Below are 70,564 nucleotides of genomic sequence, written 5' to 3' on the forward strand. Positions count from 1 at the left end.
CCGCTCACAAGCTTGACACGAGCCACCCACAAGAACTCCGGGCGGTCTTCGTGCCTCCAATCACCACCGAACCGTCTAGGTGATGGCGATCACCAAGAGTAACAAGCAAAGAACTCTCACTTGACCCAAACAAGGCTCTAGAGAGTGGTGGATGCACACTTGACTCTTGGAACTTACTAGAGAAGGATTCTCTCAAGAAATCACTCAAAACTCAATCCTCTCTAGGCTCTTGCTGTTCTCTTGCTCCACAACAAGTTTCTCAGATGTTCAAATGGGCAAGAGACCTCTCATGGACGAGGTGGAGGAGTATAAATACTACCCACGAAGTCCAAAGGTCAGCCAACCGTTTTCCACTGAAAACGGGGTCACCGGACGCTCTTTATGTTGCACCGGACGCTCTGCACGGAGCGTCCGGTGCCCCATAACGGCTAACTGTACCTGCGTCTGACAGGTCACCGGACGCTAACTCCCAGCGTCCGGTGGCACCGTCCGGTGCTCCAGGGAGTTTTACATGCTCCCTGCGCATGGGACCGGACGCTACCCGGTGCGTCCGGTGCTAGCGTCCGGTGCTCGGGGCAGGTTTACAACCTCCCTGGGTATGGGACCGGACGCTGCCCGGTGAGTCCGGTGCCAGCGTCCGGTGCCTAACCCTAAGCACCGCGAACTCCCAACGGCTAGGGACCTCACCGGACGCACTCACAGAGCGTCCGGTGCAGCGTCCGGTGCCCCCTTGGGCACCCTAACTTCGTCGAAACGCGATCTCTCCAAAACAAAGTTGGTTCCTCTCGATCTAAGGACTATCTCTGAGCTGCCTAGTGCTAGGTTTACCAAGTGTGCACCACACCTAAACCTAAAGCCTTGCCTAAGTCAAGCTACTAGATCAAAGCCCCTCTTAATAGTACGGTCAAAGGAAAACAAAGTCCTAAACTACTCTAAGTGCCCTTCTTCACCATATGGCACTTAGACCTAGTCTAGTCTTGACGATGTCCATCCATCCTTTCAAAACTGAAACGATTTCCACTATTAAGTAGGCATGTACGTCCCTGTCCATCGAATACCTATTACCATGACCTTATCTATGACTTTGCCTCTGCAAAACACACGTTAGTTATAGTAATCAACATTGTCATTAATCACCGAAATCACTAGGGGCCTAGATGCTCTTTCAGATAGGATAATTTAGAAACAGTATATGATTTCTTATGTAAAATTCTCTTCTACTCCCTACGTAGTCATTACATAGAATGTATTGTACTTTGATACAAATGTTAGAAATCATAATGCACTCTTTTTTAGACAGTGGGAGTATATTTTAGAAGTGAGTTATTTGAACTATTGGAGATAGTCTTATTTATTATTGTCAGTACTTTTTGATGAGTTGAAAAAACTTCATGATTTTAAAAGAAATTCTTGGAAACTCTTGGAGATGCTCTAATATTAAAGAGATAATTCCATCACTTCTAGAAACTCACCTTGGAGTATGAGCTGATCCTTCACATGTTAATAAACTTAATCCAAATCCAATTTTTGACAACCCTATTTTGACTTACCCCTATGTATTCCATATGTGACACCAACTCATGATCTATGCTTATATAAATTAGAACAACTCATATCTAGTACCGTATGAAATACGATTTTAAGATATACCAAGTTTTGTTTCAATGCACAGATATGTTTGCTAGTAAGAATAAACTACTAAACTTGGGGCAAGGACAACATTATATATAGAGCATGTTTGGTTCATATAAATGACTGCAGTTACATGCTTCTTTGTCCTTTACCCCCAAAATAAGCTCTCATCTTGCATTTTTGAGTAGTTAATTAATTTAAATTTAACTAAGATTTATAGGAAATAGTATCGATATTTATATCTCTAGATAAGTTTACTATAAAAAAATAATTAATGTAATTAATCTATTGATGCTTATTAATCATAAATATTAATATTGTTTTAGATGTTTGATCACACTTGAGTAGAATTGACTTCTTGGAATATGAGATATGTGCTTCATTTGAGACTGAGCAAGTATAACCTTAATACATACACGGGATGTTTTGATGTCCAAAACTATGGCATGTAAATTTGTTGTTGAAGCTGCAGAGATGCACGATATATCAAGGATCGGACTAGAGATCGATAGTGCTCTGTTGACGTAGCACGGTATTACAAAAGCATTCGTGACCTACTCGCTGATCAGTTTAGATAATAACATTCGAAATGTCCCGTGCTCATGTAATATGTAGCACATGAGATTGCGAAGGTGGGTGTGAGTTAGGACCCGAGTCAATCGATTGTATGGTTGGACCCCCTCTTGGAGTTTGTAAATTCTCTAGTTGCTCGCAATTTGGTTAAGTATCTGGTTTTAATTCTAGGGGCATAAGTGCCTGCCAAGTTCAAAAATACATATGGTATCGATGAGAAACAACGATTTTCCAAGTAGGGAGCTTGGCTGGCCAAGATTGTAGGCAAAACATACCAGTAGTTGCTCGCTCCTTGGCATTAACCATTTCCATCACTTGTCGTGTGCCATGCTGGTCCTCTACACGCCACTCTCCACGCTTGTGCATTATATTAGAGTCCACTGGTATCTCACGTTCTTCTCTTTGATCGTTAAAAGGTCCTAAATGGCTGCAAGGATTAATAGTCTATAACATTTTTCTACAAATTTACTAGAGCAAATAATTAGTAACCTAAATGGCGAAATACAATTTTACTTTGACTCTACAAGGATTGCAAGCCAGATAAACCATAATTCTAGTTTTTTATAATCTCTAGGCACAACAACAAAGCTAAGTTGCTAACTTACTCTAGTTGAGCTAACTAACAAGCTAGGCGACTAATTAAGCAACTAACTAGCTACTTCTACACAAGCTACAAGAAGTATGAATCAATGTAATACAAGAGAGAGATAGGGTGATTATACCGTCCAAGGCAATCAATCAATCAATATGAATACTAAAAGAACATCGGGAGATATCCAACGAGATAAGGGACACATGATATTTTTTCCAAGGTTCATGTGCATACGGATACGCTAGCCCTTGTTGCGTTGACCATACATTTAATGGTTTGGCGGCTAATAGTTATTTCACAAACCTAGCTCAACACTTGGGTGCTGCAAGAACCTACCCACAAGCGAGGGTACCTCAATGACACGAGCAATTTACTAGAGTACCTTTTGGCTCTTCGCTGAGAGAAGGTCAAGAACCCACAAAAATCACTGAGAGGTGACCACAATTAATCACCAACTCGTGTCAATACTCCTCTACTGCTCCAAACCATCTAGATAACGACAACCACCAAGAGTAACAAGAAAACTACAGCCACAATGATCCTTAGGTGTCACTAGATGCAATCACTCAAGCAAATACACTATATTCATACACCAACCTTTTGCAATGCAAGTTCAAGAATATGACAATGCAACAAGAGTAATAATCACAAACTCTCACTTGACCTAACCAAGCCTAATGAAACTAGTGGATACACTTGCTACTCTTCAAGCACAAATGGAGTCCTTAGTCTTGTAATTAACAAAACTCAATCACTCCACTAAGCTCGAACTCCCCTTTACTCACTAATGAGTGTAACCAACTGTTCAAAGTGGCAAGAGAGTCTCCATAGATGAGATGGAGGGGTACAGATTACCTCTCATAGAAGCAACTATATGTTATTGCTCAACTGCACAAAAAATGACATCACCGAAACATCCGGTGACTCTTTGAATAGAGCACTAGACTAATCTAGTGCTTATCCAACTAGTTGTTACTATGTACGAAGACTCTCTGAAGCACATAGTCCGGTGCTAATCCTTGGCCATAGAACCTCTCTGCATACTTTTTGGACAACACCAGATGATGCGGTGCCTAAGCACTGAATCAATATGGTGGCTATAGAACCTTCTACATAGTAAACCCTAGCAGGGCTGCTGCTAGCGCTAGTGTGTTGACTAGCACCAGACTAATGTGACGATGATTGCGCCTCTCTGGTCAACTAACCCTAGTTGTCTATACCGCATAATCCGGTGTCTCCCTGGGCATAGAACCAGACTAATCGAGTGGTATGGAGACATGTCTATCACTTCAAATTCAAACACTTGTGTGAATGACAACACTTCCACTTGATTCTTAGGCTTATATATAGCCACCTAGAGCTAAGTTTCATAAGTGTGAACCACACTAAGTCACTAACTCACTAGACTCACCTAAGTCAAGCTACTTGTTCATATCCGATCAAAGGAAAAAAATGAAGCCCTAAACTACTTTAAGTCTCCTAACTCCACATGACACTTAGATCTAATCTGTTCATAATCTATCCTTTAAAAAATAAAACAAATTTTAGCAATGGGAAATGAAACCATTGATTGCCTACTCATCAATTATTATTATGACCGTCTTAGGATATTCCCAATGCAAAAAACTTGTACCAAGAAACTATCATTCTCCGTATAAGATTTTCAATAGCATATGACATAAATAATGATAGAAACCATGTTTGCTCTCCCAATTGGCTACAAGTAATTTATTATCCATTAATAGTCATGAAGACCCAATTTCTTAGGTAGACGTGATTTGTTCGATTTTTCTCTCTTCCCATTAAATCACTTATCACATCAGCAAATTAGCTACATGGTAGTGCAACTAATATTATTTATAGAAACTATAATTTTTGCATTGTGAGTGCCGTTAGGGCTTCCCAACACTATGCTTTTCTTGGTAACCCCAAGTGCTATATAGGATCTAGATAAAAAACTAGGTGCTTTAAACTTGTAATAGTGGCTTGCAAAAGCTATATATATGCTTAGGGAAAGAGAAAGTGGTATATGCTAAAATTGAAGAGGGAGAGGAAATAAAGATGGGACATGATGAAAGAAAAAAAGTCTTTTTAGACCAATCTCAATGGGAGTTTCATGGCCTATTTTCTAACACATTTATATTTTTTGAAACAGTGTAGAAGAGTTTTGTGGAGATAAAACTCTCTCTACTCCCATAAAACTCTTATCATCTCTCTTCACTAATACAATGCCACATCAGTATATTTAATATATACGAAACTCTAATAAAATTTTATTGAGACCGGCCTTAGTAAACCACAAGTAGTGATAGTTTGCATTCCACGATTAACGATAGTTTGTATTGTATAAATAGTAGTCTCAATATTTTCTAATTTATATAGATAATTTTATTTGGACTAAAATTACTTGAGTCAAGTGTTAGCCTCTATCGACTACAGCAACGGTTGGCACGGTAATCCTACCGTCATTTTTTTAGGCTATCTCCAACAGGAGAGCCATTTGGAAACTTGGTCTCCAACACAATATCTATAGCCTCCAACAGAGGACCCATACAGAAGACCTACTTTGGGTATTAGAAGAGGCATAACCTAAATTTGGGTATCCTCTCTCCTCGAGACCCATCTGCAGAGAGTGTTGTCTTTTAGATTTTGTCGTTGGAGAAGACTAAAATAGGTATGTAACCTTTCCATCGCGCCGTGCCCCTCCCCATCGCACCAGCTACCTCCCTGCGGCTGCTTTGCATCGCCTCGCCTCGCCTCGCTGGCCGTTAGGGCAAGGCGGCAGGGCCGCGGGCGGTGAGGCGGGGCGGGGGCCTACGGTGGGGGCGGCGAGCGGCAGGCGGCAGGCGGCGAGGCCGCCCTAGTAAAGGATGATATACACGGCGATCGACACGTTCTACCTGACGGACGAGCAGCTGCGCGACTCGCCGTCGCGGAAGGATGGGATCGACGAGGCCACCGAGACCGCGCTCCGCGTCTACGGCTGCGACCTCATCCAGGAGAGCGGCATCCTCCTCAAGCTGTATCCTTTCTCCTGCTCCTATGTCCAAATCCTGTCGTTAAGCCATTTATAGGGGCTTCTCAAGGTTCCTAGGGTTTCGTTAATTAGCTTACGTTTGACGACTTATTATCAATTGAGTTCTCTCCAGTGTGATTTCTAGGTTACTTGCTTTCTTTCAGTAGTAGTTCCATTGATTAAGCTTGGGATTAGGGTGTTTTGTTCAGTAGGTGTGGGTTGCTTTTATGGATCAACGAGGTATTTCCATTTAGAATTCTCTGGCTAACCTACTGTAGCAGATAAGTAATAGTAGATTTCTTTCTAATTAAGGAATATAGTTGGTGGCAAGTGGTAACTTGTGACAGGATGAATTTTGGCTGCCTCTGGATTTCTTTCTCCAGAGGTTGTTTTAGTTGTAGAATTAGCTTCTTCTGAAGTCACTATAATGTTATATACCAACTCTGCAATGTGCACTTTTTGTTGGGTAGAATGATAGAGAGATGGACCACTATCGATTATGTACATCTATTAGGTTATGGTTTGTCTGTTGTTTCATGATTTCCTTGTCAATTAAAAGTACTTGCAGGATATAAGGATACTTTTAGTGAATATAATAGTGTGTATGTGTTACTACTCTACTACTCTTCCTTGTCATTATTATACTATCTTAGCTTCATCCTGTTTGATAACAGTAAAAATATAAAAAGAAAAGGATGATCGAAGAATATAGAGATTTGATGTCATCTTCTATTTGATTTAGAACTACAGAAAGCAACATAGGTGAACCTCTGTTATAAATGATATGCTGAAGCAAACTCTGTTAGCATTATGGACAAGTTGAGATTATCACAACGATCAATTCTTCATGATATTCAATGTTCCAGTGGTATTGATAATTATTTTACTAACAAATAGAGAATTCTTGTTAGGAAATTGCAACTTTCCCATGCATTCTCGAACATAACTGGACCTCATTCTCTGAGAATTTTGTTTTCTTTTGTATTTATTTATCATAAATTATGTATTTTGTGTATTCTTGACTAACAAAGACCACAAGCGGTGATGGCCACGGCACAAGTACTGTTCCATCGCTTTTACTGCAAGAAATCATTTGTTCGATTCAGTGCAAAGGTAAATATCTTTATCTGCAGTTATTCTCATTAAGCCATTCTTAGTCTTTTGGGGTGGAACTAACGGGCCTTTTTATGTATGCTTGCAGAGAGTTGCTGCTAGCTGTGTTTGGCTGGCAGGGAAGTTGGAGGAGAGTCCCAGGAGATCAAAGCATATTATATTTGTCTTCCACAGAATGGAATGTAGGAGAGAAAACTTGCCTATCGAATTCTTAGATGTTTTTTCAAAGGTATATTTTGTTCAACTCTTTTTTTTTATTTTTTTTTGTAAAACCTTTGCACACTATTTGGCTTGACTTTATATCACGAAGAAGTTAGAATCATTGCTACTGTTGGTTTTCTCATTTTTTGTTGGTATGTCTTAGTATGTAGTTGGTAGAAATATCTGATGGTTATGCTGAACCTACTGTGTGATTCTAACATTTGCTACAGAAATATTCAGAACTGAGGCATGACCTGATACGGACAGAACGACATCTGTTGAAGGAGATGGGGTTTATTTGCCATGTCGAGCACCCCCATAAGTTCATATCAAACTACCTTGCAACACTTGAAGCCCCTCCTGAGCTTACTCAAGAGGCATGGAACCTTGCCAATGATAGGTACTTCTGATTCCACATTATGAGATTATCGATTTTATTACAACTAAAATTATTGTTCAAGTTATGGACTGTGATGTGATCTGCTTATTCTTTATTTTTGGGGCATGTAGGAAATAATGTTTTTGCATGTTTCACTTTAAGTTGGTTGTGACTTTGATACATCGGCTCAGTATGAATTTGAGGTAAATGCAATGTTAGTTGCACCACAAGGGCAGGGATACAAGTGGACTAACCCTAATAGATTGATATCTTTCTCGACTTGATCGATATATCTCCTCTCCTTATATAGAGAGGTTTACTTGATGCCTAAGCAAGATACCTAATCTTATCCCCCCTCTATCTCTAATGGGCCTACAATAATGCAGTGGCCGAGCTGGTCAATTTTCACGCCTAGGCCCACTAAGTGCATAAACCACTCGCACCGGGTCAAATACTCATAGATAACAAAACTATGTCATAAATGCATATTTTTATATGATATATATTTAAATCCCACCACTAAATACACAATATACTTGATGAAAACATGGGAGTGGTAAAATAACTGACTAATAATGATTTGGTTTATCCTCGCCTCTTATATCTTCTACCTCTGACTCTGATTTTTCTGGGGCAGAAGGTTGGTTTTGTGACATTGATTGAATAATTGGCATAGGAGAAAAAAAGATTTTAATGTATTGGCCCTCTTCAACTTGCAACTCTATACAAATTGAGAAAGATACATAATTATCTATGGGGAATTTGTGGATTGGGGGAATTGAACATTGAAATAGAACTTGGGATTTGAGAATGGCCGAATGGGGAATTCACCCGATTATGCTGTCTTGATGGAGACTGGACAGTGGAGTGTCTGTTGGCAATCCAGCCACCTGCACAGGTGAGCAAGCTCACTCCCTTACCACACTTACAACTCACGGCTAGAGGTAGTAGAAGGGTGAGCTCAGAACACCACACACGCACTGCACAGGCACAATTACAGGAAACTGAACTGCTTTGCTCTATTGCATTGCCAATATATACAAGTCTAGTACCAACTATATGCTACACTAGTACATGGCTTAGCTCAGCCTCCCAACTACTACTGCATGGCTGATGTATGCCACTACAAGGTTGGCCTACTGCCATACCTCTGCAGTACTCTAGGAGTCTGTTTGGTTCCCTGCATAACCCCCTAGCCAGGCTTCCACAATACAGGTTAGGCTTGTTTGGTTGCCTGGTTGGCCTTTTAGCCAGGCTTGCAGAAGCCCAACTTGTACGGATTTTCTGGCTTGCTGGGAACGGCCGATTCGGCCATCCCCGCGGAGCCAGGCTTGGCCCAGCCTCCCGCGCCCCCTCTCGTTGGTCCGCGCACCCCCTCTCCGCCGTCGTCGCGGATCCTGCTCGTCCTCCTCTCCACCTAACCGGCAGCGAGCCCTGCTCCTCTCCTCTCCGCCGTCGAATCGTGCCTCCCCATGTCGCTGCGGGCCTCCCGAGGCTGCAGTTCCTCGAGCTCTACTACAATGAGCTGGAGGGCGGCGTCCTCGCCGAGCTCGGCAACCTGACGGAGCTCACCGACATCGACCTCTCCGAGAATCGCCTCACGGGGGGTATCCCGGAGTCGCTGTGCGCGCTGCGCAACCTGCGCGTGCTCTAGATCTACACCAACCGCCTCACGGGACCCATCCCTGCCGTGCTCGGCAACTCCACGCAGCTGCGCATCCTCTCTGTTTACCGCAACCAGCTCACTGGCGAGATCCCCGCTGACCTCGGCCGGTACTTAGACCTCAACGTCATCGAGGTGTTGGAGAACCAGCTGACGGGCCCGCTGCCGCCGTACGCCTGCATCAACGGGAAGCTCCAGTACATCCTGGTGCTGAGCAACTTGCTCACGGGGCCCATCCCGCTGGCGTACGCCGAGTGCACGCCGCTGATCCGGTTCCGGGTGAGCCTGACGGACCCAGTGCTGCTGCTGTGCCTGCGGCCGAGCCTGCGGCGGGGGCTGGCTGGAGACGTGTGGGTGGTGGGCGTGTGCGCGCTGGTTTGCGCAGTGGCGATGCTGGCGCTGGCGCGGCGGTAAGTGCTGCGTGCGCGGCGGCTCGCGGAGCAGGACGGTGCGCTGGCGACGTCGCTGGGGTCGAGCGCGTCGTACGACATGACGAGCTTCCACAAGCTGACCTTCGACCAGCACGAGATCCTGGAGGCGCTGATCGACAAGAACATCGTGGGCCACGGCGGACCGTCCAGCGGTGGTGTGTTCCCTAGGAGGCTGCAACCCCTTCCATGGTGCTGACAACCTGCTCGGCAAAATGCTTGAACCATAGAAGGTGGAGGTAAGTTCACCAACGCAAAGATGAGGTGAATGCACCCGAATAAGCCTAGCAACCAAACAAGTGGTAACTAAGCCAGGCTTACCTATAACAGAGCAACCAAACAAGTGGCACTTGCATTGGTTAAACCTGGCTAGAGCTGGCGTGGTTTGTTTTTGCTAGCCAGGCTTGGTGGAGAAGAGAACCAAACACACCCTAGATGTACAGCAAGAGCTGACCAAAATACCAACTCTCTGCTGCAGCAAAAGATCAAAAGGGAGCAGCAGATTATCTTAAAGTGTCAGTTGCCTGCCTGCCTCTTGTGGCTGCGGTGCTGCCAATGACCTGGCTGCTGAGCCTGCAGTGCCCTGTCCATGCTGCGACGGTGCAATGTTGGGTCACTTTGCTGTCGCTGGTGTCTGCCTGCCCGCCCACTGGCCCCTGATGATTCATGCCCAGCAGGAGCACGACAGTTGGCCCTGCTCTGATTTTGCATTCTGTCGCCTGGTCTGACACACACCGCCATGCGCCCGCCTAGGGTTCTGATTCCCATTTGGGAGAGGGCTTTTGATTTTGATTCGGGAGAGGGATTGGAAGAGAGATATGGGAGAGCAAGAGAAGGGACATGCCGAGTCACACACCCCACACGTGTAGGGAGCCTGCTGCCTTGTGCCCTTTGATTCAGTTGGCTAGCCGGGTGGGACTTGGCCACTTGGGAGTGGAAGAAATGTTGGGCCACGCCTAGGGGTGCCTCGACTTGGACTAGAAATTTTAAGGGTGGAAAAGGGGATTTTCAGGCCACGGCCCCGCTGGCCCTAGGTCCATATCGCCCCCCTGTGACTGCCAATGACATGCAATACTGTCTTTTGGTTTAACTACTGGAGGACTTCTTTCACTGATATCCTTTCCCATTAAACCAAGTGAGCCTTTTTGTTTCCAATTCATGCTGCACTGTGTTTGTTTGGGCAAGTGGATCTATTGATTATCTATTTCTCTGCAACCCTCTTAAAGCATGTAACCATCAGCTAAGCATTACAAATATATTAACACAGGCAACTATGCAAAATATAAAGGGCTAATGAAGAAATGAATAGAGGAAAATGAACCCAAACCTGCAAGCGATGGGCTTTTTTTAAGACGATATACCTAGACATATTTGAATAATGAGCTGAGAGTGAAAGTTGCAAACCAAAAAGTTATAATATAAGGCTATAAAAAGTTAAAAACTTTGTCCACATGACATCACACCGCCGTGACTTATTTCGGGAACTAAAATTCATTTTGCCCATGGGCCATGGCACATTTTTATCTACTGGGGATTCACAATCCTTTTGGGCTTTGAATGTAGTCATTGACCCTGGAGCTTGCACATCTTCTATGTTATCAGATAGGCTTCTTGTGTTTTCCTTTTGCAGTTAAATTTGTGTTTGTACTAAGTACTAACATATTCTATATATATGTTTTGTATATCAGCTTAAGGACAACTCTGTGTGTGCGATTTAAGAGTGAAGTAGTAGCATGTGGAGTTGTGTATGCTGCAGCTAGGAGACACCGTGTACCCCTTCCTGAAGATCCTCCGTGGTGGACTGTCTTTGATGCTGATGAAGCAGGAATTCAGGAAGTTTGCAAGGTTCTTGCTCACCTCTACAGCCTGCCCAAGGCTCAATACATTCCAGTGTATAAAGACAATGATTCCTTTACTGTTAGGAGAATCTCTGATCCACAGGCTTCAAAGGTTAGTAAAGAATACCATTCAAAATAATCATACTGAATCTCATAGAATTATCTTTTAATGAGAAGTTGAGAACTGATTTTGTTTGTGTTCATCTTCAGGAAAGTCCAGCAAGTGCTGTTGCTAGCGATAAGGGTACCCCCATACCCTCAAGTTCTAGCCAGGAGAAGGATTCAGTGACTAAGACTATACTAAACAAGGTGAAGGAAAAAAGTGATGACGAAGGTAAACCATTACCCGCTGAACTTGATGGAAAAGAAAACTTGGTGGTGAACTCGAAAAATGAGAAGTCTGATTCTGGTGTTGACCGGAGTCGGGAAAGAGAAAGAGAGAGATCAAGAGGGCGGGAACGTGATGCCAGGGGTAGGGATTCGGATCGTGATAGCAGGGGTCGTGACTCTGATCGCGAGAGGGACCGGAGACGTCGCTCTAGGGAAAGAAGTTCAGGTATTGCTGGGAACCAATCAGATTTTTTAGTTATCTTAGAACCTCCAGTCAAAAAATAAGAAGTGTTTATGGCTGTCCTAACTCAGCATATTTAAACTTCGGTTGCATATTACTCTTGATGGATTAAGTTTTGATATTTGAAAATTGTATATCGTATTACTTTCAAAGTTTAGTTTTATAAAAAAGTATACTTATGCTTGTTTATAGATATTTTGTATCAAAATTTTGTAACAGAATGTAGTAGTCAAGGCCACATTTTGAAGATTGCCAGTGTCCAAAACATCACTTGTGACTAGAGGAAGTATTCAAAGTGCCCTATAGTATTCTCAGATGACTCATTGTATCTCGAATGCAGGACACTCAGACAAGGAGAAATCAAGGCGACATTCATCACGAGGTATGTTATATTTTCGCAGCGGGCTCTGTTGATGGCCCCGAGCTTTTCTATTTAGGACTTGGGTTTCTTATGTTGAGTTCATGTTATGATTTCAGACCGGGTTGACTACTACAGTTCGCATTCATCTCGTGAAAAAGATCGGCACAGGCACCATTGATCAAGGTGAGGAGGATCCCGATCTGCAGGGCATCGCTGCATGGAGACCACCACTTGGCAGTGCCGACCCAATCATGAAAACTTGTGGATTACCATCATCCCATTGGTGGTTGCATTGGCTTCATTGTTTATGCACCTTGGATTTTGTAACTTGCAAGATAAGCGAGCTGTGAAAAACTTGGATTTGTAGAAACTTAAACGAAGGATATATATATAAGATAAAATTGGCGCAGGTGCACACTGAACTGCCATTTCCAGCAGAGCTTGTGGAATGTTATAAAAAAACAGAGCATGTGGAATGTTTGTGCCGTCATGGTAAACGTTTGTGTGGATTTGGCCATGGTACATCCACATAACTTATTGAGGTTGGCGAACAAACTGTTAAACTTGTTCTCATATGGGGAGCATCAGGTCTTTGTGTGACTTGTTTCTGATTGCAAATAATTCTATAGGAGATCTCATGCCCAGAATGTGAAAATATTATGAATCTGACGATCAAATTGAGGTGATTTTGATCATACTGTTGATCTGTCACCATCGGTTGGACACAGAATGTAAGGAGTAATTAAGTCTAAACTTATAGAATAACAATTATTATACCATTGCAATAGAAGCGTACGTTTCAACTCTGTATTATGCAAAAATTCTATACCACTGTACAAATGAAACGGATACGTGGTACCACTGTACTTTCGGGCTATGTCTTCAACATATACTTTTGAATTTAAATAATTATATATTTTAATTAATTCAGTAATGCCAATCTTATGTTGTTAAGATACACAACATTTAAGATCTTACAGAGTATTAGATATAATAAACATATAAGGACCCACATTTTCATATGATGAGTAGCTTTTTACCCCTTTTAGGCCTCTTGTCGATGCCTAGGGTTCTTTCCTCTCTCTCGAGTTCAAGAAAGAGAAGATACATTTCTCGTTATAACAAGCCATTAGATCTGTTTTAAGTAGGTTTAGTTGAAATAAATCTACAGACAAAATTACGGCCCTGTTTAGCACAGCTCACAACAGCAAACACAGCTCACAACAACTTCATAAGCTATTGTAAGCTGTTTTTTTTTTCCAAACACTTTTTTTTTAAAACAGCTTCATGTGTGAAGCTATTTTTCTTCTTCTCTTACAAAGACATGAGTTGTGACGAAGTTGAAAAAAGTAGCTTATCCTAACTCTCTCTATATATTTTTTCATCCATGTATGAAGCTGTTAGTGAAGCTGTTTTGCCAAATAATTTTTTTAAAACAGCTCAGCTTCACTTAGAAAATTGCTCATAAAACTATTTTTTGAAAAAATAACTTTACTAGTAAAGCTGAGCTGTGCCAAACGGAGCCTACATAATTTGTAGTTAGAATTTTTACCTATGATGACTTTGTTGATCACCACCACCAGATCACCATTGCATAGATTAATTAATTTCACCAGCAGAATTTTTGATTTATCATCAATGGTCGTGAAGAGAAAATCAAATGATCAACATGACGCAAGGGTTGAAGCGGCTTATGTTGTAGCCAACGATACAACTGCTGTCGTTCTTTCGTTACTGTCGACACGGTTTTTCATCGGTTTTAAAACGTTAGATTCCGTCCGTTTTGAAGTTGATAGTTGAATTTACACTATTCAACAAGACTCTATCCGGCTAGAGCCATTGGCTACGTCGGGGGGTGAAAACAAGCCATTAGAGAAGAATCGATGGAAGAAAAAATATTATATTTTCTATATTTTCCACCCCCTTTAAAAAAGTATGTTTACGTCGTATACAATTTCTATATATCTCTACATATAAAAAAAAAGCAAATTTAAGGTGCCGAATCATTTTTCGAGGGGTGGCCATGTGCTGTGCCCATGTGGTGTGGCATCGAGTCTCGGGCCGGCGTGAGGCGCTAGCGGATAGACGGGTGGCACCGCGCGACGCCTCCGCACCACCACCACCACCTCCTCCATATTCCCCCCACCCAACCGCAACCTGGAGCCGAAAAAAAGGAGAAATACAAGCAAATGCTACGGACCGCCAAGGAATTTTTTTGGGATCGGAAAACATTCTCCCTTCTCCACCACCGCCTTCGCTCCTTGTACCTCGCCCCGTCTCCCTCCACACCGCTGCTATCCAGAACTCGGATCGATCGCTCCTCGTCGCGTCGGTAAGGCATCGTTTCTTCGTTTTCGGATTTTGGATCCTCGCGCGCGGGAGGAGAAGGGAGGTCGCGCACGGCGCACGGGGGGCGGCAGCGAGAGGGATTCCCGCGGCGCCTACACGTCTGCGAGGAGGCGCCCCATCTGGAATCCGTGCCATTTGATTTGAGAGTGGGAGGGGAAGGAAGAGAAGAAGGCGAAGGCGGCGGAGCCCCTCCCCCCCCCCTTCTTGATTCGCGACCGCCTCCACCGCCACCTTCTGCTCATAGGACCCGTCGTTTCTCCCCTGTTTGCTCTTCCTTCCCCACCCTTCATTCATCTGCTTTGCTCCTTCCGTTGCCCTGCTCTGCCTCTTTGGTATCTGTCCCCCTCCTTCGCTCTTCCTGCACCCTCCTTCCTCTTCCAGGCTGCTCTGTTCTGCAGTTCTGCTTATTCTTGCGTGAACGCGTGTCTGGTGATCTGATCTGCATTTCAGAACTAGTACTTAGTTGCACTACTTAAATATGGTATAGCGGTATTATATATGCTAAGAATTGACAATATTAAGGTATAATTTGCTTCTAATTCTAGTTGCATTATATATTATTAAGATGTTTGTATGGGCGTGCCTGTTTGGAATGGGGTGGCTCGCGCACCTTGCCTTACTCCCTTAAGAACCTTAGACATTACAGTTCACAACTTTCAATGACGCTGACACCATAACGAAATTACCGATTATTGTTATTGTATTTTGCCTGAAATCATGAATTCCTTGTTTAGTTACTCAACTTTGTAACCATCTTTGTTGCAGACTGCCAAGATGGATAAGCTCAGTGGTTCTGCACGTCTTATGATTGTTTCAGATCTTGACCATACAATGGTGAGTGTGTCTTCCAACTCAAATCTTGGTCTGCCCTAAGCTATCTGTATGTAATTCTTTTGGGATGGCTAAAACTTGCAGGTTGATCATCATGACGAGGAGAACTTGTCCTTGCTTAGGTTTGGTGCCCTGTGGGAATCTGTTTACTGCCAGGATTCTCTACTTGTCTTCTCGACTGGAAGATCACCAACTCTTTACAAGGAATTGAGGAAAGAGAAGCCTATGCTGACGCCAGACATCACTATCATGTCTGTTGGCACCGAGATAACATATGGGGAGGCAATGGTTCCTGATGATGGCTGGGAAGAATATCTGAACAATAAGTGGGACAGAAATATTGTCGTAGAAGAAACTGTGGGCTTTTCTGAGCTGAAGCTTCAGGTATGTTCTGCTGCATGCATGGCTGCTGTCTTCATCTCTATTCATTTTGGTTGGAATTAATACTGCTTTGCTTTTTACATTTGCATGGATACAGCCAGAGACAGAACAGCGCCCGCACAAGGTCAGCTTTTTGGTTGATAAGAAGAGTGCCCAGGAAGTGATAAAATCTGTTGCCGAGAGGTTGGAGAAACGTGGGGTGAGGCAGCATGCATCTTATATTATTGTGATTTGTTTTTGGATAATTTTCTCTATGTATGTTGGGACACATTATGGTTGACTGCTTTATTTCTTGTGAACAGCTAGATGCCAAAATAATATATAGTGGTGGCCAGGACCTTGATATATTACCTCAAGGAGCTGGAAAGGGCCAAGCACTTGCATATTTGCTTAAAAAGCTAAGCTCATGTGGAAAACCGCCCAACAATACTCTTGTTTGTGGTGACTCTGGTAATGATGCAGAATTATTCAGCATCCCTGGTGTACATGGTGTCATGGTCAGTGAATAATACATTGCATCAAGTATCTAACAAAGTTAATGCCTGAATAGTTACTGCAACTCCAAAATTTTGAATTGCTCAGGTTAGCAATGCCCAAGAGGAACTACTTCAGTGGTACACAGAAAATGCGAAGGATAACCCGAAGATAATTCATGCAAATGAGAGATGCGCAGCTGGTATTATACAAGCTATTGGACACTTCAAGCTAGGACCTAACATTTCTCCTAGAGACATGGAGTTCCCTTATGCAAAGGAAGCCTCTTTCAAACCTACAGATGCTGTAGTAAAGTTCTACGTTCTCTATGAGAAGTGGCGCAGGGCTGAGGTTCCAAAGTCTGATTCAGTTATAAAATACTTCAAAGACATCACTGTAAGTACATAGCTTTCCAGTTTGATTTTCCTTTGTTAAGTACCTTGTCTCATAATCCTTTCTGTATCATATATTTAGTTTACCTAATGTATGTTATGTTATAGTGTAGTGTTTCATCTTGCATTTGTATTATTCTTAAAATTTGTCAGAACTTTGTATATCAACAAATTGTCAGGAGAGCATGAGTTACTGTTCCATTGATCTCTAAAATTGAATTCTTTCTTATTTATTTGTCTATGTTAGCATGCAAATGGAGTTATCATCCATCCTGCTGGGCTTGAACTCTCACTCCATGCATCCATTGATGCATTGGGATCATGTTATGGTGACAAACAAGGGAAAAAGTACCGAGCATGGGTGGACAGACTTTTTATCACACAGACTGGTTCAGATAGTTGGGTGGTGAGATTTGACTTGTGGGAATCAGAAGGTAAGTCTTGACTCTTGAATATACACAGAACAACCAGTTTAGCTTCTTGTGCCATTTTATACAGTTCGTTCCAAACTTCCAGTTTCATGTCATCTTTCTGAACTTTTCTGTTTGGTTATATTTTTTGGTTGTGACTATTTTGCGTTGTTTATATTTTGTAGATATAGATTATGCCATATGCTGCAGGCTACAATTTGTAGAATATCATCATGACCATTTCCCAAGAGAAACTCTTAATACGTGAAGCTGTGAATCTTGAGTTTATGAAAATGGTCAAATTTTCATACAAAACTTTGCAACCAAGCTTTCACTTGTGATTAACTAGTCATGTGCTTAAGGGTTCTGCAAATACTAGTTCATCCAGTTGGGGAAGCACAGATTAAACGGTTGTATACTTAGCTTCTATTATATGCAGCCAGAAAGTGTAGTTAACTGTATATTCTGGATGTAGTGTAGATTTATCCAGGGTGTTTTTTGAATCTCAGAATCAAAGATGAAATTTGATATTGAATTTGTGCTGGTTTATTTAACTTTATGCATACTACATGATGCTGTTGAAACATTGCAACATTTTGGGTAAACTATGTTTTGGCGAAAGGGAACATGACACCAATTGATTTCTAATTCTTGGTAGTTGGTAATGTAATTCACAAGAGAATGCCCCAACATACTGCTAAAGAAAAATATTAGTGGAAAAAATGTTTGTAGATTTAGGAAATAAGACTAAGAGATTCATTCTGGTGGGGAAAATACAATGAGAAACTGTGGTAAATGTCTACATAATCTGTGTGTGGAATAGGATGGAAAGTATGTTAGATGTGATAAGGTTAGAATACAGAAAAGCATATTGAATTTTACTGTAGCATATGTGATGTTCTTCTTTGGATGGTCTGTAGGTGTTTCTAGTTACAAAACGCATTTGGCAGATAAATGAGCTGTTTGGATTGCGCTCTCATTATTTTAAAGAGAACACTGCTCTATAATTTGAGTGCTTATGCGTTATTAGGGATTAAATCATATATATATGCCACTTAAACTAAAACTATTAAAACAATCCTGTGTCATCAATAAGGTGGGTTGTATATATGACATGAGGCAAACATTCAATGTCACAAGGATATTGAAGCAGGTTTAAATGCCTTTATTCATTGAGTCAGAAGTATCATGTGTTGCTCCACACTAGAAGGTAGCATGAATAAATAGACAAGTTCATAGAGAAGGGATGTTCTTGTTTTCCCTTGGGATGAGGCGAGGGTTTGCATGCAACTGTTCTATTGATTGCTTGGTCAGTTGAGATCATTAATTTAAAAGACTGATTTAATTATTCTGAGAGCTCTTGATTTTCCTCAGTGTCCTTCATGTACCCTTACTAAACATGTTCTATAATTTTATGGCTTTGGTTCATATGCACGTAACCATGTGATGTACTCCCTCCGTTCCAAATTATAAGCCGCTTTGACTTTTTTGGTTCATCTATTTTGCTATCTAGCTTGACTGATATCTAGATGCATAATAAAATGGATGTACCAAAAAAGTCAAAGCGACTTATAATTTGGAACGGAGGGAGTATCGGTTACATTATTATGCCTTGTTCTCTGGTTCTGTTCAATGTAGGACATAACTAATGTCCCTTTCAACTATTTGCTTATATTTTGCTTCCATCTGTTATTCAGAGCTTTCCGCAAATACCCATTTCATTCTCTTTATTGGCAATTAATTTTGACTTGAATATGTTATTCCCCTCTACTTTCAGGTGATGTCCGTGTGTGCTCTCTGTCAAGTCTTGCTTTGGTTCTAAAGGTATATCATCCTCTTCGTTTTGACACATCTGTAGTTCTATACATGTTGCGTTTTGGGAAAGATATGGAGCTCATAGAACAGCGGTTTGCCTATGCTAACTCTATTTCTTATGCCAGGCTGAATCCCCCGAGGGCTTTGTGCTAACCCACATCCAAAAGACATGGCTGAATGGATACTCTTCAGGGGTTGAGCAGGCGTCTAAGCTGTAGAGCAATATACAGTCTCCGCTCGCGATTGGAGTTTTCTTGAGGATAGAATAGAATAATGTATCTACTTCATCTGAGAAAAACTTTTTTCTCTTGTTTATAATGTTAACTTCCCAAAACCTCACTGGGAGGATCTCCAGGGAGAGGATTTGGTGCGTAAAGATAAATGTTCTGTCTCATGGCTTTCATGAGAAGATGAAATAATTGATTCATCTTGGTATATATTTACGAATCTTGTTGAATAATGCAGTGTTACCTATATCCAGGGATGGCAACGGCCCCAACCTAATATCCAGGAAATGTGCTTTTACCTCATTAGGGTACGAGTGCGGTTTAATTTGCTTACCCATAGGTATGTTAATGGAGAAAATTCTTACCCATTACCGGGAACGAATATGATTCTGCACTATCGGAACCCTTTAAAATCTGTCTATGGGGATGTATATGCCCGGTATGCAAATATAATTGATAAATGATCATTGTCCTTTAAAATCTGTTTTTGGATTTTTGACGTTGTATATTTAATGCTTTATATATGTGTTGCAAGATTCGATAAGATGAGAAATTTTAAAAAGATTTTAGATTTTCGGGTGTATGATGTGATGGAACAGAGACAAGCATCGTCATAACCCCTTCTCTGTCTATTAGTTTAAGAAAAGAAAATTTTTGGGTGTTACATTGAATATGTTGTAAGAATATTTTGGATTTTGACGTTGTATATTTAATGCTTTATGCATGTGCTGCAAGATTCGATGATATAGGAAATTTTAAAAAGATTTTGAATTTTGGGGTGTATGATGTGATGGAACAGAGACAAGCATCATCGTAACCCCCTTCTCTGTTTATTAGTTTAAGAAAAGAAAATTTTTAGGTGCCACATCGAATATGTTGTAAGGATGTCAGAAGAGATTTTTACATACTAATAAAAAAATAAATTATATAGCTTCCCTAGAAACTATGAGATAAATTTAAAGCCTAATTAGTCTGTCATTAACACACGTGGGTTACTATAGCAATTATAGATAATCATAGACTAATTAGACTTAAAACAATTGTCTTACGATTTTTTGTTAAACTATGTAATTAATTTTTTTATCTACATCTAATGCTTCATGTGTTTAAAGATTGAATAGGACGGGTGAAAAGTTTTCTGTGGGTAAACAGGACCTCGGTGAGTACCACCCGTTCAAGGTGCACAACCCAAAACTGAAACACCACCATGTCCTGCTGTGCGGTGTACTCTCTCCGTCTATAAATAAATGTACTTATCAGTTTTTGATAAGTTAATTTTTTTTTAATTTAACTTGAGATATATTAAATAATATTAATATTTATATCTGTAAATAAGTATATTTCATGCTCAATCTAATGATACATACTCTCTTCGTCCCATTGAAAGTGAAGTTTTGGACTCCGTGCTGTCTTATTCAATTTTTTTTATATAAATCTTATATAGTTTGCTATGACTTATTTTATCATTAGTAATATTTTAATAATAATATATTTATTTTATAATTTATAAAAAAATTTGAATAAAACGGATGGTTAAACACAGTATAAAAAAGTCAAAAATATCATTTTTAAAGGAACGGAGGGAGTATTAAATATGATAAATATTAATATATTTTTTTAAGGTTTGTTACAGTGTTTGGAGCCGTCAAAAAAATTTGATAGCCATTAATCTGAAAAAATGTAATTAAATATTCTTAAGGGTGGTTTAGTATTTTTTTTCCATTCTCCTTAGTAGGGATGAAAACGGATTGGATACGAACGGATATCACTGATATCATATTTGTTTTTATATTTCTGGTCGGATTCGGATTCGAATACGGATAATATCAACCATGTCGGATAAGATAGGATTAGACGTCGACATCATAAATATACGATTTAAATATTCGGATACGGATACGGTACCGGATGTTGAATAGTCGTACACGAATACGGACAGATCTGAACCCCTCTAAACGAATACGGTCTCGAATACGATCGGACAATATCCGTACCGTTTTCATCCCAGCTCCTTAGCATACCCAGCCAGCAGCCACATAGCTAGATCCGCCGAGAAGTTCGCTCCTGTGTGCGTCGTCGTCGCCCGCCGCCCACCGCCCGCAGTTCTAATATTCTTCATTGTGCGCCGCTGGTTGCCTCGATATTTGCCGCCGTCCGCCTCTTACCACTCTTTTAGTTCTGTAATTTTTTTTGGATTTCGGCACCGTAGCATTTTCATTTTTTATTTAATAAATATTATCTAATCATGGACTAATTATGCTCAAAAGATTCATGTCATGATTTACAGGCAAACTGTACAATTAGTTTTTATTTTCGGCTATATCTAATGCTTCATGCATGTGCTCCAAGATTTGATGTGACGAGAAATCTTAAAAAGTTTTTAATTTTCGGGGTTAAGCTTAGAAATCATTGTGGCACGTCTCCTGAATTTTGCCGTTGCCTCTCCTCAAAATCACCGCTGCCTGACTCCCTGAGTTAGTCGTCTTCACACAACCTCCTACAGGAGCTTGCCCACCTAATTTGGTCATTCATCGTGGCGCTGGGGACTCTAGGGGCGCGTTTGTAAAGGTGGCTGAGGAGGGTGGCTGCGCCCTCCGCATGCAAGTCACATGTTTGCGAGCTAGGGCCCACCAGCGAGCCAGGCTGCCGTGGTGCAAATTGCCTTCTCTCTCTTGGCTCCACAGATACGCTCAAAAAGTCTGTTTCCTGGGGGCTCGGCTCGCGTGAGCGCAAGAGCGGCTCGTTGGAGCTCAGAGACGCGCTCATCTCACCTCCGGTCACCTCCTCCTACCTCCGCGCTCCCAGGCGCCCTCCCCGCCGTGCCATCCTTGCTCCTGCAGCTGTGGCACGAGCTCGGGGGCACTCGCGGCCATGGCCATGACGGCGCCGCGCAGCCACGGCCACAACAACAACGGCGGTGTGCGAGGCCCTCACCGTCCACGACCAGAACGACGTTTCGCGAGGCACTCGCTGCCCATGGCCGGAATGCCGAACTCACCTCTCGCCATGGCTCGGGGGCCGAGCTCGCCCCGTGTCACCATGGCCGAGGGACCGAGCTTGCTCCGCGTCGCCATGGCCGGAAGGCCGAGCTTGCCTCGCGCCATGGCTAGGGAGGATAAGGAGACAGTGGTTGCACGGGGAGGAGGAGACAACCATGGCTGCTAGCGCCTGCGTAGGGAGAGGAGATGGAGCTAGCCATGGTTGCTCGCCAGGTGCTCGATGATATGCCGGTGAGGCTTTTATGGTGGTAACGCTACCACATCGCACTGCAAAGGTTACTACACTTCTTTGGTATAGGCACACAAACACGTTCTCGTTGTGCCCTGGCTTGTTTTATACAAAGACACAAACAAGAGACCTTGCACCAATTGAGGCTGGTCTGGAAAGGCCTGGCCCTATTGGGCTGGCCAGGCTGGTCGTGACCAGGGTCACAAACGCGCCCTAGACTGCTTCGAATTGGTGGTTGCGGGCTGCGGCGGAGTGGACGAGGGAGGAGTGGTCAATTTCACGTCGCCCGCCTCTCCGGAGGTCACCATCTTCCAATAGCCGCCTGCAGGAGCTCGTCTGCCTAACACGGCTTTGGGGGCTCTCGGTGCTGCTCTAAGGTCAGTCTTAATGTATAGTTTTATGACACAGTTACCATGACTATAAACTAGATAACCGAGCCATATGGGTTTCATGGGGATGAAACTTCTCTCTCATCTGATGAAACTTCTTCATTTAATGACCCTGCCAAGTCAATAATTTTACTTATGTAGCACCCTATTTAATGTGCATGACACTATCATGAAACATGTATTGAGACTGGCCTAAGGCTAGTTTCAGTGGAGAGTTTCATAGCGTTGTTTCCAAAGTTGTCATGTCATATGAAATGAAATGAAACTTGATGAAACATCCACTCTCAATGGAGAGTTTTATTCCATAGTTTCATAGGCATTTAATTTCAAGACTCATAGAGAGTTGGTAATTGTGCCAAGAGAGTTTCATCTAGATGAAACTTATTTCTTCTCTCTCTTCTTAAATACGCTGCCATATCATCTAAAATACCTATATAACAGCCTATTTAATATAAATGAAATTCAGATAAAACTCCCACCAAAACCGGCCTAAATGGGCACAACGGTGGAGGAGACGGAGTGGCGAACAGGAGCCTGTTGGGACGTGCAGGGGCTCCAAATCCAGGATGAAGAAGCTCGATACTGCTGCTGGTCTGGTGATCACGAAAGGACTGCTGCTCAGGGCATTCACGTTGGGCAGTTGCTGTAGGTTGCTAGGCTATTTTGATTTTCAATCTGTTGCTAATAAAAAATTCAGCTGTAGTTTTTTTATATTAACGATGGAGGACTACTTTGTATATTCAGGTAATTTATCTTTCTGTAATTCAGCTTTTGAGATGAGAAGTACTGTTATACCCTCTAAATTTATTTAGAAACCAGTTCCAGGTCCATGTTTTCTGGGTTCCCGCCCACAACTTAAATTTCTCCTATTTGTTCTTCCTATTTTTAAACCATCTGATCTAACAAAATGGAGAATTCTGGTTATTTCCAAGCACCAAAAAAATTTCCTATTTTTTTATATATTTAGTTAAACTTAAAAAGATTTGACTCCTCGAAAAATAGCATATGCATTTATGCGTGGAAGGCGGGACTACATCTTAGCCTTGTTTAGTTTCTAAAAAATTTTGTAAAAATTTTCAGATCTCCGTCATATTAAATCTTACAGCACATGCATGGAACATTGATATAGATTAAAAAATAACAGTTTACTTGTAATTTGTAAGACATATTTTTTGAGCTTAGTTAGTCTATGATTAGACAATACTCCATCCATTCACGAAAGAGTCAATTTCTAGAGTTGTTCTAATTCAAACTTTTTAAACTTTGACCAATTTTTTTAAAAAAAAATATTAAAATTTATGGTATCAAATTAGTATCATTAGATTCATCATAAAATATATTTTCATATGATGCGTATTTTATGTCATGGATGTTGTTACTCTTTTCTATAAAGTTAAACAAATTTTTAAAAATTTAACTAACACAAATTTTAGAAAATTGATTATTTTATGGATGAAAAGAGTATTTATCAAATACAAATTTCGTTTTGAATTTTTTTTTGGCAAAATTGGTTGGTGGACACTCTTCAAGTTCGGCTTTTGCCAAATACCATTAAGAAAAACTGGCTTTGCCAGAGGACACTACAAATATGTTCCAATTTGCTACAAAACACTATAGCCCTTATAATAATATTTCACACCCAAACAGATCAATAACACATATTACTGGACAAGTATGCCCCTGCCATTCAATTCACAAATACAAGAGCATGTTTCAGCTACAGACTTCGGCATTCATGCCATGATTGAGCTAAATAAAACAAAAGGTCCAGAAACAGGTTTCAGCTGGCTATGTGTGCTAGTAAATCACACATTACAAGTTCATAATTTCTTCTGGTCTTGACAACCTTCAACTTCTTAACCTTCCCCTTCTCATGGACAACAACTGGAGATTGACCTGCGCATGTAACAGGCTCTGCATCAGATGAAAAAAATAAATGAAGTTGCTGATCGGAATCAATTTCTTATGGATACTGATTATCTGCATCAAATGGAAAAAATAAAGTTTCTGATCAGAATCAATTTCTTCATAGCTACAAATTGGGATACATCCTACAACATATTGCCCCAAACACAATCTGAATGAACACTAACCAAACCAATGGCAGAAATTAGTTACCAGTCGCGAATCGAGAACCCATGGGTGTGCTCCCAGGGAAAAGTATGGGACTGGGCGCCGCAACTGCTCCGCTCGCTTCAAGGATCGAGTGGCACACAGCCTGCTGCTTCACACGCCGCCGAAGGAAGCGGGCACCGCTGCCGTTGCTCAGCGCCGTCAGGGACTGCCGCCGACGCAGAAGAACGCGCTGCCGATAACTGCAGGCATAACCAATGGTGGAGAGGGTGCGCAACGCTGCCGCGACCTCCCATCTTTTTTCCGTGCAAGCGAATGAAAGAATGCGTCGGGCTGCACAAGTTCCCTACAGGAACGGAAAGGATAAGGCAAAGGGGTGAGGGCATGTTCGTCATTTCACGTGCCTGTCTATTAAAAACAGATATAATAATGGAATGAATGTCTTACAGCATATTAACAAGAATTTATAATGTCTTTTAGCAAAGACAATTTTTTTTAATGATTTGTGGCAAAAGCCACATTTTAACGATGTCTCCTAGCAAATTTTGCCATTTTTTTTCCTTGTCTGTGCACCGCGGGGGCCTCGTCTCAAGGCTCCAGCGTCCTCCTCCTCCCCTCTCCTCGTCTACTCTCTTCTCTGGGGTTTATGCCTGTTAGGAAACTAAACACTTTAGGAAAAGTCTGGACTAGTTTAAGCAAGTTCCAGGTTTTCCTATCCTAGAAGGATATGGACTCATACCAAATTAGAACTATCATACCGTATATGGAGTATTCACTGGACTATATATTTGGAGGAGCACCCGATGTAATTGATATCAGAAATAAGAAATAAAGAGAAGAGCTCCACCGTAACTTTGTGTCTCCTGTGTTCTTACTTTTGGCTTGTGTGATTGTGCAACGAAGAGATAGATCCTTACCGATAGTAACGTGATTACTTAACACGTTATCAGCACGAGACTCTACCATCCTCTGCACGTCGCCATCAATACAAGGTTGCGACTTGCGACCATATTGTTTTCTACATCGACGCCGAACTTGCCGAAAAGCTACGACAGCGTCGACTTCGTTATTGCCGGTCCCGGATCTGCTTCCTCTTCACAGCTCCCGGCCTTCACTGCATCAAACTTCAACCTGCGTCACGAGATCAGCTACACTACACCGACGTACTATGGCTATGGATGAGGAAATGTGTCTGGTAGACAGCTGTACCACAAACACTATATTGCGGGATACTTGTTACTTCCAGACTCTTAGAAAGAATGAAGGAGATGTAACAACTATCGCTGGTAGCGGTAAGCATATTGTTGGCACTGGAAGGGCCACAATAATACTCCCTAATGGAACAGAACTAGTAATCCAAGAAGCATTACTTTACCCTGAATCAACTAGAACTTTGTTGAGCTTCAAAGACATACGTGCAAACAATTTCCATGTAGAAACCAATGATGATAATGGTACAGAACGCCTTATCATGATAAAAATGCACGGAGATGAAAAGACTATGGTTGAAAGCTTCCCCTCCATAAAAGATAGCCTGTACTACACATTCATAAAGCCTATTAAAGGTTTCGTTGCAATGAAAACTATCTTTAAGAACCAAGAAGCATATAGAACTTGGCATGATAGACTAGGACATCCTGGACTTCGTATGATGCAAAATATAGTTAAAAATGCTAATGGCCATAACTTGAAGACTAGGCCTTGTTTAGTTCCAAAAAAATTTTGCAAAATTTTTCAGATTCTCCGTCACATCGAATCTTTAGACGCATGCATGGAGTATTAAATATAGACGAAAATAAAAACTAATTACATAGTTTGGTCGAAATTGATGAGATGAATCTTTTGAGCCTAGTTAATCCATGATTGGACAATATTTGTCACAAACAAACGAAAGTGCTACAGTACCTATTTTGTAAAAAATTTTGGAACTAAACAAGGCCTAAAGAATTCCCAAATCAAGAAGATTTTCTTTGCCTAGCATGTGCAAAAGGGAAACTTATAACTAGACCCTCAACTTCAAAAATTCAAGCAGAATTGCCTTCATTCATGAAAAGAATCCAGGGTGATATATGTGGACCAATTACACCGGGCCATTTCGATACTTCATGGTATTGATTGATGCATCTAGTAGATGGAGTCATGTATGCCTATTATCCACTAGAAATCATGCTTTTGCACGGCTTATGTCACAAATAATTCAATTAAAAACAAATTTTCCAGATGAACGAATTAACTGGAGAATTTACCTTGAAGGTGTTCAATGATTATTGTATGGCAACGGGAATCAAAGTGGAACATTCTGTACCACACGTGCATACCCAAAATGGCCTAGTAGAGTCATTAATTAAGAGGATCAAGTTAATCGCGCGGCCATTACTACAAAACTGCATGCTGCCGACCACATGTTGGGGGCACGCTGTGTTGCATGCAGCTTCAATCATACAACTAAGACCATCTGCTTATAATGAATTTTCTCCTCTACCAATAGTGCATGGCAAAGAGCCTAATATTTTCCATCTGCGTAAATTTGGATGTGCTGTATATATTCCAATACCACCACCTCAGCGTACTGCAATGGGCGCTCAACGAAAACTTGGAGTTTATGTTGGGTTTGAAAGTCCATCAATTATAAAGTACTTAGAGCCTACAACTGGGGACCTACATAAGGCTCGTTTCGCTGATAGTATTTTTAATGAAGAACATTTCCCGGCATTAGGGGAGGAAAGTATCTCTCTCGGGATGAATGCCGAGAAATAAATTGGGAAGCCACTGGAATTCATGCAATGGATATCCGCACTAGGGAGACTGAACAAGAAGTTCAAAATATAATAGATTTGCAAAGAATTGCTAATCAACTGCCAGAAGCCTTCACCAATACAAAGGGGATTATGAAATCACATATACCAGCAGTAAATGCACCGGAAAGAATAGATATTCCTTTTGAAGAGGATATATCAAAACCATTCCATTTGAAATCTTCTACCTCAAATCCTAGGAAGAGGGGGGAGTCCGAGTGCATTAGTTCAGAATGAATTCAATACTAGAGCTCCTACAAATATCTCTGAGGGACGCCTCAAGAGAAGAAAACGTGAGCCAAAGAATAAATTAAAGAACCCCATAGAAGGTGAAGGAGCTCCAATTAGAGTACCACGTGATGTGGATACACCTGAAGTGAGACTTCCTGTAGAACTTGTAGCCCATGAGAATGTGCGCACAACTAATACTCACATGGGCAGACCGAAAATTCCTGATCTAAACGCATCGGGAAATAGCGTAGATCTGGATGAAACTGAGAGAATAGAAGAGATCGCAACTAATTATGCTGAAACAGGAGTAACTTATGAAAGAAAGACTACTAATGTCGACATTTATTTTGCTGAAAAGATTGCTAAAATTGATCTGGATCCAGAGCCGAAATCTATATTAGAATGCAAGAAGCGTTTTGATTGGTCAAATTGGAAAGAGGCAATCAAATCAGAATTAATCTCGCTTAATAAAAGAAATGTGTTTGGTCCTGTAGGCCTCACTCCTGAAGGGATATACCCAGTAGGTCACAAATGGGTTTTCGTCCGAAAAAGAGACGAGAACAATACGGTGGTACGATATAAAGCGAGATTAGTAGCACAAGGGTTTACGCAGAGACCCGGCATCGATTTCGATGAAACTTACTCTCCTGTTATGGATGGAATAACATTCCGGTACTTAATCTCATTGGCAGTAAATATGAATTTGCAGATGAAACAAATGGATGTTGTGACCGCATATTTATATGGGTCATTGGATACTGAAATATATATGAAAGTCCCTGAAGGAATTAAAGTACCTAAAGAAGAAGAACGCAACATGTATAGTGTAAAATTAAAAAGGTCATTATATGGCCTTAAACAATCCGGTAGGATGTGGTACAACCGGTGTCACATAACCGACCAAATTATAAGAGTTCAAGTGCAGAAACGATCGCCAAGCAATCAAGTTTCCAAACTTGAGCCCATATAATCCCGGTAGTCAATTGAAATCACGAAGGACTTCAAACCAACTTGCAACAAACCAAGATCGTAATAGTTCAACATAAACACAACGAATGTTACATAGTCATTCATTGCCGTCGAAGCGGCACCACATCGGAGTCATTAAGTTATTACAATCCAAGTTCGAAGTAGCGGAAGCAAAATAATTACACACACTTGTCCAAAGTTCAGTTCTCAAGTTTTTGTTACTGCCAGAGTCTGTGCCATCCTTCCAAAAGCATCAAAGACGAGATTGTTAGAGAACCGTGCCCAACGGTTAGTCCTCATCCCCAGCGGGATGGAGACAGGTCTTGCAGAAACCGTCATAGAAGATGTCATCTGCAACAGGTGGGAAATAAACCCTGAGTACGAGAATGTACTCAGCTAGACTTACCCGTCTAGTAAAACATAAAAGACCCCAAGGATCATGCAAGGCTAAATATCAAGTGGAGCTGGTTGACTCACCTTTTGCCAAAAGCTTAACTTACGACTAAGTTATTTTGAAAGCATCATATTTATTTATCATCAGCCTACCACTAGATTAGCACCTGTACTACAACACATCACTTGATTATTACAAGCAATAATAACCATATCAAGTTCATCATATGTTCTTCCTGCTATCATCATTTCCATGAACCAAGTTCATTAGTGGATGCTACGTTTGCCGCTGCTCTGTCAAGTTCTCACTAACCGGGAGAGACGGCGATTCGAATCGAATTCCTATCCAGCTGGAGGGTTATTCCTAGCACTCACCCAAGCATCCCCTGCCGGAGAGCCAACGGGTTACCTTTGGTACAACTCAGGAATCGCGGCTCCGATCAGCGCCGCACTCCCAGGGCTACCACTCTGCCAGGGAGGTCAGGAATTTTAACTCACCTGCCTTTAGACTTACGCCAATGGTCCCCCGCACACCGCACTTCCTCCGGTAGTGCGCACTTTATACTTGCCGGTCTTCCGGCCTGAGTCATACTACTCGGCTTCGCGGTCGGAACGAGTTATCCGGCCAACTAAGTGTTAGGCATGCGTTCAACATGACAAGAGGACGTACAACGATCGGTCCTTAGCTGCCACAGACGGAGTTACTACAAACTTGCAAAACTCCGCCCGGCTTAAGTCAAATTAATCAGGTTCCATCCACAATAGCACATATAGACCATTGTGATCCGACATAACCCTATATCGTGCAGGTGACAGGATATCACCCGACTTCTACCGATTAAAGCATGGCTAAGCTGCTACTCGATCCTAACTCTACAACCAGGGTAGGATGAATTATCTGGACAAGGATGGAATAAAGTGTAGCAAGGTTTTCACCACAACTCCTAAACTTAATGCATCAATAGATATAACATATTAAGTAAACTTTTGAAAGTAAAGGGAGACTTAGAATGCTCCGGGGCTTGCCTTTCACGAACGATGCCGGCTCGTGATTCGGGCACTCAACTTCTTCTTCGGGCTCCTCGAGTCCGGCTTGCTGGACCTCCACCTCCTGGCTGCCCTCCTGGCCTTCGGGATTCGCTTGTAGAACGAAGGAGGCTGTCGCGTCCGATGCACCTATTGCATGCCCGAACAATAAGAAGATGCACATGCTAAAGATGAATGCTTGATAGCACAAGTAGCTCACTGGACACTCAATTACGGAGCAAAAGTCATACAAGCTCACACAAGTAAATAAGTCAACTCAGCCCAAAACCTATCATGATACTAAAACAGCAAGCAACACAAAACACGTATACTCAGTAAATAAATCATAACTAAAGATAGACAGGTCCAACAAACATAAGTAAAGACATTCTGGAAAGCTTATGAAATTGTCTACAACCCATCTTCGAACATTACAGCAAGATTCATACAGTAAACTAGTCAATTAAACAAAGTTCCATATTCTGTCCCAGAAAAACAGAGAGCACCTATTTGTGGAACCTAACTTGGAACAGCCATAACTTTTAAACTACTGAACCAAATGATCCCAAATTTAAACCACAGCTAGTTCAATAAGTTTACAACAACTTTGATTTAGACAAGTTGCCCAGAAAAGCAAGTTATCATTAAGCAACAGTTAAATTGCTTCCTTGCTGTCCAGAACAGCATTTAACCCTACAGTTAATTATTTAATGACATGATCAAAACACAAACAATGCCAACCACATAGCTTATGAGCACAAGCATATTACAAGATTACCAGAACATCAGGTGAAAACCCCCAAACATTTACTTAACAAGGCATTTATTAATTAATTCTAGATAAGAGCATAATTATAAGATACCAGTCACATTGCTCAGAAAAATCTACAAAAATTACAGAAGCACAAGTATATCATCAGGTCATCACCATAAAAATTTCAGAGCAATTGCACATACTAAATTAAAGATATGTATTTAACATGTGCCAAGGCTCTTATTTCATAAATTCAGAAACATGACTTATATGGTACCAAACAACAGATTTCAGATTATTTATATATGAGAAATACCATGAACATGTTTACTACCAAAGTAGAGCACCAGCATAAGCACCAATTATTTTATGTGATTTAATTAAAGAAACAAGCCACTTTCAATCATAAATTGCATATCAAAGCTGCAGTACACCAAAAATCATGAAATATTTACCAAAGCACTCTAATACCCTACAGAGACTACCATAAAATTTTCAAGGCAAGGTAAACAGTATAACAAGATATATGAATTTATCCATGAATAACAAGATTAAATCCTTAATAAATATTTTCCCAGAAAACATGGTTCATTTTATATTTTTATTAAAAACTAGCCATCGCATGGAACAACACAAAATCGGTTTCACAATTTTTGGATCTCAGAAACAGGAGATATGATTTTTGCAAGAAAGCCAAAAATCCAGATTTTGAATAAAACAAAAGGAGGGAAGGAGGTGACACTGACAGTGGACCCCATGTCCTTCTTCCTCACGGCCGAGGCGACTTTCACCGGCGATTTCTCCGCGACGGCGAGGTCTCCGGCCAAACCAAGGGCATCAGCGTGATCCCCAAACCCTAACGACTCGATTGACCCCCTTTTCCCCACGGTGGAGCCACCGGAAAGGGCTCGCCGTCGACGATGGCGGCTCGGCGGAGGTGCTCGGCGTTACGCCGGAGCCCTCAGGCCGGTAGAGCGCGACCCAAGGCCTTCTACAGCACCAGCGGACTACGGCGATGCTTCCTAGGTACGCAGCTTGGCTTGGATCCTCGTGGAACACGCTGGCCACGAGAGCACCCATCTCCGGCGGAAGCACGGCGGCGCTGCGCACCGTGTCCGGCGACGGAGAGCTTGGTAGAGCGTCCACCAAGTGACGCAAAAGCTCGCTAAGGACCTAAGCTACCTCTAGGACCTAACCAGAGACGACGGGAGGCTTCACAGGGCTCGGCATTGAGTTCGCCGGAGAAGATGGTCACGGCGACCCGATTTGGGGGAAGAAGGAAATGTCGGCTCACCGGTGGGTTTCTCGGCGAGTTAGAGGGTGGAGATTGGAGAGCGGTTCACGGCGGAGCTTTAGGTGAAGTTTGGTGGGCAATGGCGCAGCATGGAACGCGCGCGAGCTCGCCGGAGTAAGCTCGCGGAGGAGAGCTCTCGGCGGCCGCGTTTCTGGCGAGCAGGGCGAGGGAGAGCGAAGTGGACGCGTCCACTCTGCACGGGCGACGCCGTGGAGGTCATGCACGCGACGGGAGCTGACAGGCGGGGCCAGAAACGGCGTACGGACGACAAATGTCGCCGTTACGCTGCCGCTGGTCGGCCACGTCGGCGAGCTTCAAACCGATTCAGACAAAACGATGGCCGACTGACAGAGCTACTTTGGCAACGATTTACTCCCAAACCAGTACGAATTAGAGGACGGTGCAGTTGACAAAGTTGGAGTTCCAACTGAGTTCTAAAACTTTGTCAATTGGAGCAAAAGCCCCAATTCTGCCTTGTGGGTCACTTTTGAGCTATTTGTGTTGGATTGAAAGATATAGAGTTTTCAAAATCGATCAAGCAAACTGGTTTCGTTCCAAGACTTAGAAAATTTTCTAAGTGTTGGAAACAGCCCCAAATCTACCTTGTGGGTCACTTTTGAGCTATTTGTGTTCATTTTCATGAGATGGCCATAAAACAACTTTTGTTCCTTATAAAATTTGCTACAACTTTTCTGTAGAAAGTTTTGACATGCAAATATTTTATGAAACACTTTTTAAAAGCCTAAGCAAAAGAGGTTTCTAGGGCCTATTTTCATAAGTATGACTTAAAGGCATATTTTGGAGAAGTGACCAACATGAACATTGTTCCCAAAGTCAAGTTAAGCATAGATAAACTAATTACCAAGGCATTAAGCACAAACACAAGCATGGTTCACTCAAACATAAGCATAGGAAGCCTATTTAAGCAATTTAAACACATTTATGCCTAGAATGACATGGCTCAAGATAGATGATGATCATGATATGCTTGGAGTAGATGATGATGCTTATGCTATGCACATGATTAATGCAACCATAACACTGGGGTGTTACAACCGGCTTAGTGAATACCTCATGAAGAAGGGATTTATGAATAATGAAGATTGTCCTTGTGTGTTTATTAGAAAATCAAACAAGGGATTCTGTATAGTCTCTGTTTATGTAGATGATCTGAATATCATTGGAACCACAAAGGATATTGAGGAAGCTAGTTCTTACCTAAAATCTGAATTTGAAATGAAAGATTTAGGTAAAACTAAGTATTGCTTAGGCCTGCAGATTGAGCATACCCATGAAGGGATACTTGTACACCAATCAGCTTATACCAAGAAGGTATTAAATAAGTTTAATATGAAAGACGCATACCCACTTAGGACACCTATGGCTGGAAGATCATTAGATGTTGAAAAGGATATTTTTAGACCCAGAGAAGAAAATGAAAAAGTATTAGGAACCGAAAGTGCCATCGGAGCCTTAATGTATCTAGCGAATGGTACTAGGCCTGATATTTCTTTTGCTGTTAATCTCCTAGCAAGATTCAGCTCAGCTCCTACTTTACGACACTGGAAGGGTATTAAACATATTCTCAGATACCTGAGAGGTACTGAAGATCTTGGGTTATTTTTCCGAAAAAATCAAGATTTCAGTTTAGAGGGTTATGCTGATGCAGGGTATTTGTCTGATCCACATAATGCAATATCTCAAACTGGATATGTATTTTTGTGTGGTGGTACTGCGATTTCCTGGAAATCGATAAAACAGACTATGGTGGCAACTTCGACAAACCACTCAGAAATTATAGCATTATTTGAAGCAACTAAGGAATGCACTTGGCTTAGACGCATCACACACCATGTGCAAAATGCGTGTGGTATAAATACTATTAATTCTCCGACTATTATTTTTGAAGATAATGCAGCTTGTGTTGCACAAATACAAACAGGATATGTAAAGTCGAATATCACGAAGCATATTTCGCCTAAATTGTTTTTCACGCATGAATTACAAAAGAAAGAAGAAATTTCAATGACTCTTACCAAGTCATGTGACAATCTAGCATATATATTCACTAAATCTTTGCCTACAAGCCCTTTTGAAAAGTGTGTACGTGGCATTGGTTTGAGACGCCTCCGAGAAGTACAGAGCTTAAAGGGGGGAACTTAATTGAGATTCTAGTTTCTGTTTGTGTCTAAAAGACAAAATAATTCATTCTAGCAGAATGATTAGTAATCTAGCAGATTATTATAACATTGTACTCTTTTCCTTTATGAGTTTTTCTTTGATATAAAGGTTTCTCATTTAAAGGTTTTTAATGAGGCAGTGTGTGCAACATAAGTACGGTGTATATGTTTTATTCTTTTTTCTCATTGGGTTTTTGGATAAATCATATATGTCGTGGTATTCGTCCAGGGGGAGTGTTAGGAAACTAAACACTTTAAGAAAAGTCTGGACTAGTTTAAGCAAGTTCCAGGTTTTTCTATCCTAGAAGGATATGGACTCATACCAAATTAGAACTATCATAAGTATTCACTGGACTATATATTGTAATTGATATCAGAAATAAGAAATAAAGAGAAGAGCTCCACCGTAACTTTGTGTCTACTGTGTTCTTACTTTTGGCTTGTGTGATTGTGCAACGAAGAGATAGACAGTAACGTGATTACTTAACAATGAAGAAAACCGCTCTGCCCACCATTCCGAGCGGAAAAAGAAAACCGCTCCCTACTTCGAATCCAAATCGCCTCGGCACCCAGCCCCTCGGTTCGATGGAGGCCGCCGCGGCGCAGCTGACGCCGGGCGCTGTCCAGGCGATCGCGAACGGGGCGGTGTGCGCAGCGCTCCAGCCGGTGCTGCAGGTGCTGGAGGTGCGCCGTGTCGCCACCACCAAGAGCGGTGACGCCAGCGCCAGCGCCAACCCCACCCCCTCGGAGCGGGAGCGCTACCGCTTGATACTCTCCGACGGCGTCGACGCGCACCAGGCCATCCTCGCCACCGCCTTCAACCCATTCGTCAGGGACGGCACCCTACGCAAGGGCACAATCGTCCACCTCAACGAGTTCATATGCGACACCATCCGAGATAAAAGGTGAGTGAGTGTGTCCTTGCCACCGTCCGTCTGCCCTGCTTACAACTTAGTAGTTGGATTGCACGATTCTACTGTAGAGATTGGATCTTGTCTAGGTGGGGATTTAAGGTTACTGTTCATTGGTTTGCATTATTTGGAACCTGTAGAGACAGGTTAGTGCAGAAATCGCCGAGTTATATAGTGTGGGAATTTGCCTGGCGATAGGATGCGGTACTCCTCTGGCATTTGCAGAATGCAGAGCATATTTCTAAGGCCTCTTTAAAATGGAGTTTGGTGCCATTCTTTCCAGCATTTATTGTGGATGCTTTTGTAAAAATATATAAATCATGCAACCTCATCTTCTCTGTCCGTTCTAAGTTTGTTTTTATTTTCCACAGTCTTTCATCAATTTGATTTCATTTCTCCTGCAAATCTGTTTATCTGATGCTTAGAACTGATCTATACTCTTAAAAGGAAGAATGTCCTAACTATGGAGTGTTGATTGTTATTTTAAATGGATTACTACATATCATATCAGCTGACAACTCTTCCCTTCCATAATCAGGATCATCATTATTGTGAAAATTGAAATTCTACAAACTGCATGTGCCCTAATCGGGAACCCCAAAAACTACATGGCACAAATTCAAGGGAAGGTACAAGATCCCAACTTATCGGCCATTGCTGCTCAAAATTCTGGTGCCCCAGGCATGCCGGAGTCTTCTGTTGCTCTAAGAGCAGATCAAGCTTCTAACAATCTTTCATATGGTGGACCCTTTATTGATGCTCAAGGCATGGTAGGTTTTTCCATTGGCCGGACAGTAGAACGTGATCATAGCAACGTGTTTACTGGAGGCTCTTATGGTACATTGTCAGCACAAAACACAGTAAATGCAAATATGGTGGAGCCAAGATTTCAGCAGCCTTCTCTGATCTCTCATCAAAACCAAGGGTTTGCAGTTACTGGCACAGGTGAGGCCTTGACCCCTCCAGGCAATGCTCACCGGCGCCATGAGCATTCATATCAGCAGCTACCTTCAGGGTATATCAATAGAGCTCCAGTTGCTAGTGAACCGGCATCCCATGTTGTCGCAATTTCTTCATTGAAAGTTTACCAGACTAGATGGACAATCAAGGCCAGGGTGACTGCTAAGACTGGTGTCAAGCATTGGAACAATGCCAAAGGTACAGGGAAACTTTTCTCATTTGATCTCATTGATGGAGAAGGTGGACAAATTCGTGCAGTATGCTTCAAAGAAGCGGTTGATAAGTTTTATGATCTAATTGAGGTTGATAAGGTGTACTTGATATCTAGTGGAGCAGTGAAACCTTCACAGAAGCGGTTTAATCCTTTGAATAATGATCTTGAAATAACTCTGGACACCTTAACTTCATCTGTAGAGATTTGTTCTAGTGATGATTTCAATATTCCTAAGGTGCAGTACAGTTTTCAGCAGATCAGTGAAATAGAGAACATGGATAATCATAGTGCGGTAGATTTACTTGGTGTTGTTACATCAGTTGGTCCTTCTGTTATGATGACAAGGAAGGATGGCACCCAAACCCAGAAAAGAACCCTTCAACTGAGGGACATGTCTGGTCGGAGTGTGGGAGTGACCTTTTGGGGAGACTTCTGTGATGTTGAAGGGCAGCAGTTGCAGCTGCAGTGTCATTCCAGTTTCAATCCTATACTTGCTTTGATAGGTGCCCGTATCAGTGATTTCAGTGGTAGATCAGTGAGTACAATAGGGTCAACACAGTTGAAAATAAACCCAGACTTTCCTGATGCTGAAAGGCTGAGACAGTGGTATGTAACTGAAGGAATGACCACTGCTTGTCTCTCTCTATCTCGGGAACAGTTTAATTCAGTCCAGGCTGATGTCCGCAAAACAATTGCACAAATCAAGGATGAAACCTTGGGACGTAATAAGACAGACTGGATCACTGTTAAGGCTGCAATCTCACATGTACAGACTGAAAGTTTTTGTTATCCAGCGTGCCCCTTAATTTTTAATGAGAAGCCATGCAACAAAAAGGTCATAGATAGTGGTGATGGGATATGGTTTTGTGAGAGATGTGATAAGAGCTCTGGAAGCTGTGAGTACAGGTACATGGTTAAATTTCGAATCCAAGATCACACCAGCACTATCATCGCTACCGCATTCCAGGAGGCTGGTAAGCAGATATTTGGCCGCACCGCACAAGAACTTCGCACAATAAGAAATGTTAACCATGACGAGGCACTATTCACAGAGATCATAGAAGGAGCCCGTTGGCATCTAAATCTATTTAAGTTGAAAGTTAGGGAGGAAAGCTACAACGATGAACAACGTATTGGATGTACCATAATTAATGCTGAAAAGTTGGATCCATCCAAAGAGAGTAATGTCCTTTTTGAAGCCATTGACAGACTTATGCAGGGCAGATCAGGCCCAAGCCCAGGAGATCAGGGCAGCATTGCCAATAAAGCTGGTTTCAGCAATTCACCAGATGGTCGCAGTGCCATCAATATGTGTGGCACAAATCAGTTTGGGCAACAAGGAAGCATAGATGGGAGGGTGTCTACTACATCTGCAGGTTTGGATAGCGAGCAGCAACCAGCGGGTGGAGGCTTCACAGGCAACAATTATGGATCTGCTGCTGGCAACTATGGATATGTTGCTGCTGGCAATGCCAGGCAGGGTCCGTGCTTCAAATGCCATCAGCCAGGACACTGGAGTAAGGAGTGTCCTGGGCGGTAATAGGGGTTTTCGGGTTTTGCCAATCAAGCAGCAGCATATTGATTATGTTTAGCTGTAGGATTGACTCACGTTGTGTACAGTAAGTTTAATCTGCTTTTAGTTTCGTTTATGGCCTCCAATGTTCACTGGGTACCATCTTGTAATGCTACTTTAGAAGTATATGTATATATAATTGCCAGTTGTGTTATGCCATTAAATAGTGCCACTTTCTCTCCCTGCCTGGTTATTCCACCTTTCTTAACAGGGCTACTAGTACTAGTCTGCGCCCCTCATGATTTTTTGTCTGAATTTGTAGAATCAATTGTAAGTCTTATCTCTGCTTTAATTATGATTTTTCTTTTCCTGTCAGATTTTTTTTTAAAAAAAACAAATGTACAGTGTCTTATCAATGCTTTGGTTGCATTGCTGGATGGCATGGGCTGCAGCCTTTTTTATATCTGAATCCTTTATAGCCCTTTGTTTCTTCTTTTCTGTTTCTTTGTTAAGATAGGTGTTTTGTTTTTCTCGTGTGCCGGCGTTCTGTCTGCACCTTAGCCTTTATTCACTCGCTTGGTTGCTTTGATAAACTCCACTTTCTTCTGAATGAACGGAGCATGTTGTCGAAAAAAAGATATTTGATTTACTTACGTAATTATATGATGTTTATACTAGACTAATGCAGGGGAACGATGTGCACGTTTTCGTATCGTATTGTATTGCAGTCGTTCTGGCTAGATCTCAGAGATGCAACAAATATGCACACCTCATGCATACGAACTGCTCCCGTAGAACAATTTATTATGATCATGGCTCTTAATAAATGGGTTCCATGCCAATCGATTCAATTGAAAATTGCTCTAGAATATGCAACTTTGCATCCAAATCCTCGCTTTTTTTTTCAGTATGCAGGAGGACTGCAGCCAAATCCTCGCTTGCGCTTGTTTCATGCCTAGAATTCCCATTTTTGAAACATGAGCGATGCATCTGGTGAATATGTTGAACACTTTGCAGCAAATAGTATGTCACAATAGCTTGTGCCTTGTTCCTGTGTTGTGATAGTCGGCAGAGGGATAACTAAGGCCTTGTTCCCGTTGAAATCAAAAAAGTTTTCAAGATTCCCCGTCACATCGAATCTTTCGGCATATGGATGAAGCACTAAATATAGACGAAAACAAAAACTAATTACACATTTTGCCTGTAAATCGCGAAACGAATCTTTTGACCCTAGTTAATCTATGATTAGACAATATTTGTCACAAACAAACGAAAATGCTACAGTAGCGAAATCCAAAAAAAATTCGCATCTAAACAAGGCCGGATATTCAGTACAGCCTGTCCTCTGTTTGTGTAGCATCATGTGCACCCAATTATTTCACTATTCACTAGAGCATTTCATGGAATTGATTGTTAATGTTGTCCAATCTTTTCTCCGAGGTAGATTCCTTTTGTAGTGGGAGTCCTGTGAACCATGGGATATCTCTATGACAGCCAGATAATTATTAGGACAGCTTAGACAATCATACTACTTTTTAGGGAACGAACAGTGTTTTTTTCTCTCATAGCAAATTAGCATAAGCAGTAGCATAATCCAAATTTCAGTTAAATTTTTTTTCTCTCATAACAAATCAGCATAAGCATTAGCATAACCCAAATTTTAGTCAAATGGACAGAGAATTCAGAGGCACGGTTCCTTCAAAACAATTCTACCAATAATGAGTATCAGTGTACCACACTAACACATAGACTCATCAGTCAGTGGAAGAAGTAGTTTCACATACTCGAAACACTCATGGACCAATGCATTGACTCTCTTCTTTTTTATAAGGTTGACAACTATTGCTCCCTTATGCGTGGTTCGCAGTACTTATATCACAAAAACAATGAATAATAGGGTTATATTGTTTATTGTTTTTGTGATATAAGTACTGCAAACTACATGTAAGTGAGTAATAGCTGATTGGCTTATAAAAAGAAAATAGTCCATGTGATGGTCCATGGGGTGTTTCGAACCATCAGGAGGCATTTGTTTTAACCCACAATAGTATAAGTCATTATTAGCTTTAAGCTAATTTCTCCAATAGTGCTAACTTTTAGTATTGATTTATAGTATGATTAGGTCTAATGACACTCTCACATGATCTTGAAATTTGTATATGAACCTAGTTTTCTCTCTTCTATTAAAATATAAAAAAGAAATATTTAGCGCTAGCTTATGAGTTAACCATTGCAGGTGCCCTAAGTGCTAACGAGTTGCTCCACGGGTTTGGCAAATGCCCGCTTTGCCATAGGCCTGTAATTGAGGTGATTTGAACGTACTTGCTCCGTCTTAAAATAAGTTCTCATCTCACATCCTAAGAAGTCAGCTAAACTTAAATTTGATGAAATACACTAATACTTATCATACCACATAAATATCATTAAAACCATATCATATATTTTTATATAAACTTATTTAGAAATACAAATGTTAATACTATTTTTTTATAAATGTAGTTAAATTTAAAATTGATTGACTCTTTGGATACGAGAGTGTAATTATTTTGGGATGGAAAAAGTACTACATAAAGTAGCAAGAGGAGCCTAGATAGAAATATTTATTTGACTCGACCTGAACGCTTTCTCATCCGTCTTCAGTTTAGTTTTTGATTGCTATAGCATACCTAGACCGAGAGTTTCCAAATCCCACTTCCAATCTTTATTTTTTGGCGAGATTGAGAAAACTACTCTCTAACAACTCACTATCCCAACTCCCAATCTTCCGTACTTGCTAAAACTGACTCAATCAAGCAGAAATATATGAACAAGTATCCAACAACCAATACGGAGGTGGAAGGATGTGTGAAGAAATAAGAGCAAGGACAGGGTTACCAATGCAAATGTAAGAGAAAGAAAGTATAAAAAAATAGTTGAGGTGATTTAAGAATAATCTTAGATTATTGATGTAAAATTGCCTTAAGTGAGATTTTAGAAACAATTGTAGGAAGCTAATAAATATGCTTCTAACTTTTGTTTTAAGGCTTTTTTTAATTTCCCATTTAAAAACTTTTAACTCATCTTATCAAATCTTTCTACACATGCATGGAGCATTAATATAGAAGAAAAAAAACTAATTGTACAGTTTAGTTATAAATCGCGAGATGAATCTTTTAAGCTTAATTAATTCATGATTAATCATAATTGCTACATCAACATATGCTAATGATAAATTAATTAGGTTTAATAAATTCGTCACGCAATTTTTATAGAAATTATATAGGTCGACTGGTCGAAGCTGGTCGCTCTAGGACCGACCAGGCGATTAATCGAGATTAATCGTCGACCAAGGTGATTAATCGCTCTGGTCAACTCTGGTCGTCCACCTGGTCGTCCAACTATTTCAGGGCATATATGCCTATATATATATCTCTATATATACTATATAATATACACAATCAAGCCAGCATCAAGACTACATTAGTGTTAGATAGTGAATTACTTGTGGGAGTTGGTTTCTTCTCTTTTCTGCACTGTCCAGAGGTCCATGTTGTTGTCACAAACTCCATTTCCTTGCTAGCTTGCTGCTGGAAGCCTGGAACACCACAGAAAACCATAATTAGAAGTAACAGGTCAGCAGACAACATTCTTGATCTTGACATACCTTAACAACAGCATTGCTGCAGTAGCCAATAGTTAGCATTTAGAAGGCCATACACCATAGCAGTAGCCACACAACCAGCATAAAACATAACCAAAGGTCCAAACTACAGAATAAAGTGTTCAACACAAAGTCACAAACTTTGAATTTAAATGTTTCAGCAAAACTAGGCAACTTTTCCATCTAATCATGCAAATCATTAACCAAATCGAAGCCTCCATGTCCATCTTCATCTCCACCTCCACCTCCAGGTGCAGAACCTTCATCCTCCTCCACTACTGTTGCTGAATCTAATTCTACATTATCTTCTTGGAGTTCATCGTCATCTTCTTCAATATCTTGGGTCACTGTATTCCTTGCACGCTTCCTGTGCCTAACATAAGTCTGAGTCGTCTAACCCACAACACGAGCAGCAGCAGCCCTAGGCAGGCCACATCCCTGTAGACTCTGAGTTGCACCAACAGCTTCATCCACTTGAGCCCAAGTGATATCGTTGCCACTGCCACCACCTTCTTGAGCAACTTCACAATTGTCATTGACCTATTCATTTTCTCATTGGAATTCTTCAAGCAAAAGTGGGTTGCTTCTCTTTCCTTTAGAACCTAGCTCTTTAATTTTCCTAGATCTATTTTCCATCTTTCGGTTGTAGCTCACATAAACCAGCTTATTTAGCCTCTGATGCTCTAACCTGTTTCTTTTTTTGTATGGACCTACACAAAAGACAATGCATATTCACGTACCAATATTGCTTGCAAGAACAGTACAGTAGCACTTAATTACTTGCAAGAACAGTACAATAGCACTTACAGCTGAAAATTCACTCCAATTATGTTCGCATCCAGATGCACTACAACAAAAGCTAACAATCCTTTTTGCCAAGCATTGGAGCTCATATGTTAGGCCACCATATGCTCCCCACCAGAGAACTACAATTTCCATACCATATTATTAGTTCATTGCTGATTGCTTTCACAAATAGTAGTACATAAGGATCAAGAAGGATTACTTACTAGGATTTTTTCTCTCCCTGTCTCTTATTGCTATTGACATTGAGAAGGATTCACCTTTAGTCCTCTCATAGTCATCTGCCTACATGCTTATCTTGTTTTGTTCCTCCTCTTCACTCACCATCTTCCACAAAACTTTATTAAACATGATCCTCAGCCTGTGGGCTTGTCTCCTATCTTTTTCTTTTATGGCAAAAAACTTGTTTGGATTCAAGTATAGGGCTGCTCCATACAGGTCCTGCTCCATTTGGTTTTCCCATCGATTGTCATAGTATTTTAGTACTTCCTTGAGTAGAGTTGGTTTTCCTTTCAAAGATTTCTTAATTGTGGCCTTCACCACTTCCATGGCTACCATAATCTCAGGAGCTGCTGGTGTCTCATCTCCATCAGCTATCCTCAGAGCAATAAGAAGTGGTTGTGAAGCTTTTAGGCATAATTCCACTTTGCTCTAAAATGGCGCTGAAAGGATAATGTTCTCAACACGCCAGCCTTCTTGAGTAGCTGAAAAGCTGAGGTTATGCCATTCATCACAAACCACTAAACTCCTCAATGCATTCTTATACCTATGCATGCTTGCCAATGTGAGAAATGAAGTGGCAAAGCGAGTTACACCTGGCCTCACAAGATCTCCTCCAATTTTATCTCGCATTAGGTCTAGAACCCTCCCATGCTTGTACACGAATCTGGTCACCTTCTTTCTCATGTTTATGCAAGTGCTGAATTCCTTGATCTTCCCAATATCCTCCAGCAAAAAATCCAAGCAATGGGCTGCACATGGTGTCCAAAATAGATGAGGGATCCTCTCCATTAAAAGCCTCCCTACTAGCTTGAAATTGTCTCCATTGTCAGTGACAAGTTGCACCACATGTTCTTTCTCAACCTTATCTATTTGCTTCTCTAACAAGTCAGCCAACATAGGTGCATTTGCTATCTCACTTGAAGCATCAACAGACCCTAGAAAGAAAGTCCCTGCTGGACTGTTAGCAAGGAAATTTATCAGATGGCGATGGCTTGTGTCAGTCCACCCATCAGACATTATGCTGCAGCCATATTCCTTCCAAGCCTGCTCATGCTTCTTCCTCAACTCCGATGTTCTATTCACAACTTTTTCTAGCAGCGGATTCCTAATCTCATGATATGATGGTGAGCGGTAGCCTGGACCGTATTGTCCAATTGACTCTAGCAAGACTTCCCAACTTCTTGAATTAATCACATTCAGTGGAAGGTGATTCTCATAAAAGAAGTCTGCAACATGATCATCAACAATTTGTTTGGCTTCCTTACTTCTCTTTGTGTAGTGCTCAAGTGTAGGTTGAGTTAGCTTGGATTTGTACCTCTCTGAAACTACCTCCTCTGGTGACTTGCAAAGCATGGAACTCACTGGCCTGGACTGTTTTTGAGTTGCAGGTTTTGCTGTAGCAGTAACAATGAAAATAGTGATGGCAGCTTGAGCAATCTTCTTCTTGGCTTGTTTACCTTTTGTTCCAGAACTTGGTACTGGTACAGCTGTAGCAGCAACATCTTCCTCTACAGCAGGACCATCTTCCTCTTCAACTTCACCATCTGCATCCGCCGCTACCACAACCACAGTCCTTGAATTTTTTTATGTAAGCAACCATCTCCCTCTTAACTAGTTCTGGACTCTGAGGACAACCAATAGCATCTCCAAACCCCCAGCAAGGTGTTGCTTAAACCTATCCAGAAGGGACTACCTTCTTGCAAAAAATGCATTGCACAAAATCTTTTTTGGAAGGATCTGGCCACCACCCATACTGCCATCCTGGATCTTGACTTCTTGCCTTCCTCTTTTCGTCAACAGCTTGAGCAGCAAGGTCTGGAGGTAGTTTTGCTATGGCCCTCTCAATTAGGGAGGGGATATCTATAGCAGCTGAGGCAGCAGTAGCAGCACCTGACCCAACAGATTCTAGTTGTGGTTGAACTTCTTCAAAGTCAGGCACAGGCATTATCACTTCCACGTTTGCACATCGTCGATCCACATCTACAGATTATAGAAGCAACGGGACATCACAAGCACTAGGGAAAGATGGAGGGAGTAGAGCACCTAAAACCACCAGGAGAGGGACATCACAATGACAGCAAGCATCTATAGTGAGAGATGAGGGGAGGAGGGAAGAAGATAGAGAGGGGAAAAGCTTACCGTCGTCGGAGCTCATGGTGAAGACTAGCAGTGGAAGAGAGAAGACCGAAGAAGTGGAGTTGCGAGGAGAGGAGTCGTGAGGTGGAGAAAAACCGAGCCTAGAAGAAAATTGCGGCTGCCTTCAGGGTATCCCCTGCAGCCCCTCTATTCTATCTAAACCCTAAACCCTAACAGACCAAAAACTTAAAGCCCATTAGCCCAGTCCCAGTTAGAAAAGATCCAAAAAAAAAAAGAAACCTGGTCGTCTATCTTACCTGGTCGTCCGATTAATCGCGATTAATCGACGATTAATCGGACGACCAGCTTTCTGGTCGAACTAATCGAGTCGGACCTCCTAATCGAATCCTAGGAGCCTTGATGATTAATCACGATTAATCGGACAACCTGAAATCATTGATTTATTTTTTAATGAGTCTATGTTTAATACTTGAAATGTGTGGTCACGTGACATCCCTCGCAAGTCACGGTTGGAAGAGGCAATCTCTTTCGATGGCGACGACGCAGCACTAGTCGCGCCCGACTGCCCGAGAGGCACAGGCGGCCGGGCTCCCTCCTCGCCCGCTTCTCCTACACTCCAGGTTTCTCCAATCTCCAACACGGCCGGCCGCGGGCACCCGACGACTGAGGGCGGAGGACCCTTGCAGTTCTAGGTACGGCAACTACCTGGGCATCTTCTCGACTCCTTCCCTTCCCCTTCTCTAGCTCTGCGTGTTCTATGCCAGTATGTACCCCTGGTCTGGTCAGGCGGCCATGGCCTAGCTAGTAGGTATCTGACGTTGCTCTTTGTCCTTGCATGCTGCCGTGGGTTGATGTGATTGCTTGTGGCTGTTGATTTACTGTTCCGTGCACCTGTTGCTCAGTGCTGTTGCTTGTATTAGTTGTTTGATGAAATGCCCGTTCAAGCTAAAATGGCAGTTCGACATGTCTGTGATTTTTTTTTGACAATTAGGCTGTGTGATGTTCTAGCTTTGTGGTCGTGTAATTAGATGCTATGATATGAGAAGCGGAAAATAAGATTAGTATGAGAATTAGTGTTGATTTCAAGAAGAACTCTATATCATCACTTACTGAAGTTTCTTAGATTCTTTGCAATTTGATGTCTTGCTTTCATCAATTTTCGCAGTCCAGGTCAGTAGCACCTTCCTTCCAGGATGTTCACAGCACATCATTCGACAACTCACCTCATCTAATATCCTTGTGCGATCTTGCGGTCGCACACATACAGAACATAGAAAGGATGAGCCTGTAACTGAGCTTGATTATCTTGTGCATGTGTGTAAATCAGAAATGAGTCATCGTGGCTTTGCCATGCAATGTTTGTTGGATTTGGATTCATCATCACCAGATGCAAGACTATGTAATATATGCTTGTATCTAGTTGAAAATAGGCATTGCAATTTAAACCGTTCAAAGTAGAGATGTTGAAGAATAAATCCGTTGCAAATAATGAGCATTGCCATAGCCATTACAAATAATTTCAATACCAATAGAAATTGACAGGATAGAGGGTTGAGGTTTGACTGGTTTGCTGGAGGGTTGAGTAGTATGGACAGAATCTTTTGGAGTGGATAGCCAAATGAAGATATGAAAGGTAGAATTTGTAGGGTCTCCTGAAGATGCTCTAATAACAGATAGGGTAATTCCACTAGGCACCTACGAGTTCAAAGTTCCCCATATCTTTATCAGCTCAGCTTTGCATTCAGTCAATTTCTGAAGGAATGAGATACAATGATACTGGCCATCAATCCCGAAATCCCTGAAACTTAGTAACAAGCAACCCCATATGTGGTTTTGAGTCAAACCATAGCAGTACAAACTAGACACCTTATCCTTGAGCTGCAACTATGTAATAGTCACTTATGCCTGTGAATGATGCAGATGAGTGTCCAGCTCTTGTTTATCTCATCTGTACTTTGGAATGACCTTTACCTGTCTTGGACTTGGACTTTTGATTCACCATGTGTTGTCCATACCGGTGAACGAAAGCTTATGACAGAAGTACATTAGCTAAATTGTATAATTGCCCCGTCATGTGTCCAAGTCTGGGTTGTAGCGTCTCAAGTCAGAATCAACCCTCATTTGTTTTAGATTCCTGCTTCCCAAGACCCGTGTGTTGTGTTGAAGACAGCACCATTGGCCTTCAGATATTTATGCTATGCACAATCTTTATGCATCTGCCAAGACTTGAATCATCTCACATTCTCGCAGCTAAAATAGAGTATGATCTAGTAGCCGCCCCCATGTGTTGTGACCGATTTCACCATATTGATTAAACGCCCCAAATATTCTTTCAGGATAAGGAGGCATCACTCGTGCAAGAATCCATGGCATGGGGAGGTTTGTTCTTGAGCATGGGCCACCCCACGCAAGAGCAACAGAAGTCCTGCCTTGCAGCCGCTGGTGGCTTCAACTACGACACAGCTCTCCATGGCGCCACACGGCCAAAGTCAGTCTCTACCTTGACCTCTGGCGAAGCTGTTGGTGAAACAAGTGACAAGGTTCTTACGGAGCGCGGCTTCTTTGTGAACCGATCACGTGTCCTGATTGGCTCAGGTTCTGATGCATTTGTCCATGCCAAATCCGCCCTCCTCTCATGGAGGTATAAGGAGCCTGAGCCTGCCAGGTTCATTAAAAAAAATAAGGAGCCTGAGCTAGAGCTCTCATCATCCCTTCTCGCTACATATCCAGATACTATGTCCCTGGCTTCGCCTCCTGACTGAGCATTCCAGGAACTGCTTTTCAGGCACTTGGCGCTCAGGTGGGCGAATGTGGAACCTGACACCCCGGTGAAGGTAGGAACAAGGTTCTGCATCTGCTACAAGGAGTTGATCCCCTGGGTGATGCTGCCGCTTCAGATAGCGTATGTGACCGATGGTGAGTCAGACAGGTCCAAGATGTTTGCGTTCGGCAGCGGCACTCTACAAGGCCATCTGCTGGTTGGTACACACGAAACATACTCGGAGGATAGATATGTTGGCGTGGTTTGGCTACTTGTTAGAACTGAGAAGCTGGAACTCCTGTATGTGGTGTGTGCAGGCCGGGGAGGAGCGGTTCTCGGTGCAGGTGGACGAGGAGGAGCGGGTGTGGTACGAGGTGGTCTCTTTCTCGAAGCCGGCGCACGTCCTGGCGACGCTGTGCTACCCGTATGTGCAGCTGAGGCAGAAGCATTTCGCGCGGCAGTCGGGGCGGGCGCTCCTCAGGCATGTGGCCACCTGCTCGACCAAGCAGGAGCAGTAGAGCTTTGTGGAGAGATAATGTTGGAGCATTCTGGTTCTGGGTGGGGTTTTCCAGTCCCATATTTTAACTTCGTCATGACGATGGATAGCTGAATGAATTAAGAGAGGAAGATATGAAATTAATGATAAAGAACACACACCGATTGAACACGTGATGATGAGAATAGAGAAGGTGCAGTTGGGCCGATATGGCTGGCCCAGCCTCGTGGTTGCTGAAAACAGATTGACAAAATCAAAATCAGAGGCCAAATTAACAAAATTCAGCAAAAATCAGCCCACACACGACGGGCAGCAGAAAAAATTGGGTCAATCTGTTTTCAGCAACCTGAGGAGGACAAACTGACCCTGGCCAGTTTTGGTGAGGACTTAGGACTTAGGAGACATTGTAGCCCCGTAAAAACCTACCCAAACCGGTTTAGAACCGAACTCAGCCTGAGCCAATTTTGGCTACATGAGATGTGTTTTGCGTTTTCTTTTAGGAACTCACCCGATCTCATGGAAACTTGTAAATTATGTGTGGAATGCATCCTTGGCTGATCCAGTACGTTGCAAGCCAATGCCACGATCCTATAGCTTTGAACGCTCGTTCATGACCTAGAACACCAGTGGTCTACGTGCCCCCTAGATCACATGGCGTCACCTGACACATCACCTCCAGTAGCGGCATTCCCCACTGTCCTATGTGAGTTGTGGAGGGCTCAAGTAGTGGGAGGGTGGTGGCATTCCCCACTGTCCTATGTGAGTTGTGGAGGGCTCAAGTAGTGGGAGGGGAAGTGGTGCACCGCTGTGCTATGGATTCGCGACCTCTTTCGAAGAAGGCAATCTATAGTTTATGGGTTCTGTTAATCTCCTTGGAGGCATCATTGTAGCCTCTCATCCTATGTAATTATAGGATATCTCTAAGTGAAAATCTAAGATCTCTAGGCCAGTGGTGGTGGTCGTTGATGTCACATGCTACTTATCGGCGTCACCGTGAAGGGTTGTGTCAGACTTAATCACAACTCTTCTACAGGGTCTTTTGCTTGCACCTCCTATGTGGGGGCACGAGTGGTTGTTGGATGGTGTCTGTTGTTGCCAGTGTCTTTACTCTGACATCCTCTAGGTTTCTTAATTGCATCTTCTCACCATATGATGGGTTAGTGGGACCATGATCCCTTTCTTGGATCTCCTCGTTCTCCAATCATCGATCCTCCAACCTTTTAGACTTCCTCCCCTCCAAGGGTGTAGGTGGAAGGCGATTGGATCTTGGATGAACTCCATAGAAGATGTACACCACGACTGTCATCTATCATCTTGACTCAGTTCCTTATAGTTGCCCGTGGAGTGCATCGGAGTTTCTGTCTATTGGTGGTGCAATGTTCGGCGATCATCGACGTGTCTCTATCGTGAGAGTTGTAGCTCTATTGTTTCTCCTTGTAGCTATTGGTGATGGTTGTTTTTCCCTTGTATGTGGTGTTGTTGGCGATGGTGTTTGTACTCTCTTTCTCATCTTTCCTTATTTGTAACTCTAGATTCATGACTTAACAGTTTAACTACCATTACCGATTTTTGCTAGAATCTATGGTAGTGGAATTAAGGTGGAGATAGTTCATCCCCTGTGAACTTTAAAAAAAACTGATGCCATGGCTAGGAACCGAGCAAAAGGGTGAAGGGGAGACAAAGATGCAAGAGAGTGTGAGAGGGAGAAATAGAGAGCAGTGATGTATAAATTAAAGGGATGTTTCAGCATATACGTTCATCCAAATTGGCATCAACTCGTAAGAAAAAGGAAGTAGTGTTTGAACTAGTATTTAACAAATTAAGAAAATATTTAGAACTATTGCACTTTACGTTTTTTTAGCTTCACTCTATGTTTTTTAGCCAAAAATTTAGCTCCACATAACTGTGCTTCAAAAAAAAAAGTAGAGTCCTATAAACACCTAAAAGATGTTTACAAACTTTTTTTTTTAAAGTTACTTTATAGTAAAGTTTGTGGAGTAGTTCGAAACACGCCCAGAGACATTAATATATATTTTGAAGTATAGTGATTTAGATGAGAACTGATAACGTTATGGGCTGCCCGTGAAATTCACTTGAGAAAATGCCCTTGGCATACATAGATTAATCAAGCACATCGCTAATTGACCCAGCTCCAGGAAATAGAACAGAACACGAGAAGTTGACTATCGCGAGGTGGCCAGAGGCCAGGAAGCTAAAGTAGCAGCGGCATGGGGTCGCCCAAGGCGGCCAAGAGCATGGTGAAGCAGCGCATCTGGCGTCACCGGCTCGTCGCACCGTTCGCTGCCGTTCTTGTCACGGCCGTCCTCGCCGTCGTCGTATTCTCCGGCCTGTTCGCGCAGGATCCAAACGGTGAGTTTGACAGCTAGTGCATCGACCGAATTTGTATGTGTGTTCTTACTAGAGTTTATTGGGACTCGTAGCCACCCCGGAGTTCACTGCTGTAAATGTGGGCAACACCCGGCCAGTGCGCGATAAGTCGGAGTTCACAGGTAAAATCGAATCTGTGTGGCTTCAAAACTTATTCCCTTGTCTTACTTGTTCATGGCTGGAAGGAGGACTTGTCAAAGCAAGAAAGTTCTTTTTTTTTTGTTCCATTTTATAGTTGGTGGAGTTTGGGTTTTGGAATCCGGACCGTATTGGTCGGATTTGATAATTTGGTTTCCAAGGTGCAGCAGCCAGTGGATCTCCCAACAAGGAGGATCTTGCAACATCGGCATCTGATCAAGAATTGGATGATGGAAATTCTGGTGTGGCATTGTTACTTCTCTTACTACTGTTTCATGTCCCAATCTGAGGTGACTAGCTAATTTGGAGTTCTGAATCTCGTGAGTTGGCGAAATGTAGAGCCCAATCAAGCTTCCCAAGGCACCGTGCCTGCAACAGGGGAGGGAGGGACAGCAACGGCAGTGCCGACCCAAAGAGAAAGAAGCACTGGAGGATCTGGTATGCCGCCCTGGTATCATCGTGAAGTAGTTTCCAGATGCTACTAATGCATCTCACACTGTCTATACTTGTGTTCTGAACTCACAACTAGAACCTGAAGAGAAGCAATCGTTCCCACAAGACCAGGAAGGAGAAGAAACCACTGCTAAGTCAGGTACCGTGCAGATACATCTCTAATTGTATTTGTTTCTATGCCTGTGAATACACTACTGGGTAAATACAAAACTCTGTACCACAAGGCTGGACTAGTATAGCACAGATTCACCTGTGCTATCTGGCACTGAGAGAGAATAAAAAGGGAAATTAAAGGGAGAAATGGTTGCGCTTGTGATTGGTTAGTAAAGCCCTTGCTTCCAATGGAATAAAAATAAAGATAAAAACTAGTGTATGCTCTAGTTGAACCACATGTAAATTATCATTTTGCTGTAGACATTTCTTACATCTAGCAGCTAACTATTCGTACTGATGGCCCATGGCCCCATGTGTTTGGAAGTCTTGTGCTCCTAACTTCCAAAAGTTGTTCGAGGGCAATATCTGTGAAAATTAAACAAGTTAAAAGTTTCATAGTTTTGGGCTACATGGGTACATAGAATCGGAGGGAAGATTGCAATAGTTTTCTTTATGTGTACCTGTAAGATCACACTTTCGAAGTTTAGATATACCCTGTCAGCATGTTATCTGAGGGCGATAATTATTCATTTTGAGGACTAAGTATGATGCCTGCATTTATTTATATTTGCTTAGATCCTCCATAAAGGTTTTCTTTTCAAAACCTTAGTTTATAGCAGAAGGCTTAGAATTAACCTGTCACTAATGAATTCCCAGAAAACAAAAAAGGTTTGATCGGTAACCAATAGACTTTTTATGAAGTTATTTTGTAAAAGTGTCACAGAAAAGCATAAATCATGTTTTCTTTTTGTTTTTATTTCTAAATGTAGCACAATCTTCACCCATCATGGATAACAGGGCATTGGAACTTCATTCATATGCTGAAAATAGGAACATTCATTATTGTATTAAACAATGGCATGGTGCTTCATTGAAGGAAGCAAAAATACATTAGTACAACTAGTAGTATCCCACTAGCACCCATGCTTTGCTGGTTTCTTGGATTAGATCTACTTCTGTATTTAACAGATGCAATGTTTCCTAATCTATTTATACTTTCAAAAATATACCATTGAAACATGCCTTTCCATGAAATTTTATTTCTTTTAATGAAACAATGCTGGCTTCACATACTTACACCCTTCCACTTTGTTCAACGAAATATATCTTAATGGTTTAAGGTGTGGCATAAAGAGGATGTTGCATTTTGAGTTATTCCAGAATAAAGGACTACAATATCCAGTTTTATTTGCTTGTTTATAGGAGATGGGCACTGTCCCTTCACCACTTTTCTCCATTTCTGTATCTTAGTACTCCCTCTGTTCCAAATTATAAGACGTTTTGACTTTTCTAGATACATTTCTTTTATTATGTATCTAGACATAGTGTATATCTAAGTGCATAGCAAAAGTTATGTGTAGAAATGACAAAACATCTTATAATTTGGAATGGAGGGAGTATATACTAACAAAATATTAATAAAATCATAGGGATATGAAAGTTCTTTTGAGGTTGGTCTTACTAATATTTTTCTCATAACATATGACTTATCTACACATTTTGATCTATAACAGTAATCAAGAAATGAAAGTTCCATTGCACAGAATCTAAAAGATGAAATGTATTTTGTACCTGAAGTATTTAACGAATCTAAGTCCAGCTGAACATTTTGGTTTGATTTGGTTGTGTTTTACAATAGCACTACATTATGCTTTTCAGGCATTTTCTTATCTTATGCAATATTGCACAATGAAAGCAAATAATGCATCATCAGATAATTCGTTACTGATGTGATTTGATGACCATTAAAGTACATGGTAACTTTATACTGAACTGCATACATATCGAATGCATACACAGGTCATTTGTTGTCACAGCCTACATGTGTGATAGTATACCATTAGAGATTATTCCATTGAGTTCCTCTTTTGTTTTCCCTAAATGCTCCCATGATGTGGCGTTATCCCCATATTCATGTCCTATAATTTAGTTAAATGGAACAACTCTGTATCAGCCAAACCCTTTCTTTGGTCACAATGAAAGCTGCTGCTGTTCATCAAATGAAAACAGAAACCATCAATGCTAATTACATGTACTAACATTTAAAACTGATGGCTACTTATTATTTACCAACAGGTTTAGTTCAGTACACAACATGCACACCTCGAACTAGAACAACCATCTGTGATCTCTCCAACCAACGCTTCGACATCTGTGAGCTTTGTGGTAATGCTCGCACCATTGGCCGCTCCTCCACTGTAATGTATGTCCCACAGTCCCTTACTTCCAATGGAGAAGAGTGGAATATTCCAGCACAGTCACGGAAAAGCCTTCCATGGATCAAGAAGGTGACTGTCAAAACCCTGAAGGCTTCCCAACAGGTGCCAAGATGCACATCCAGGCATGCCATACCAGCCATTGTCTTTGCATTGGGCGGGTTTACAGCGAATGTCTGGCATGATGTCAGTGATGTTCTTGTCCCTCTGTTTCTTACTGCCCAGCAGTTTGACCGAGATGTCCAATTACTTATCACCAATAATCAGCCCTGGTTCATCAAGAAATACTCAGCAATCTTTCATCGCCTCACAAGACACAACATTATTGATTTTGATGCAGACGATGAGGTCAGGTGCTATCCACATGTCATTGTTGGGCTGAGGAGCCACCGGGATCTTGGTATTGATCCAAACTCTACACCGCAGAACTACACAATGATGGATTTCCGTTTGTTTGTCCGTGAAGCCTATGGATTACCTGCGCCTGAAGTGGATATACCATACAGGGTTGACAAAGATGACCCTGAAAAGAAGCCCAGGATAATGCTCATTGACCGAGGCAAGACACGAAGGTTCATGAATATGCCTGATGTTTTACGAGGGCTTGATTGGTTTGGTTTCGAGGTGGTCAGGGCAGATCCAAGGATTGATTCTACTCTTGATGAATTTGTCCGCCTAGTTGATTCATGTGATGCAATGATGGGTGTTCACGGTGCGGGCTTGACTAACATGGTGTTCCTGAGGTCAGGTGCAGTGGTGGTGCACATTGTACCCTATGGGGTTGAGTTCATGGCTAATGGATTCTACGGTGCACCTGCAAGGGACATGGGCCTCAGACACGTGCAGTACAGCATCAGTCCAGATGAGAGCACACTACTGGAGAAGTATGGCGAGAACCATATGGTGATTAAAGATCCAGAAGCCATAAGGAACAGTGGATGGGAGAAGGTTGGGGAGTTGTATATGACCAAACAGGACGTTGTGCTCAATATGACGAGGTTTGGGCCTAGTTTGTTGAAGGCAATAGAGTTCATTGTGTAGGTGCATGAGATAAGGTCTGTGTTAGCTTATGGAATTTTACCCTTTTTCACTGAAAAAATGAAGCTAGTGTACACAATCTTTTTTTTATAGGTTTTATTGTTCTTGTGCTGCTTCTGTACAGAGTTGAAAATGTATGATTCGATTGATAGTCCTATGGATGTTACAGAAAAGATGATATTTTGGTTTACTGATGTTCAGTTTAATCTTGCCTCCAAATTGCATTCTTTAGCATCTTGGTTGTTGCTTGTTCACAATTCAGTTACTATCTTGTTGGACACATGAAACTAACAAACAAGGTGAATTACCCAAAATAGTGAAAACAAATACAAGCAAGGAAGGCTATCAAATTTTGTGGAGTTCCTGTTATCTGATCCTGCTTAATTTTACAAAATCCTTCATCTGCTTTGCAAATACTTGATCCTGCACCTACATCTGCTTTGCAAATACTTGACGTTTTGGATAAGATTTTTGTCAAACAAACTTTATTATACATCGTTTTTAGTTTAGAAATTTGAAGTTCATAAGCATAGATTTGTCTTAAAGAGTACATTCATAAAACCTTAAATTTGTTAGGACTTACGTGGAACCACTACTCTATCGATCAGAAGGCTGTGCATGATGAATCCATTCTTTGATTTGGTGGAATGCTTGTACTAATTATCAGCCTATGATGGGATGAGGTGGTATGCAATGCTATCAAGGGACTACCTAAAGTTCTGAGAGGACTTAATACATTGATCATTCCCTGGGAAATTTGGAAGCATAGAAACTCTTGTGTTTTTGAAGGAGCTACCCCCTGTGTTCAGATGGTACTACACAAAGTGGAGGAAGAATATGCTTGAGCTTATCTGCCGAATCTGTCAGTCATTCAGTAGTGTTTTTTCTCTCACAACAAATTAATAAATAGTACTTTTTGTCACGGCTTTTCTGCCAAGCGGACATGCTGGAGATGTTTTCGCGGGATGGTCGTATTTTTGTTTTGGTTTTGTAATAAGATCGAGTTGATGCTTTGTATGGAGTTGGGACTTGTAGAGGCCTCTTAATATCTCCCCTGTAGTACTATTTTTCTTTTTAATGAAATGACAATGCAACTCTCTTGTATTGTTAGAAAAAATAGATAAACATGTTCGATCCAGAAAAAGATTAAGAGCATCTCCAATGGTACTTAAAAAATAATTCCAAAGGTCTACTTGAAGGGTTTTTTTTTGTTATTGCTCATGCCAATAGTCTGCTGCAAACGCCCAATAGCTAGCCATCCCTTAACGATCCCTTTGGTAGGCATTCGGTAAAGCCAAAAAAAATGTACATAGCCATGAAGCTGTGATCATCAACTAAATGGGTCCAAACAACAATAGAGGTTTTATTTGGTTGTACTTAATTCACTCCTGATCCACATGTATTAGAGTAGATGGAAGGTAGAAAACTACAAGTAGTTAATTTTGGAGAGAGAGAGAGAGAGAGCGCAAGTGAGCGAGTGGGCAACCATGGATGTGTATATACTCATAGTCGACGCCACTCACCATCACCATCATCCTTCTCTAGATCTCGTTCGCGCTGCTGACCAATGCAACACTCGTGGTCTTCGATGTTGGCACCCAGCATTGGGCCTAGGCCGCCTAGCAACTGCTTGTAACACTGTACTCTAGTACTTACCAAGAGCTATTTTTATACTACTGTTTGTGAAAGAAATGTCTACACATCTAACTTTTCCTTTGTTTTTCATTTCAAATGGGATTTTGAAGCTAGAGCATGGAAATTGGAAAGTGCATAGTTTGCTCTTGCATTCAAAACGGGCCACAACAGCCCATGGAGGCATGGGCGTTGAGTCGAAACCAGTCTCAAGTCAAAATCGTCGCCTTAGTGGGCTAAAGTTTTGGAAGCCCATAAACTTTGGCATGTGCTCAGATTTCTATCTATGTTAGGTTTTCTTTTCCATCGGAGAGAGCATTGCTACAAACACGTTTTCTATACCCGTCTATTCCAAAATATATTTCAATCTCATATTTGAAAGAGTCAACTAATTTTAATTTATACTAATAAATTTATAAAAATATACTCCTTCCATCATTAAATATAAGATTTGTAATTATTTTAAAATTCAAACTTTATTATCTTTGACTAACAATTAGCCTAATCATATGAAAAGTTTATACTACAAAAGTAGTTACAGTAGATTTCTAACTAGAAATATTTTCTAATGGTCAAACTTTAATTTCAAAATTACATATTATAAGATATAAGTCATAGGTTAAATATGTTTTGAAGACCGCACCAAGTAAAATTGTGTCTTATATTTTCTTAGCATAACGAGAGCTAAGACAGAAAAGCCGTGTCTTATATTACTGATGAGTAGAGTTACAATCATTATGGGTGATATCTGGCAATCTCGGTTGGTTTATGAGTCACTCATCCACTGGGTTTTCATGAGAACCCAGTCTAGTACAATCATGAGCTAACCTATTACAATCTCTACAAATAAAACATAAATAAAAAACTTCAAAGCTCAATGGCCAGTCGAGCCAGTGATCCTCGCGCTCTCGTTCAACACCATGGAGCTCTAGGGTTTAAGCTCACGACCAAGGGTGGGAGTTCAGTCGGTGGTCAAGAGCAAGTTTGGTTGCTCGGTCTCTCCGACGATTTGGGGATGTCCTTTTGCACTTGGTCGCCTCGTTCCGTAGGTGCAAGTTCAAGCTCAATCCTGCCTCGGTTGGTGCCATCCTTCAGGCGACCATCGGAGGTTCTGCCTCGGATTTCACAGTCCAGCAACTTTTCGATCGTGTTTTTCGCTTTTGTCTCTTCAAATTTGGTTGGTTTTTACATCATCCGTTTGCATTCCTTCGATTGCTCGGCTTTTAAAATATTTCTCCATCTTTGGGGCAATGGAGGTCCAAACTAGGGTCATGAATGGAAGGCATTTTGTGCCGAGGAGGAAGCCTCCTGGATCCCTACTGTGAATGGCAGAAGCAGTCTACTCAGACCTGGCATCTCGTTCACGGATGCTATTAGTAGTGACCCTCTCACTAGAGCAAACAGGATTCCGCTCGCCCCACGTCCTAGTGTCTTTGATCGTTTGATCTTCCCCAATGGTGGTAAGCTTCAGTTTGATAAATGGAAGAAACCCATTGGGAGAGTTCTTTATGACAAAATAGCACCTCGCATTTCAAATGAATCGGAGGGGTTTTTCAAATTCAGACTCAGGTTCTATCTTGGGTCAACCCTCTCCTAGGAAATCCCTCAGCGGGACTGTCATCCGGGATTTGCTCACGTTGCCTTACCCCAGGACATAATAGGGCAGTGTGCAAATCTCCAATTAGATGCTTTACCTACATGAGGGGGACATGCAGCGGCTAACTACCTAGTCAAAAGCCAAGGAAATGGGAACAATAGTGGGCCAGGCAAGGACTAGAGAAGGGCTAAAATGATTTCGTCTACTAAACAAGATCGACAACAGATTGAGCCTGCTACGTTGGTAACAGAACAACAGGCTAAAATGATGGTTTGGGTGATTGTAGGAAGGCGACCAAGAGCAAGAAATGAGGACCTGGCCATCTGCACCATCCATCTGTTACCTGGTAATGTAGTGTACTTTCCCAATGTTGATGAGGTTATCAGGGAGTTCTTCTAGAATAGGAGGGTATAGATCACTGAGGTTCAGCCTTGTCCTCTGGGACAAGCTTTTGTGTGTTTTGAGCATGAGATTGACAGAGATCGTTTTGTGATTAACAGTCCACATACTTATGGGGGTGCTAAGTTCTCGTTTGCAAGGCACAACCAGGGCAGAAACTGGATAAGGCCAAACTTCAACCAAGAGTGCTGGATAATGATGATGGGCCTGCCAGAGGACTATTGGGAGGAGGAGTTCATTGATATGGTCTTGGGGCCCTTCGCTAGGACAGTGACTTGGACGAAGGACCCTGATAACCTGGCTAGGCTTCTTGTTAGAGCGAGGGTGGTTGACCTAGAATCAATCCCGCATTTCTTAGTGTTTTCTGACGGACCAGGTTTTGATGGACAGTCTTGGACTGTTTAGTGTGAAATCCTGCAGTACGAGCATTTGGGAGCTGACCCACCGAATATGGAGCAGGACCCCTAGATGCCAGACGATGCCCCCCTCTGTTTGATTTCTTTGGACTAGGACAATAAGTTTTAGCTTTGGTGGCAGAGCATTTTAGGAACCTACCCAGATGCCTAACCAGTTGGTTTAGGAGCAAGATCTATAGGCACAACATGACATGAAATTAGGTTGGAATGAGTGGCCGAAAGACAATCCAGCCAACAACCACCACATGGACCTGAATCAGGCTATAGTAGCGATGGATCAGGATTTGAATGAGTTACCAGCCGTTGAAGACCCCCTGGAGATGATAATCAATCATGCTTTGAACAATGGTTTGGAGGAAGAACAACAGATTGATATGCCATTTCCACCTCCGGAGCCTGCCAACATTATATTAGCAGTTGGCGACATCCCGATGCCTGCACACTTCCCTGTCATGCAGGTTTAGGAAGAGGTACTCATGGATTTAGATGAGATGGCCTTGCAGCCCAAAGCCGATGAGGATAATAAGGGCTTTGGTTTGGGACAAGAGGAAGGACAGGACCCAACTATTGGGGGGACAACCACAACCTTTGGTATAAGGGATAAAACCTAATCTTGAGAATGTGCAGCAACAACAAATGAATGGTCATCTGTTGGATCTGCAAGGACAGGACCAGCAAGGGTAGGTAGATGACTTTGTAGTGCATGGAAATATCCAACTAGGCATGGTTAGAACTTACTTCTTTAACTCACCCATGCTGCTAGCACATGATCTATCTATGTTGGCGCCAAAAACCCTAGACAACAACCAAACTATGAAATGGGCTGAGAAAGGAACAATTTCAATCCCTGCAGATTGGCTAGGCTTTTTAAGGTTGTCCTAGAAGCACCAACACAGCAGAAATGTGCCAAGGTCTTGTTAGAATCTGAATTTCCAAGTCTACTAAACCTAGGGGCCTAGCAAAGTTCACCTCTACCTTTAAACTCTAAGCCCTCTCCTGGCAAGCATTGTATGTTACTTGAAGGGGATCCTTCAAGTGTTAAAGAGCTGGAAGAATCCCTAACTGAGTTGGACAGTGAAGAAACACCACTAGCAAGCAATAAGAGGGGATGAAAAGGAAAAGTTGTCACACCTATGGTAGATTCTGTGGTTAGAAGAAGCACTAGGGTCAGATGCAATGCCAATGGTTTCAAACCAACCACCTGTAACATCAAGAATTGCCTTTGTTGCGCTAATACACCACCAACCCTTTCCCCAAAAACTCTAAAGAAGTTAGGAACAACTATGTGTCAGCTAGATGCAGAGCAGTTACAAGAGCAGATTTTGTTGGGAAAAAGTCGTTTAGAGCCTATGGGGAAGGGTAAGAAGAAGGGTAAAACTACTGTTGGAAGAAACCCGAAGAAGGTGGCTGGGAACAGGGAGAAAGACAAGGATGAGAAGGACAAAGATTCTGATGTCAGCAAAAATGACAAGTAATCAGTCAGGACGTTGCCCCATGTTGGTTGAGGTCTTATTCCCGTCTTTTGGCATCTCTTTGTTGTGGGCATTAGCAGCCCCTAGGCTTAGGACAAGAGTTTTGTCTCCTAGGAAGATTTGTCTACTTTTGGTTAGAACTTGGGTCAATCTTATCTTCTTTTGAGCTGAGTCTTAGACTCCCCTCTTAGTTGTTTTTCTATTTCTTCTCTTTTCTAGCTTAGCTTTGTGGCTTACGTGACCATCCCCCAGTTGTATCTGAACTTGTGCTTTTATATTAATGCTCTAGTTATTTGCTTTTGGTTTTTGTTTCTAGCTTGGCTTGGTCTGGGACTTCTATCCCTTCCTCTGGTCTGGATGTTACTTCACCAGGGGCCTTTACTCTATAAACCTCATGTTATTCATGAATCAAAACAGGGCGTGGAAAATCCTTAATTGGAATGTGAGAGGTTTTAATTCTGACATAAAATGGAACTCTATAAGGGACAAAGTGGTAGAAAGCAAGTGTGAGATTGTTTGCCTATAGGAAACCAAAAAGATCACTTTGATATCGGCTTCATCAAGAACATCTGCCCTTCCGACTTTGATAAATTTGAGTTCCTGCCCTCCATGGGGGCCTCAGGGGGGATACTATTAGCCTTGAAAAGTTTGGCCTTCTAGGGACATATGGTGTTTAGCAACAGGTTTGCCATCTCAGTAGAGTTCACCTCCAAGCACAATAATGAGAATTGGCCCCTAACGGTCGTGTATGCTCCCTGCACCTTGGCTAGAAAAAGGGAGTTCCTGGAGTGGTTTGGAAACATCTCAATGCCTGAGCAGATTGACTGGCTGGTGGTGGGAGATTTCAACCTACTCAGAAAGCCAGAGGACATAAATAGGGAAGGAGCTTACCTAAATGAGATTTTCCTTTTCAATGAAGCTATTAGCAAGCTTGATCTGATTGAATTTCCATTGCATGATAGACAATTTACCTGGACCAACAAATAGTTTCCACCCCTACTAGAAAGATTTTATTGGTTCTTCACCTCCACCTCCTGGACTGCCAAGTTTCTTGATACCCTGGTTAGAACCCTTGTAATGGAGACCTCGGATCACTAGCCATGTGTGGTAGAAATAAGCACATCAATCCCACAAGCACAAACCTTTAGATTTGGTCATGGTGAATTTGTACCCATTGCCATGAATGGATGGACCTGCTCTGAGCACATCATTGACCCTGCTAAAAGGATAACTACTAAGTTTAAAAGCCTAAGGAAGGAGCTAAAAGTGTGGAAATCCTCTCTTCCAAAATTGGCAATCGCAATAGAAAAGATCAAGGTGATCCTACACTTTCTGGAAACCATCGAGTTGTTCAGAGACCTTTCGCTAGCTGAGTGGAACTTTAGAAACCTGGTGTCATAGAAATTAGTAGCACTGCTGAAGCAGCAAAGAACATACTAGAGACAAAGAGAAAAGGTGAAACGGGTGAAAGAAGGGATGCTGCCACAAAATTCTTCCATGCTCACGCTATAATCAGGCACAGAAATAATAGAATCACTAGTCTTCAGGATGGCTTGGGAAACACTTTTTGTGGCCATGAATAGAAAGCAGAATTACTCTAGAACTCTTTCAAAGAAAGGATGGGAGTTTCAGAACATAACAACATGGTCTTTGATCTCAGTTGCCTCCTTAATCTTGTTGAAGGTCTAGAGCAATTAGAAACCCCTTTTAGTTTGTTGGAAATTGAGGGGGTAGTGCAAGGACTACCCAACAACAAATCTCCTAGCCACATGGTTTCACCAATGAATTCATAAAGGGCTACTAGCCTCTTATCAATCCTAATTTCCTATTGCTTTGTGAAAAATTCTGCAATAATGAGGCCTACCTGAGGAGCATAAGTAGCTCACTTGTCACCCTTGTCCCCAAGAAGGATGGGCCACAATTTGTCTCAGACATTAGACCAATCTCCCTCTTGAAATCATCAATCAAGCTCCTAACAAAGATTCTAGCTAATAGACTGCAGAAGGAAGTGACAAAGCTTGTTCACTAAAACCAGTATGGGTTCATTAAAAAGAGAACAATCCAGGATTGCCTAGCTTGGGCCTTGAAATACATTCACATCTGTCACAAGTCAAAGAAGGAACTGATCATCCTAAAGTTGGACTTTGAAAAATCTTCTGATAAAATTGAACATAATGCAGTCCTAAAAAACATGAGCAGCAAAAGGGTTTGGGCAGAGATGGATTTCTTGGATCTAGAACATTCTGTCATTAGGAACCTCATCCATCCTCCTTAATGGAGTCTCGGGGAAAACCTTTCACAGTAAGAGAGGGGTGAGGCAATGGAACCCTCTATCTCCCTTGATATTTGTTTTGGCTGAGTTGACCTACTCCAGTTTGTGATCAACAAGGCAAAAGGACTAGGACTACTGAGATCACCAATAGATTTTCCAATCATCTAGTATGCTGATGATACACTACTGATCATGGAAGCCTATAGCAGGCAGCTAATCACTCTAAAGGCTAACCGGGCTAAAAGTGAATTATAGCAAATCAATAATGGTTTCGATTAACACAAGCCAAGAAAAGCTCCTCCATATTGCCAGAACTTTCAATTGTGAGATTGGAAGCCTACCTTTCACTTATCTGGGTCTTCCCCTTAGTCTTTCCAAGCTGAGAGCTATTGATTTTTCACCTTTAGTCACCAAATGTGAAAGAAGGTTGGCTGCTACCTCCATCTTCTTGAATCAGGCAAGAAGACTTGAGATCACAAACTCGGTCCTCACTGCTATGGCAACCTTTTGCTTGAGTACATTCCTCCTCCAACAGTCAGTGATAGAGCAGATTGACAAATTCAGAAAATTGTGCCTTTGGAGAGGGGCTAACTTCAATGCCAGACAGAAACCCAAGGTGGCTTGGCCAATAGTTTGCAGAGAAAAGAACTAGGGAGGGCTTGGTGTGCTGAACATCAAGACCCAAAATGAAGCTCTACTCCTCAAGCATCTCCATAAATTTTTCAACAAAGGAGAACATTCCATGGGTATCTTTGATCTGGGAAAAACACTATAGTGTGGGTAAGTTGCCTGGAATATCAAAGAAAGGATCCTTCTGATGGAGGGATATTGTCAAGCTCCTTAGTAAATTCAAAGGCTCCACTTGCTTCACTTGCTTCCTTTGGGAGGACATCTGGGGAAATGAAGTTATGAACCAAAGGTTCCTAGAGCTGTATTCTTTTGCAAAAACAAATCTCTGGCGTTTGCTGATGGCTGCAACCACCACTCTTCCATGATATTTTTCACCTTCCTCTGCCACAACAAGCCCATGACCAGATGAATTTGCTACAAGGACTATTGAATGGGATCAATGTAGGGGAGAATCCAGATAGGTGGAGGTATATTTGGAACTCAGACAATTTCTTAGTCAAAAAAGCCTATAAACACCTAAGTGGAACCCATCAGACACATCCAGCCTTCAGATGGCTCTAGGCACCCTCTTGTCAAAATAAACACAAGATCTTTTTTAGTTACTGCTTAGGGACAGGGTAAGGACTAGAGAACTTTTGAAGAGGAAAAACATGCCACTGTAGGACTTTAGTTGTGTTTTATGTAATGCATTGGTGGAAGAGTCCCTCTCACATCTCTTTTTGGGCCTTTTGCCATTCAGTGTTGGAACATCATTGGTTTACAGACAATGCAACACTCCAATCCTTACCTAAATCTCTAGAGCTTTAAGGATCAGCTGGGAGTGCCTTTTTTATGGAACTCATAATCCTGATGGCTTGAACCATCTAGAAGTCAAGGAATGACTTGATCTTCAGGCAAATCACCCCAAGTGTTCAGGAAGCAAGACAATTCTTCTTTGCTGAACTATAGATGCTCTTATTGAGGGCCAAGAGAAGCTATTTCCCACTTATTGAGCAATGGATTGCAAATCTAGCCTAGCCTCCTTTCTGGAAGTCACTCGATTGTTGTACTTGCTCTCTTTCTTTGTCTCTTAGAGCCCCCTCCCCTTTTTGTACTTATTGTAACCGTTGTTTCTGTAACCGTTTTTCTCTTTTTAATAATATTTGCTTGAGGGATGCAAATCCCTACAATTTACTTCAAAAAAAACTTCAAAGCTCTTGCTGAGTTCATCCATCTAGAACAAGAAAGCATCAACCTCGGATCTTTGCATTGCATGTTTGTTCCACAGCTGTACTAACACCTAGCAATCTGTCTCCATCAGGAGCCTTGTCACACCATGATCTAGAGCAACTTGCACACCATTCCGACATGCCAATGGTTCTATGGCTAGAGCATTCCGAAAATGGTCATACCACTTATTCGATCCCCCACAGGTTCTTCCTTCATGGTCATGGAGTACTGCCCCCATTTCCTTTGTATGATTCCCTTCAAAGAAGGTTGCATCTACATTGCATTTTATCAAACTGGGAGCCGATTTTTGCCAGCGACGACGATCTTTGTAGTGCAACTCTTTGGCTTCCTTGAGGATGACTCATATTCCGTAGATCCAAAGTTGTATGGATCACCCACTTCACCGCTATGTGCACCGGAGTAGCTGCTTCACCATGTCGTCGTTTGTTTCTTGCCATCCATAGCGATCACATGCCATAGACTATAACAACTACATCCCTCAGAGAGCATAAAACCAAATCAATCAAATCATGTGCCCAAGTAAGCAGATGTAGGTGTGGCAACTTTACTGCAGTCAGCTTTCTCACTTCAGCCTAGAACAAATTAACAACTATGCAGTCCAACAAAACATGCTTAGTCGATTCTTCATTGGCTCCACATACCTCACAATTTGGAGTGCGTTCAATATGTTTTCGTAGTAACTCTTGTTTGGCTAGTAGGAAGCCATTCACTACCCAGCCACCAAAAGACCCAGATTTTTTGTGGCCCACATAAACCCCAAATTATCTTCCAGGTCTTATCCTTAGATGATGATGCTCCTTCATTAGAATTTTGTAGGTTTTGTTCATCAAATAATCTTCGATGTGCCGAGCGAACCGTATACATATATACCATGGTTTTCCAGTTCCCATGCCTAGGTGTTCGCTTCTACACCCTAGATTAGCATACTCAAAATATCATGAGCATCAATGTTGATGAAGATCTTTTTGATCAGATCCTCATCCTAGGTCCCACTCGGTGTCAATAGGTCAGCAACAACCTAAATTTATGGATTATCAGGTTCAGCGAGTGGGCGCCCAGCAAAGTGGTTTGGCAGCTAGCAATTTCGCCAGATGTCCATAGTGCTGCCATCACCATTTCTCCTTATTAGTCCCTTCTTCAAAACCTCCCGACCTTCTAGGATTGCACGACATGTATGGCTGGCATGCTTCTTCTGGGAAGCCACCAAAAATCAACACCGTTGAAGTATCGTCCTTTGAGAACTCTCGCACATAGGGAATCTGGATTCTCGATCAATCTCCAACCTTGTTTTCCTAGCATGGCTAGGTTAAACAACCTGAGATCACGAAAGCCAATACCACCCTGCAATTTATGCATTGTCAATAGCTCCCACCACTACCAATGCAAATGCTGACTATCAGCCGAGCTACCCCACCAATAGTTTGATATGACAGTCTTTATTTTCTGGCAAGTATCCTTTGGAGTGAGAAAGTAGCTCATTGGATAGGTTGGTACAGCTTGTGCGACTGATTTTAGCAGGACCTCCCTACCAGCGCAGCTAACTTCATGCCCGCTCCAAGATCCTACTAGTCCTCTGATCTTGTTTGGCATATACTCAAAAGCCTCCTTTGATGATCGCCCCAACACAGTCAAAAGGCCTAGGTATTTTCCGTTCACCCATACCGAGAAGGTCACCGAGATCACACATCTCATAATGATATTGACAAAATCATTTGTAAAGCCCAATCAAAGCATAATTCCTTGTAAGTAGTTCCACTCAAACCTAGTCATATGCTTTTACCATATCCAGTTTGATTGCACACGTCCCAGACTTTCCTTTCTTCCTCTTAACATAGTGTGTACATTCATACACAACTAGGACGTTGTCCATGGTCGGCTTGTTAGGAACCCTGTCATCCAAGAACCTGAAGAAGTTGATTCATCTGAAGTGGCAAGAAGCAAAGGAGAGAGGAAGCAAGCTGGCTCCAAAGATGGGTCACCTAAACTGGCGAAGGAAGCAAAGCCCACTAGAGCCATGAGCCCAACCCCGAGTATTTCGGGCCCAACTGGATACGTGAAGAAGTTGCCATGGAGAAGGGTTAAAAGCCAACACCTCAACATGTCTCTCTGTGAGATTTGGAGGCATTCTAGGTGGCCTTACTAATCTTAAAATAACCTCTACATACTCCTCCCTAACAGGTCTTCCCAGGAGGTATTGGAGAGTCTATCAAGCGAAGAATGGGCTCAAACTGCCTTAACTAGCATGTCAGTTGGTTTCGTCTATCCATTGTGTTCTTTCTGCGATCAAAGGTTGTGTGTGACCTCGGGCATGCTATCTCTTACTATTGTTTGACCTAATTCTGCCAAAACTATGGTTCAAAAAGTTGGTGTAAAATTGATCTAGAAAACTAATGTATTGTAAATTCATCTTCTCATTCTCAGTCAACGCGGTGCCTAAAGTCATCTATGCATCATCTACATTCGATCCTTCTGGTTACTTAACACTACCGCTAGTTTAGAATTCAATTACATTGGCAGTGCGCTTAAGTTAGTCGCCAATGTAAATACTAGTCTGAACATGCGCGCTTCGTTGCGCAGGCATATGTAAACAGTGTTGTAAACAACAAAACATGGTTTTGAATAGTAAGAATAGTATTTTCAGCAGTAGATGGGGAGTGTTCTGAACCGAGCTTAACAACGTTGGGAGCAGTCACAGTGCCTGAACATTTGTCGAAGTGTCAAGAAAGCTAGCAATCTTGCACACACGAGGGGTATCTTACTAATGATTTTCATAGGTGTTTTTTTAAGGATACTGTCACTGTAGGAGTATTTACACAAGCGGTTCATAGCCAAGGGCTCACACATCTATTTCTACCGGTGCTTGCTCTTTATGAATAGCATGTGAAAAAAAAGTTAGGCGTCAACAAAAAACATTTCTATGCCGGTGGAGATGGAAAAGAGATACTATTATATATGTTCCTAATTAGCAGCACCATGTTCATTCTCCGGTATTGGATTTACTAGTTAATTATATTCATTTGCTGCTAGATTGCTTTGTAGAAGAAGATTGGATCTTCAAAATGCCATCCTTCAGATCAAAACCACCTTCGTCAAGCTAGATTTTGGGAAGAATGGTAAAGGACTTTGGAGTCTTGCTTATTACGTTTTCCCGGATAGTGACTTTTCTTTGTGTTTGGGCTGAAACAAACCTAGTCACTCAAGAAAGGTTGCAAAAATGGAATCTGCATCTCCACTATCTCCACTTCTCCACTACTATATAATCCACCAGTTGAGAACTTAGCTAAATACACCCCATAACCCATTACTATAGTCATAAACTCTACTAAATACACCCAGATAATTGTACCCAGAAAGCTCTATCCTATGAAATCAAAGGACAAGATTAACTCTAATCTCTCATTTCTCTTACTCACTCATATCCAACGGATCAAATTATTTGGATGAAACCTCATCACTCTTTCCATCCAACACTGACACCACGCACGACTCTCTCTCTCTCCCCCCGACGTTAGACCTCCCGCAAGCGTAATTTTTTCTTTCCCGAAGTGACTCCGACTCCTCGTCTCCTCCTCCCCTCGCGTACGGACGCAGATTCAGTAACGTTGCTTCAGTAAGTCACAACGTAACTTTAGCATCATCTGCTACGTTGCTTTGCCATCCAACGGTCTGTCGAGAATCTACTAGAGCTGAGGCTGCTGAAGGCCGGACGCGGACTCTATAATGCCACTTCACATGCTCGCTTGATTTCTCCCAAATACAAATGCCCTATTTAGTTGTGACTTTTTTTTTTCAAAATATCTACTATAGTATTTTTGTTTATATTTGATAATTATTGTCTAATTATTGACTAACCAAGCTTAAAAAATCCGTCTCGTAATTCCAGATGAACTGTGCAATTAGTTACTTTTTTATTATATTTAATTCTTCATGCATGTGCTGCAAGATTCGATGTGACGAAAAATCTTAGACCATTTTACAAAATAGTTCAGGAACTAAGACCTTGTTTAGTTCCAACTTTTTTTGCAAAATGGACACTGTAGCACGTTTGTATTTGACAAATATTGTCCAATCATAGACTAACTAGACTCGAAAATTCGTCTTGCAAATTATAATTAAACTATGTAATTAATTATTTTTTATCTATATTTAATACTTTATGCATGTGTCGTAAGATTCGATGTGATGGGGAATCTGAAAAATTTTGCGAAAATTTTCGGGAACTAAACAAGGCCTAAACAAGACCAAATAGTTCACCCCAAAATCCAAAAACTTTTTAAGATTTTCCGTCACATCAAAATTTACGGACTATGCACTGAGCATTAAATATAGATAAAACTAATTACACAGTTTGACTATAACTTATAAGATGAATCTTTTAAGTCTAGTTAGTCTATGATTAAGTAATAAATGTTAAATACAAACGAAAGTGCTACAATATTAAATAAAAAAATTCAAGTCAGCCAAAAATTATGCAAAATTGCTTGATTCAGCGCAGGATGTCCATGAACACGAGCACGCTGTAGAAGCAGAGTAGAGCATCGCAACTTGCCTATAAAATAATAATACTTTACGTTAGATTATTTGTCAGCCGTTAGATCTGTGTTGAACGGTGCATAGAGGTAGGAAAGTTACGCTGTGACTTTCCAGAGGAAAGTCACTGAATCCATCTCCCTCGCGTACCCTCCATCTCTCTCTCAAGGAGGACGCGGCCATAGGGCGACGGCGCCCTCTCAGGCGGCGCGCTGGCACGAGCAGGCCATGGCGGCCCTCCTCCCTCATCCCTGACCCGCCCTAGATCTGCCGCTGCCGGTGCCCATACTGAAGGTCCTCGCCGCCATCCGCACCACCTGAACGCCCTCGATCCGCACCAAGGTTAACTCCATCAACGCAGTTCAAGGTCGTCCCACCAAGGAAGAGCCGCAACAGCAGGCACAGTGGTAGAGGCGGGTAGTGTTTCGGTAGGTGACGTCGCAACCGGCGGAGGAGCGCCAAGCTGGTGGGGTCAAGTCGCAGCCGGCGGCCAGCGCGCTGCCGCTCGCCGCTCGCTGCTCAGCCGCTCCCGGCTTCCCCCCATGCTCACAAGCGCCCAGCCCCGGCGGCGGTGGTGCGACGCCCAGCCTTGAGCCGGGACTCCCTAGCCCCGGCGTCCCGTTCGAGCTCCGCGTCCCGGCTGGCCACAGCAGCATCCTCCTCCTCACCTGCTCCCTCGCCCTTCTGTTCGCCGTCATCGGCACGAACGCGAGGTGCGAGGACACGCCGCTCCTCCTCGCCTGCTCCAGCGGCGTTCCGTTTTGCCCCGCCATCTGTGGACGCGAGGAGCAAGGTTTGCCCACCTAAATCTGCAATTTAATATTGTTTCTTGATTTCTTGATAGTACAATGGTAATTCTACATCCATACTTTGATTAGAAGTGTGGTGACTGTGTGCAGATCTGCTCTGGGCGACACAAAGTAAGACTACAGGTAAATTTCCTCCCTCCATGCAACCACTAACTTATGAGTTAGCACATTTGCAGAAATCGCTGAGGGTACGGGGCTGATTGGAGTTGTGATTTGTATGGAAGATGTCAGAGGTTCTGGTATTAGAGACTGAAGTTTTGCAAGCGCGTGTTGCTGCTTTGGAGTTTTAGCAGCTGTGTTGTGTGGTTGGGAGCCATGGAGTCACAGATGGATCTGTACGAGGTTATAGAGCAGAATGGTCATGGCGCCTTTGGTGCTGCCATCCTCGTGAACCACAGGACTGAGAAAAAGAAGTTTAATTGCTGAGTCTGTTTCCCCATAAATTTCTTAGCCGAGAGTTGTTTGCTTTGCTAATGCAGGTATGTGTTGAAGAAAATACGTCTGCAAGGTAGACATAATGATGCCACAAGTCTGGTCACCAAGAGGTCAACAGAATTTTTCGTGTCCCCATGAATTTGTGAATGTCGTGAGCTTGTATCCCGGCTCTTTGCTCCATCCTTTTTTGGTTCTGGTCTGATAACTAATTTTGACTGCTGGTAGAGACTTAAGAACTATACGTGAAAACCAAGACATGTATATCTACATCCATAATCCTGTAAGCTTTATTTTTTCTGAAATGTATGACACAAGCTTCAACATCGGTTTAGTTAATGTCCATTCTATGGGGTAGTATAATTCATTTGTTTGGATGCAACAAATTCAGTTTAGTTTTCCATAAGTAGCGTTCACTGCAATATGTACTAAACTTGAGACAATCTTGCAATATACTTGCTTGACAAAATTCAAAGTCAACTCGAATGTACCCTACTATGATTTTTATGAATATTTGCCTACGATGGTTTAGATCACATGATGCATTTTTTTTGAAGGGATAA

General features: G+C 42.0%; 5 protein-coding genes and 2 long non-coding RNA genes across 12 annotated transcripts in view; 6 read left to right on the forward strand and 1 right to left on the reverse strand.

Moving 5' to 3' along the window:
- LOC110434873 (cyclin-L1-1) lies at positions 5,494-12,940 on the forward strand. Its single transcript, XM_021459682.1, has 8 exons — positions 5,494-5,819; positions 6,845-6,926; positions 7,015-7,155; positions 7,358-7,527; positions 11,286-11,547; positions 11,646-11,991; positions 12,347-12,388; positions 12,484-12,940. The coding sequence occupies exons 1-8, from the start codon at positions 5,668-5,670 to the stop codon at positions 12,543-12,545; spliced, it is 1,257 nt and encodes a 418-aa protein (XP_021315357.1). The 5' UTR covers positions 5,494-5,667; the 3' UTR covers positions 12,546-12,940.
- On the forward strand, positions 14,491-19,483 carry LOC8056063 (sucrose-phosphatase 1). The gene is made up of 9 exons (XM_021459652.1): positions 14,491-14,699; positions 15,482-15,550; positions 15,632-15,931; positions 16,026-16,127; positions 16,231-16,425; positions 16,511-16,798; positions 17,042-17,228; positions 18,982-19,028; positions 19,145-19,483. Exons 2-9 carry the CDS (start codon positions 15,491-15,493, stop codon positions 19,235-19,237), a joined length of 1,272 nt encoding a protein of 423 aa, XP_021315327.1. The 5' UTR covers positions 14,491-14,699; positions 15,482-15,490; the 3' UTR covers positions 19,238-19,483.
- On the reverse strand, positions 24,388-25,272 carry LOC110434995. The gene is made up of 2 exons (XR_002452629.1): positions 24,982-25,272; positions 24,388-24,759 (listed from the first exon to the last, which is right to left on the reverse strand). It is a non-coding gene; the product is annotated as an uncharacterized LOC110434995 (long non-coding RNA).
- LOC8056064 (replication protein A 70 kDa DNA-binding subunit C) lies at positions 35,075-38,417 on the forward strand. The gene is made up of 2 exons (XM_002452083.2): positions 35,075-35,483; positions 36,028-38,417. Exons 1-2 carry the CDS (start codon positions 35,164-35,166, stop codon positions 38,201-38,203), a joined length of 2,496 nt encoding a protein of 831 aa, XP_002452128.1. The 5' UTR covers positions 35,075-35,163; the 3' UTR covers positions 38,204-38,417.
- LOC8059569 (UPF0548 protein At2g17695) lies at positions 45,431-48,367 on the forward strand. Of its 3 annotated transcripts, XM_021458345.1 has the most exons (5): positions 45,431-45,631; positions 46,105-46,109; positions 47,276-47,604; positions 47,725-47,917; positions 48,018-48,367. In XM_021458345.1, exons 3-5 carry the CDS (start codon positions 47,306-47,308, stop codon positions 48,216-48,218), a joined length of 693 nt encoding a protein of 230 aa, XP_021314020.1. In that variant the 5' UTR covers positions 45,431-45,631; positions 46,105-46,109; positions 47,276-47,305; the 3' UTR covers positions 48,219-48,367. The 3 variants fall into 3 exon arrangements, with proteins under 3 accessions (XP_021314020.1, XP_021314019.1, XP_002452129.1); XM_021458344.1 differs by lacking the exon at positions 46,105-46,109; XM_002452084.2 differs by lacking the exon at positions 46,105-46,109 and having other exon boundaries at positions 45,432-45,631; positions 47,276-47,580.
- Positions 50,329-54,801, forward strand: LOC8056066. Of its 3 annotated transcripts, none has more exons than XM_021458373.1 (6): positions 50,329-50,566; positions 50,638-50,706; positions 50,884-50,964; positions 51,062-51,160; positions 51,252-51,314; positions 53,405-54,801. In XM_021458373.1, exons 1-6 carry the CDS (start codon positions 50,425-50,427, stop codon positions 54,583-54,585), a joined length of 1,635 nt encoding a protein of 544 aa, XP_021314048.1. In that variant the 5' UTR covers positions 50,329-50,424; the 3' UTR covers positions 54,586-54,801. The 3 variants fall into 3 exon arrangements, with proteins under 3 accessions (XP_021314048.1, XP_021314049.1, XP_002452130.1); XM_021458374.1 differs by having other exon boundaries at positions 50,893-50,964; XM_002452085.2 differs by having other exon boundaries at positions 50,330-50,566; positions 50,890-50,964.
- The window catches only part of LOC110435005, a 2,277-nt gene continuing 605 nt past the window's right edge, over positions 68,893-70,564 (forward strand). The window contains exons 1-2 of one of the 2 annotated variants that reach the window (XR_002452655.1): positions 68,893-69,553; positions 69,639-70,564. The exon at positions 69,639-70,564 is cut by the window's right edge and continues 605 nt beyond it. This is a non-coding gene — a long non-coding RNA (uncharacterized LOC110435005). The remainder of the gene's footprint in view (positions 69,554-69,638) is intronic. The other variant, XR_002452654.1, reaches the window with a different exon arrangement.

Source organism: Sorghum bicolor, chromosome 4 (genome assembly GCF_000003195.3).
Source record: "Sorghum bicolor cultivar BTx623 chromosome 4, Sorghum_bicolor_NCBIv3, whole genome shotgun sequence".
Lineage (NCBI taxonomy): Eukaryota > Viridiplantae > Streptophyta > Magnoliopsida > Poales > Poaceae > Sorghum > Sorghum bicolor.

What these genes read in the sequence shown, in the direction of transcription:
- LOC8056066 (XM_021458373.1), top strand. Translation starts at nt 50,425, where the DNA reads ATGGGGTCGCCCAAGGCGGCCAAGAGCATGGTGAAGCAGCGCATCTGG. An exon ending in ATTGGATGATGGAAATTCTG is followed by an intron (nt 50,965 to 51,061) that starts GTGTGGCATTGT and finishes GGCGAAATGTAG; the next exon opens with AGCCCAATCAAGCTTCCCAA. An exon ending in AGAAACCACTGCTAAGTCAG is followed by an intron (nt 51,315 to 53,404) that starts GTACCGTGCAGA and finishes ATTTACCAACAG; the next exon opens with GTTTAGTTCAGTACACAACA.
- LOC8056063 (XM_021459652.1), top strand. Translation starts at nt 15,491, where the DNA reads ATGGATAAGCTCAGTGGTTCTGCACGTCTTATGATTGTTTCAGATCTT. An exon ending in CAGATCTTGACCATACAATG is followed by an intron (nt 15,551 to 15,631) that starts GTGAGTGTGTCT and finishes TAAAACTTGCAG; the next exon opens with GTTGATCATCATGACGAGGA. An exon ending in CTGGTGTACATGGTGTCATG is followed by an intron (nt 16,426 to 16,510) that starts GTCAGTGAATAA and finishes TGAATTGCTCAG; the next exon opens with GTTAGCAATGCCCAAGAGGA.
- LOC8059569 (XM_021458345.1), top strand. Translation starts at nt 47,306, where the DNA reads ATGGCATGGGGAGGTTTGTTCTTGAGCATGGGCCACCCCACGCAAGAG. An exon ending in AAGGAGCCTGAGCCTGCCAG is followed by an intron (nt 47,605 to 47,724) that starts GTTCATTAAAAA and finishes ACTGCTTTTCAG; the next exon opens with GCACTTGGCGCTCAGGTGGG. An exon ending in CTCTACAAGGCCATCTGCTG is followed by an intron (nt 47,918 to 48,017) that starts GTTGGTACACAC and finishes TGGTGTGTGCAG; the next exon opens with GCCGGGGAGGAGCGGTTCTC.
- LOC8056064 (XM_002452083.2), top strand. Translation starts at nt 35,164, where the DNA reads ATGGAGGCCGCCGCGGCGCAGCTGACGCCGGGCGCTGTCCAGGCGATC. An exon ending in GACACCATCCGAGATAAAAG is followed by an intron (nt 35,484 to 36,027) that starts GTGAGTGAGTGT and finishes TTCCATAATCAG; the next exon opens with GATCATCATTATTGTGAAAA.
- LOC110434873 (XM_021459682.1), top strand. Translation starts at nt 5,668, where the DNA reads ATGATATACACGGCGATCGACACGTTCTACCTGACGGACGAGCAGCTG. An exon ending in TCTTAGATGTTTTTTCAAAG is followed by an intron (nt 7,156 to 7,357) that starts GTATATTTTGTT and finishes CATTTGCTACAG; the next exon opens with AAATATTCAGAACTGAGGCA. An exon ending in CTCTAGGGAAAGAAGTTCAG is followed by an intron (nt 11,992 to 12,346) that starts GTATTGCTGGGA and finishes TCTCGAATGCAG; the next exon opens with GACACTCAGACAAGGAGAAA.